General features: G+C 33.8%; 3 protein-coding genes across 9 annotated transcripts; 2 read left to right on the top strand and 1 right to left on the bottom strand.

The window, feature by feature from the left end:
* Positions 1 to 15,160: 15,160 nt before the first annotated feature.
* Positions 15,161 to 15,980, top strand: LOC142621320 (auxin-responsive protein SAUR32). The gene has a single exon (XM_075794637.1). The coding sequence runs from the start codon at positions 15,415 to 15,417 to the stop codon at positions 15,790 to 15,792; it is 378 nt and encodes a 125-aa protein (XP_075650752.1). The 5' UTR covers positions 15,161 to 15,414; the 3' UTR covers positions 15,793 to 15,980.
* A 7,094-nt stretch (positions 15,981 to 23,074) lies between these two features.
* Positions 23,075 to 37,754, bottom strand: LOC142619822 (CDPK-related kinase 3-like). 3 transcript variants are annotated; one of them, XM_075793117.1, is made up of 11 exons: positions 37,107 to 37,753; positions 35,102 to 35,232; positions 34,550 to 34,591; positions 34,327 to 34,435; positions 33,992 to 34,070; positions 32,118 to 32,414; positions 31,824 to 31,933; positions 31,335 to 31,439; positions 31,072 to 31,134; positions 23,543 to 23,710; positions 23,075 to 23,464 (listed from the first exon to the last, which is right to left on the bottom strand). In XM_075793117.1, exons 1-11 carry the CDS (start codon positions 37,641 to 37,643, stop codon positions 23,330 to 23,332), a joined length of 1,776 nt encoding a protein of 591 aa, XP_075649232.1. In that variant the 5' UTR covers positions 37,644 to 37,753; the 3' UTR covers positions 23,075 to 23,329. The 3 variants fall into 3 exon arrangements, 2 of the variants coding, with proteins under 2 accessions (XP_075649232.1, XP_075649233.1); XM_075793118.1 differs by having other exon boundaries at positions 37,096 to 37,236; XR_012841583.1 differs by having other exon boundaries at positions 23,087 to 23,464; positions 31,072 to 31,144; positions 37,107 to 37,754.
* A 14,912-nt stretch (positions 37,755 to 52,666) lies between these two features.
* On the top strand, positions 52,667 to 61,423 carry LOC142619324 (uncharacterized). Of its 5 annotated transcripts, none has more exons than XM_075792392.1 (16): positions 52,667 to 53,126; positions 54,104 to 54,154; positions 54,233 to 54,469; positions 54,812 to 54,910; positions 55,014 to 55,069; positions 55,359 to 55,470; positions 55,732 to 55,911; positions 56,262 to 56,531; positions 58,265 to 58,477; positions 58,579 to 58,785; positions 58,883 to 59,008; positions 59,124 to 59,426; positions 59,518 to 59,616; positions 59,715 to 60,190; positions 60,290 to 60,326; positions 61,082 to 61,423. In XM_075792392.1, exons 1-15 carry the CDS (start codon positions 52,974 to 52,976, stop codon positions 60,321 to 60,323), a joined length of 2,616 nt encoding a protein of 871 aa, XP_075648507.1. In that variant the 5' UTR covers positions 52,667 to 52,973; the 3' UTR covers positions 60,324 to 60,326; positions 61,082 to 61,423. The 5 variants fall into 5 exon arrangements, with proteins under 5 accessions (XP_075648507.1, XP_075648503.1, XP_075648502.1 ...); XM_075792388.1 differs by having other exon boundaries at positions 52,668 to 53,126; positions 55,362 to 55,470; XM_075792387.1 differs by having other exon boundaries at positions 52,668 to 53,126; positions 60,290 to 60,322.
* The last annotated feature ends 2,271 nt before the right edge of the window (positions 61,424 to 63,694 follow it).

Below are 63,694 nucleotides of genomic sequence, written 5' to 3'. Positions count from 1 at the left end.
TCATTTTTATGAGGAAAATCATTAATACCATTTTTATAATACACTAATTACAACAAAATATATCAACAAGTGTGTTAAAAAAATGGGAAATTTTAAATTTTAAATGACTTGGGAATGAGTAGTCAATGTTATGCTATTTTCTAAAAGCATTGGAGGCATTTTTGACCTCTTGGGTTCTTAAGGCTCTATTTGGTTGGGGGATGACGGAGGATAGAAAAGTAAGAGAATAAAAATATTTGTGTTTACATTATGTGTGTTGGGAGGGAAGTTGGAAAAGCAGAATGATAAAGAGTAAATTACAATTATGTCCTCATTATTATAAATAGATGATAGAAAACTAAGGGTAATTTTGTACTTTCTTCTCAATGCTAATTTCGTTCATCTTTTCTTTACAATATGGTAGGGAAAAGAATGGAGGGTCTAAGTGGAAAACTTCATTTACCCCCCATTTTCTTTCCTCTTCTATTTTACTCAAACCATATGATGGAAATCACATTTTATCTCCTTTTCCCTTCCCTCCCTCATTTTTTTTTTTTTACCCCAACCAAATATAGCATAAAACAAGTCACGACTCATAAACAATCTCTTTTAGGAGAGGGGGGCTCACAAATAAATGTAAGTTTCGATTGGAAAATACTGTTATTTATATGATTTTAATAATTCGATAATTATAATAAGAGATAAGAGATTTGAACTGATAATAATATTAGAATGTGTCAATTGAGTTAAAAGCTATAGGCAAGATATTGTTGTTATTGCTATTATTATTATGGGATAATTACAGATTATCCACATGTGGTTTAACCCGAATTTAACTTACCAACCTGTGGTTTTATTTTTGACACTTCACTCACCCGTGGTTTATTCTGTCTATGCTCCGTAACCCACTTCTAATTTTTTCGTTACTCTAACACGTTTCATCAAAAAATCAAACAAGAAATCAAATCAAACACTCATCTCCCACACACTCTCTACGCTTGCTCACCCACTTGGGATCTTAGAAAATAAGAAGGGTTTAGACTCAGCAGTTTATGTTTTTATAAAAACATAAACTGCTGAGTCTAAACCCTCCTTATTTTCTCCAACATCCAATACCCAAAAGCCAAATTTTATAAATTTTTGCCTAGATTTTAATTTTGGAGATGCCCTGGCTCTCATCTCTTGTTCCTAGCTCTTCTGGGTCTTGGTAAGTGCAAAATTTCTCTCAATCTCATTTCTTTTTCTTTATTTGCGGATCCAACAATTTTTGTTATAATATATCAATTTCAAAAACGCTCTTTTTTTTTTTTTTTGCTTACTAGATTATATTTGTTCACAATTTTAACCAGGTTCTTTTGCTTTTTGGGGTGTTACTTTTGCTTTTTTGGGTTAATGGGTATGCAAATCTGTGACCTTTATTCTATAATCTTAAATAGTGTTTCTGGGTAATTTTTTAATTTGGGAATTTTGTGGGTTTCTTTTTTTTTTTGTTTTTTTTTTAGGTGTGGTGGTTGAAAAGGTTGATCATGATTTAGATATGTGAAAGACTTGCAAACTGTTTGATTCTTTGCTTGTGAATGAATGTTTGACTACGAGAGTTTTGTGTTGGGAATGGTTGATATCTATTATTCATTGAATTACTGTGTTGATTTTTTTTTTTTTAATTTAAATTTTTGATCGTGACAGGGTCAAAGGTAGCGGTGGTGGCGGGGAAAGAAGGGAAGAGAAAAAATGGAGGAAACAATGGCAGCAAGGTATTGGTGTCACATGTGTTCACAAATGGTGAATTCTGTTATGGAAGTTGACGTGTCAAAAATAAAACCACATGTGGGTAAGTTAAACTCGAGCTAAACCACAGATAGGTAATATGTAATTATCCCTATTATTATTATTATTATTATAAAAACTGACTAGAATATTAATAAAAACGTTGACAAAACAAAGGGCCACTGATAATGAAATAATTTATGTGAGTGGTTTAAATCAAGATAAATACATTAAATATGTTAGAAAAATATTTTGATGATGAAAGGTGAAGTCATTCCTTTCTTCATAAAAAGAAAAATGAAAATTAAATTAAATATGAATATGAATATTGTGTCATACTTATAAGTATTTGGTGGATTTTGGAATATACATTCTAATGATTGAACTCAATCATAATAATAAAAATAATAATAATAACAAGGAAACAGGAATTATTTGTGAAATACGCTATAGTATAAACATAGAGTGGTATAGTAGTATAGTATGGAGACAAATAAAGGAATGGACAATTCCCTTTAGATTAAAGAAATAAAATAAAGGTTAGGAAAGCCCCCACATTGCTTGACACTTTAACATTACTTTGTTTCAAAGCAAAACCACTTAGGACTTTCCCCATCCACACTTCTTGGACTATATTGCTTGATTCGTGCCTACCTTTATTCCTTTACATCGTGCAAATTCTCTTCTCACTTTCTCTCTTGTTTAATACGTTCTTGACCCACAATGTCCCCTATTTTTTTAGACAATGTCACAAACTCACAGTTGGCAAAGCAATTGGCATCCATCTAGTCACAGAGTCGGCATATAAACCATTCACACTCATTTTTACAGTTTCCTAACTTATGGGATCGTGGGTGATTAGAAAAAGTAATGAATTGCATAAGTCTGCTGTGGACAAAAAATATTGACTGCTCGCAATCACAATCGTTAATAAATTGTAAATTTGAGTGTGTAATAAATTTAAAACGTGTGTTTCTAAATTTATTAATAGCCTAATCGCTAAAATTTGAAGTCCCCATTCCCACCGCGGCTCATGGGATTGTGCTAAGCAACACAATCGATGAGACACCACCATTCCCTAAAAAGTATTAAAAAATACTATTTAATCATTATTGGAGTAGAATATTATAATTGATATATCAATAAAAATTATTTTAAAGGTGTACTTATATAAAAGTTTTTTTTTTTTTTTTTGAGAAGGAATTAAAGTTATAAGTATTACACTAGTTACTATTTCACCAAATTATGAATATTTCCTTCTAAAATATTTATATATATATTTATTTGTCTCTATCATTGTACCTATTTGGATAAACTGTTCAAAATCAAAATAGATGGCACCCTGCTACGGAAAATGTGCAATTTTCTCATGGCTTAAATTTAATTACAGATTTTATAGTTAAAGGGATAAGCAATATTTTTAAATTGAAATTGCTTAAATCTTTTCTTTTCTTTTTTTGGGGAATGGAGAAATAGCTTAAATCAAGGAAATGATAAAGAATTAAAAAAAATTGTGGGGTTTGAATATGTCATCAAACTGGCATTTGAATCTGAATTTCTGATCATATCCTTAGAAAATATTGAAAACGTTATTTTATTTTATTTTAAATTTGAGCAAAAGCAAATATTGATTACGTTGAAACTTTGTTTTCAATGGTATATATTGTTTAATTTTTCGATATTGATGTTTTATCTAACACTGATGTCCTGAAAAGATTAGAGAGAAAGGAGAGGAAATTAAGTTTTTTTTTTTTTTTATAGTAAAAGAGGAAATTAAGTTGAAATGGATAATACTGTATTCTTCTTGAGCGGGACCCCGGAGTTTGGACTTTGGATAAGAATATTAAATAGTTTCACACTTTCACCTATATATAAACATATTGTAAATGAAATATTAACAATTATCCCTTCAAGAAATTACTTATTTAAAAAAATTAATAAACACAAAGATATTGCCTAAGACTTTCTTTTTCTTTTCTTTTTTATACAAGATAGAATTTCTACTATAACATTTTTTTTTTTTTGAAAAACAGACTGAATCAACTTTCATTAAAAAGGAAAAATTAGTCGTAATCAGCCAATAGTACAAAAATAAGGTGGGGAGGGACCTCCTCCATCCATACAACTAAACCGCTAACATGTCTTGCATGTCTAGTAAGGTTATGAGCTATAGAATTTTCTCTTCGGTTAATGTGAGACACTTTAAAACTGTGGAAAGTTTCTGCATAGCTTCGCACTTCCTCAATGATGTTGCCAAAAGAGGCCAAGGATTGCTCCTCGGCTTGAAGATTGCAATGCTCACAGGTTGCCTCAAGTAGCACTTTCCGTTGGACTAGGTTGGTTTTTATTGGGATAGCATTTTTGGCAGCCCTCCACATAAAAAGTTTCGGACTTTGGCTGGGACCGATAGGCTCCATATGAGCTTTCAAAGCTTGTGAGATGGTTTAGGAGTGTTGGTTTCACAGTTCAACAAAGTCTGTTCCTTTGTCAGGAAGTAGCATCCTGATTTGACCGAATATACACCAGATTGAGAGTGAGGCCATATTATTTTGTCACGGGCAAAAGCATTGCCTAGCGAGATGCCTCTGATCAACTACACTTCTTCTGATTTAAACATGGCTTGTAGCAAACCTGTGTCCCAGTTTCGTGTATGGGGATTTATTAATGAACTGACTTTGATTTCTGGGAAATCAATTCCCATTAGGTTGTTGACCCGTGGAGTAGAAACAGAGGGTAACCAAGCCTCTCCCCAAATACTTATATCCTCCCCATTCCCCACTCGCCAACATGCACCTTTTTTCAAGACCTCCCTTCCTTGCAAGATACTTCTCCAAGCGTATGATCCCTTGACTAAATCTGAGGCCTCCAAGATAGAACAATTCGAAAAGAATTTTGCTTTGAAAACCCGATAGAAAAGTGAGTTTTCATTGTGTAGGAGTCACCAAGCCTGTTTAGCTAATAGGGCATCACTAAACATAGCTAAGTCTTTAAATCCCATACCTCCTTCCCCCTAGGTTTTCACATGGTCTCCCACCTAATCCAATGGATCTTTCACCAGTCACCCCTTTGTCCCCACCAAAACTTTCGAATAAGGCTTTCTAAATCATTGCAAAGCCCACTGGTAGTTTAAAGCAACTCATCGTATAGGTAGGAATGGCTTGAACCACAGCTTTGATTAAAATTTCTCGTCCGGCTTGTGATAGTAGCTTCTCCCCTCAACCTTGTAGTTTTCTCCAAAATCTTTCCTTGATGTATTCGAAACTTGCTTTCTTCCTTCTGCCAATGAGAAAGGGCAGCCCCAAATACTTTTCATAGCTTCTAATTTCAAGAACACCTAAGGCTTCTTTAATGCATTGCTTCCTTTCTGATGTGGTAGATCTGCTGGAGAATAAGGTGGTTTTACTTTTATTTATGTGTTGCCCCGAGCATTTACTATAGGTGTCCAAGATCTCCAATACTTTCTCACATTCCTGAGGAGTGGATCTGCAACATAACAAACTAGCGTCTACAAAGAGAAGATGGGTTAGTTTGGGACCATTTTTGCAAAGCGAATAGCCATGTAACTCTCCTTGTCTTGCTACTTGTGAGATAAGGCCATGTAAACCTATAGTGCATAACAAGAATAGGAAAAGAAGGAGGGGATCTCCTTGTCTGAGTCCTCAAGTTGGCTTGATCATACCTTTGGGCTCTCCATTTACCAAAACAAAACAGGACACTGTTTTTACCCCCACCATCATCAATTGTATTCACATTTCCGTAAATCTCATCCGTCTCATGACTGCCTCCAAAAAAGACTATTCCACCCTGTCATATGCTTTGCTCATGTCTAACTTCACTGCCATATAGCCTTCTTTACCAGATATGTGTTTCTGCATGCTATGGAGACTTTCAAAAGCAACTAGTATATTATTTGAAATAAGGAGACTCTTTGTAAAAGCACTTTGATATTTAGTAATTAGTTTAGGTAGGACTTTTTTCAACCTATTTGCCAAAACCTTCGAAAAGATTTTATACAAGACATTACAAAGGCTTATAGGCCAAAATTCAAAAACTAACTCTGGATTTTTTACTTTAGGAATTAGGGATATGAACGTATGGTTTAGATGTGATGGGAAAGAATATGGATTAAGAAATTGGAGAATAGAATTGGTTACCTCATTACCAATTAGTTGCCAATAATTTTGAAAGAAAACTGAGGGCCTTCCATCTAGTCCAGGCACCTTGAGAGGGGCCATTTGTTTTACTGCTTCTCGAACTTCCCACACCATAAATTCTGATGAGAGTTTTCATTCATCTGTGCACTGACTAAAGTGTTTATGGACTGCAAGGTTTCTTTGGAATGTGTGGGTGTTGTCGAGGTGTAGAGTTCTTTGTAATATTGTATGAGAATTTTAGTCACTTCCTTCTTGGTTGAGCTCCACTGCCCATCCGGTTTTCTGAGCCTATTTATAAAGTTCTTACAATGTCTCTTAGTTGCTCTACTGTGAAAGAATCGTGCATTACGATCCCCTTGAGTCGCCTAGAGTGTTTTAGACCTTTGCAACCACATCCGGTTTTCCTTATCCATTAAGGCTTCAATCTCCAATTTCAGCTCCCCTACCTGATTATTTATACCTGACTACATGGAGTTCCTTTTAGCGTCAGCTAGCATTCTCCTTTTCGTTTCCAATTCTTTCCTCACGCTTCCAAACTTTTCTTGACTCCATTTTGTTAGTTCAACCCCACACTTCTCAATCTTTTTAATAACCCGAGAGTCTGAGTGATCGAAATCATATGAGAACCACACGGCTTCAACAATTTCTGTGCAACCTTTTTCTGAGAGCCACATCTCCTCGAACTTAAAAATTTTCTTTTTTTTGTCCATCTCCAAACCTGTGGGAACAATCAAAATAGAGCGGTGATTAGATGAGTCCGAGTGAAGGTGATGAACTCGTGCCCATGCAAATCTCGTGAACCATTCATAGTTGGCTAGTCCACAATCAAGTCTTTCCCACACTGAGTGTCCTGTTGCGTAGTGTTTGCTCCATGTGTATTGGGGTCCTACAAAACCAAGATCAAGGAAACCGCACTCATCAATTACATCTCGGAAAAGTTGCATTAGAGATTGTGAATGAATGCTTCAACCATGCTTTTCATTGCTCTTCATTATCTCATTGAAATCTCCTACACAAAGCCAAGGTAGATTAAAACGAGAGTTTAATTGGCGTAGTTTTGACCAAGATTCATGTCTCAAGTGTGTTATAGGCTCCCCATAAAAACCTGTGAATCTCCATGCATCTTCCTTGCCTTTATTGATGATAGAGTTGATGTGATTTTTGGAGAAAGTTTCTACAGTAACATCCATAGAATTTTTCCAGAACAAAGCTAGTCCTCCTCCTCTATTAATTTAGGGTACAACAAACACATGATCAAATTCCAAATTCCTTTTTATGTCTTTTAGTCTTGCTTTGTCTGCCCATGTTTCAGCTATAAACAAGACAGAGGGATCTTTTGCTCGGACTAGTACACCAAGCTCCTTCTCTATACGTAGGTTCCTAAGCCCATGAAAGTTTCACACTAAACAACTCCTTGGTCTTGGCAGGGATGCCTTGCAGCCTCCGCCATTGAATTTAAAAGGTACGTCTTCTCAGAGAGTTGGATTTTATTGCATGGTTCTTCAGATTGGCCCCACCCGCATTCATCACCAGTTCTCTTTCCAGTGACTGTGCTTTGCATAGAAGAGTCCCCAATGTGGGCTTGTCATGCCCATGTTTCAGCTATAAACAAGACAGAGGGATCTTTTGCCCGGACTAGTACACCAAGCTCCTTCTCTATACGTAAGTTCCCAAGCCCACGACAGTTCCACATTAAACAACTCATTGGTCTTGGCAGGGATGCCTTGCAGCCTTCGCCATTGAATTTAAAAGATACGTCTCCTCAGAGAGTTGGATTTTCTTGCATGGTTCTTTAGACTGGCCCCACTCGCATTCATCACCAGTTCTCTTTCCAGTGACTATGCTTTGCATGGAAGAGTCCCCAATGTGGGCTTGTCATGCCAATTGCTTCCATTTTCTCGAATTAGGGTTGTTTTAGGGTGTTGTGGAGGGAGTGAAACTAGGGGTAGGAATGGTTGTAAGTCCTGTAGTGTCAAGATTTGGTTCTCCAAGATTTTCGCCTTGATCAATTTCTTTAGGGTCAATTTTGGAATGGGAATCAGACTCTTAATCTTTAGCTTCCAAATTAAGCACTACCATGGAATCAAACTTATTTAGTTCCATATCAATCTCCTGAATTTGAATTTCAAGAGAGTTTTGTTCACTATGGGAAGTTAAGGATACAGGATCAATCTGACTTCCTGATTTTGAGTCGAGATTTAAGGAAGGGCAACAGTGCGAATTTATTCCCCCCAAATCTGAATTTTCAAAATTTGAAACCCTTCCCATTGGACTGCCTTCACCGTAGACTGTGGAAGAGGGTGGCAGCGGCGGAGGGGTTGCTTCTTTTGGTTTATCAGCACAACTTTCCTATTGCGTCCCCCTTGCTTGAAAGACATCTGTGCCTGGTACAAAGCAAAAGGTCTTCCGGCCTAGATTAAACGGACTTGCTTGCATCCAAGCTCCGAACTCCTGTGACTCCAGAGGTAGCGATCCTTTGCTTGATAACCACATGTCGCAGTCTTTGTCGTCATGGCAAACCATCCCACACCAGTAGCAAAAGTTTGGCAATTTTTCTTATCTAAAGGTGACCCAGACCTCTTCTTCACCATCTAATACCACCTTCCTTCCTCGACGGAGGGGTTTTGAGACATCCACTTCCACTCTAACCCTCAGGAAGTCCCCTGCTATCATCTCTGCCTCACGTCCATGGGACGAGGTCACCCCAATGGTTTTGCCAATTTGGATGGCCGTGGGAATGTCTAACCTATCCACTAATAACCCATGCAACTACACCCAAAATTTTGTCAAGGTGAATTCCAAGCTTCGTACAAACCGTGACCCTTCAAGGCGATGGAATAAAACTAGATGCTTATCAAACTCCACGGTTCATTGTTGAGTACCCTTTTTGTGTCATTTGCCATTTCGAATATAAAAAGGAACAAGTGGTCCTCAACTTGTCAAATATCAAAACTCTTACGAGTCTTCCAAATCGCCCTAAAAGTTCGACCAATTGCATCCACATTAAGCACCCTTCTATTCAAAAACTTTGCCGCCAATACCACCTCATTATTGACAGAGGTTTGTTGTTTCTTATCAAGCCTGACCCGATCTCCTTCCTTGTCTGATAGTGAGAGTTTGCTCCAACCCTCAAGGATACGTTCCATGGATAGAGATTTGGAAAACACGTGAAAAGATGAAAATAAGTAAAAATACGAGAATAGGCAAAAACTGTTTCCCCACCCTAAAAGAAAAGAAACCCACTAGCCCTACCAGTAACAGTGTTACTAGAGGGAAGATAATATCATTCCAATAGAAGATAAGAGAATTCCATTGTCTAGGCTCTGTGCGTAGCGGCAGAGGCTAGGGCAAAGAAAAAATTAAAAAAAAAAAAAATCCAACCTTGATTACTCTACTCTAATGTAAGTGTATATGTGGGTGAAGCTCCCTCCTAGAGACTGGAACCCTAGCTCTTGCCTCCCATACCTCACAAGCACTTATACTTGTGGAGTGACCACCGCACCAAAGGTACACAGTGGACTCACTTTTTTTTGTTCAAATTTTATAATTGAAGGTGGGAGATTTAAATTATGCATTACGGCTCTTGACTATTGAAAACCAACTTTAATGCTAAAAAAAATGTACCACTTACCTTTTTTTTTTAATATATTCTCTGAACACGACATTTGCCACACCAACCATATCCAACTTCTATCAAAAAAAAAAAAAAAACCATATCCAACTTGGGAAGGAACCCCCACAAAAACCAAAAAAAAATTAACAATAATTAATAATTAAGAAACAGAGATATTATTCTAAAAAATTTTAATACCAGGAACCAAACAAAATTACAAAACCATCTCAGTTCAACGGGTTAAATAAAATAAGACTTAAGACTTGAGTACATGACATCAGCATTCTTTTGTTTATACTTTCTAATCTTTTTCTTTTTAATTATTTTAAGCTCAAACAAATCTTGGAGGCAAGAGCAAGACGCACACCATTGCAAAAGTTGGAGAGGAAATTAAAAAATAAAAATAAAGGTCCATCATACCTTCTCAAATAATGTTATCGACACAAACATTTTATAATATTTTTATAAAATATTGATGTGAAAATTTTTTACAAGTTTTCAATTGGACTCATCACTAGTATCACATTTTTACTTACCAACAACCACTTAATACAACAATTGTTTGTAAAGAAATCTGTAAAATAATTTCTTTAAGGAAAATTTGTAAATTAACTTGTGCACATAGCATTACTTGTAACTTTTTACATTTTAAAAACAAAAAAGGAAACCTAACGGCTAATCAGTTAAATTTACAAACTTTTAATACAGCCACAGGTAGCCGCAATTAATATTTATATTGCCATTTGTCTCGAATTCTGGATCATACATTTTTAAAGTAACCATTCATGAATATTTCACATTAATTTAAATCAACGTTATGGCTGGCATTATGTTCTCTGATAGTATTATCAATTTATTATTTAGGTCGGAAAGTTGGGAATATGATATCTTACAAGTTACAACCCACCGATCCATGCAAACCATAATTTTTTTTTTTTTTTTTGCATTGTTGTATATTTAATGAACAATGTTTGGTTACAACTTACAAATCTAACTGTAGTTTAAAACTATAACCAACAAGCGGAAGATAACATGCGTTCAATATTCTATTTTAGTAAATAATGTACATTGCACATAATAGAGACACATAACATATTCCTATTGTTGGTTATAGTCAAAATGGCTACAATTCTCATTAAAAAAATTAACATAACTACATATATTCACAATTTAAGATTGCGAAAACTTTTAAATTTAAAATTTTAATTGATGATATAACTATTGATAAAAAATTTTACAAACTTGTAAAATATAACTCTTTATTATCATACCAAGACACCAATCAATTTTTGGTGTAGACGAAGATTGAACCCCAGATTTTTTATTCAACTATCAGAGACTTTACCAATTAAGCTAACTGGAACCCACTTTCTTGTTAAAAAAAAAAACAAAACAAAACATAGAATACGAGGAGTATGGAATAAAAAGTATAAAGTAACAAAGAAACCAAAGTTATAAAATAAAAAAAGAAATTAGCATGTAACACACCACAATTATTGATTAGCGAGTGAGTTACTCAGGGGTGAAGCCACCTTATGCATTGGGGGGGCCATGGCCCCTCCAAATTTTTTTAAAACCTCTCTAATTATAACTAAAACTAGGTTACAATCCTTTTGAGTTAAGAGCTAGCCCCCACAAGATTAAAAGATTCCCCCCCCCCCTCCAACACATCACTCATGAAATTCTCCCCCACCCCAAATCCCAACTGTGCAATGATAAAAATTAACTTCTCTAGTCTTTCCCGTTCTTCTCTAAAGCATGATAGCCACGTCCATATTTTTTTAGTTTTTAGTTATTCAATTTTTGTAAAAGGATAATACTGAGGAGTAGTACTTTAGATTACTTGATTAAACTCATATGTATTGAATTTAATTGTCCTTAAAAATAATATCATTGTTTGTATTTTATTGGACATGTTAAATATGTGCTTAAATTTAATTGAAGAACCTAATGTATTACATTTAGGACATTGTACTTAAGTTTTACACTTTCTCAAAACTATTACAATATCTCATTCCACTTTACAATTCCACAAAAGACTCTCCTCATCACTTGGTTCTCTCTCTTCAGTTTCTCTTCATTAATTCTTCCATAGGATGCTCTCACATAATCACATTTTCATTAGTTTCTCCCTCTTCCTTGACAAAGAGTTTTCTTATTTAAAGCTAAGCAAATATTGAGAAATACCAACTTCTTCTTTTTCCTCTTCTACTTCTACAGTTTTGTTGTATACTTATATTTGATTTCTATGAATGTTATGGACTTATGGATTTTCAAAAAAATAGAAGAAACTCAAGATAAAAAAAGACTTAAGATGCTTAATTGGTCGATTAACTTGTTAGTATTTTGATTTTTGAGTGCTATAGAATTACACTGACAAAAAAAATTCTATCAATAAGCTTGTGTTATAAATATACTGTACTTTAAGTTTTTCATTGAATCAAAATGATAGTTTTACATTGGCTCTCCCAAGCAATGATTTCTGACTATGCCCCTGAAGTTACTTTAACAATAATATTAGCCCGGCAAATGGGAATAGGTCAACTAGGGATTGTGAGGGAATTAAGTGAATTGCACCGATCCCAATGCGGTTAAGTAGCTCTCTCTCCAACAATTTTGCAGTAAAATCCGGCACAATATCCGGTCCTAGATTGGGGCATGGACTTTTATTTTTATTTTTTTTTAATCATATATGTGAAGGGCAATTATGGTAATTACAATTTATCTTTTTTCCTTTAATAGCCTTTTTTTTTGGGTCATAAATTCAATTGGACGTTACCGAGTTTTCACATAACTCTAAAACGTCACTCTAGCCGTCTAGCGGTATTATTTATTTATTTTTATTTTTTTGAAAAGTAGGCCATCAAGACTTTATTATTCAAAAACTTAAAAATCAGAGAGATGATAATTATAGGGATTTGGAGGAACAGGCTTCATTTAAACCATAAAAGGCGTAGACAATCTTACTTTCTTGGCTAAAGAATAAGCTAAAGTATTACCTTATCGAATTGTACGAGAGATAGAAAAATGTTGTAAAAAATAGTAGAATATCTTATTAGTTTCCAAAAAAATGTTTGTTTTTTTTTTGAGAATCTATTTTAAGTCTCTTTTATAGTATTTTTAGGGCCACTCAAAGGAATTTCTCCTTATAATCATTCCTAATTATATGTAGGAAACAAAATGACTATGCACACACAAAAACAAATCAAATATTCTACTATCTAAGCGGTTTGGGCTAGGGCAACTTAGTATGGACACATAGTCAAGGTCATGGCATGATGTGGGCATACAACTAAGATTATGGCATGCCCGCGTGCACACTATCTAGGTCATGACAATCCTGTGTGAACACGTCGTCAAGACCATGATAACCCCCACATATGAGAGAGTAGTATTTTATAAACAAAAAAATTGTTAATTATTCTTTTACATTTGTTGATGTATATTCTCTAATCCACTGGTCCGCAGACATAATGTTCATAATTTTAAATATGATATTTATATGAAAATGTATACGTATATCATATACACAATAAAGATGAAAAAGTCATGATAGAATTATGATATATACAATAAAGGGTCAAAAAAAAAAAACTAATATAGAATGAGTAACAAAAAGTAAAAGACCAATCATTAAATTAGAAAAGTCAGGATAAAATTGTATAAAATAAAAATTAAAGAAGCTGAAGTGACATCTCTATGATGTAAAGATGAACATGTTGGAGACTTGCTATTGGCTGTTCCGTCAATGCTGGGGTGTACATTGCACCTCATTGTCGGCTAAGTTTCATCGAGGTGGACCCCATGTTTGCTGACTTGGCTCATTTTTTGCCACACGTTCTCTACGTGTCTTACCTACTCAGCAAGAAAAAATATTAGAAATTAGAAATGGTATTATATTTTACTTCTTCTTTTTTTAGCTATGAGCAAGTCCGATTCCGCGGTTTACAACTTAACAACGTTTAATATATGGGAACAAGTAGTAGAGTTTGAAAGGGTTTAATAATTTGGGTTGTAGTTGTAGACTTGTAGCAGATGAATTCTTCACTTAATTTAGTAAGAAAGAGAGAGCTTATTCAATTTGAAGACTTAAGATCGTTAATATCATCCTAATCGATAAGGTGGTATCTGTACGAAAAAACTGGCTTGGGTTCAGTTTTTTTATGCATTAAATTTGTTGAGATCTAAACATATGTCAAATAATTAACACGTGTTTATATATCAAGCATTGAATCCAACCCTTGCACCTATGCAAAAACATAAATGATAAAAAAATGTGTGTGTGTATATATATATATATATATATATATATATATATATATATATATATATATATGTTTCTTTTAATCTCTTTTCTTCTGATAATTATTAAATTATCACAATTTTCTCAAAAAAAAATTATCACAATTATATTAATTTTTGTTTGTAATTCAATTTAATTTCTTTTTTTTTCTTTAAATATTTTTGTTATAAGCAAAAAAGCATCTCACTTAGTTCAGCTTTCTCTATCTATCATATTCTTTGGGTTTTTTTAGGGCACATATTCTTTAGTTTTACTTTTGTATCCTTCTTTGTAGCAGCGAATCATTCTTCTTATCTTTTTTTCTTTTTCTGTTTTTTTGTTTTTTTTTTTTTGGGAAAGAATCTTTGTTCTAATTAATCTTAATCCTTTAAAAAAATTACAACCAAACGAACCAAGAAATGGTATCCACTATAATTTATCTTCTAAAATTTTTATTAGGGGAGAAAGAGACATGACTGCGTATATGATATATCTAAATGCTCCACACTGATGAAAAATCGTGACCACATAAATTATGTTTTAAATGGTAAAACTGATTATTTGTTTGTTGACCACAAATAATCTTTTTTTTTTTTTTTTTTTGGCATGAAATGATTATATTTTGTTATAATTTTCCTTTTTATTGTCAAGTAAATTCTTCCAAAAAACTTACAATAAAAACTCCTAAAAAAAATTAAGAGCTAAAGCCTAACGGAGAGTGTAAAATCCTAAACACATCTAAGGAAGGTTGATTTACTCATATATATGATATCCCTAAATATCTTACTTACCCTCCAAATCCGAGTTATTTAACTGTCAAATCCACCAGTGTTAGTACTTATCTCTCTAAAAAAAGAATAGTACTGAAATTTTTTTAATATTTCTGATACTCAAATATTTAATTCTTATAATAGTTAATAGTTAATACTCATATCTACCTTGATCGGATTATTAAACTCATATTACTCTTATGAATAAATTCTCACCAGTCACCCCTAAGAAAGTCAACAAAAACCAAAACACGCAGTCTCTGGGAAATAGCAAGAATTTACTTTGATTCCCATCTCCAAGTCCTAGCTGTAAATTATCAAAACTCAAAAGCCTTTAATATTGTAAATAAGATAAGAACTCTATCATAAGACGGCAACAACAATAAATAAATAAAACCCTCCCAAGATATAACTATTTCATACCTATCACTGTTCCTTCTCTAGATCATACCTTTTGTTGTACAAATTCTTCTTCTTTTCTTTTTTAATAATTTATTTATTTATTATTTATTATTTATTATTATAACTTCGTGTACAATCTAAGCAAAGCCATAGAAACATCATGACCCCTATATAAATAACCCAATCCCCCAGTCTCCAAAAAGTCCCTTCATTCATTTTTTTCATTCTTTCTTGTTCATATGTTGGTTATCTTTGAGTTTCATCTATAATGAGCAATATACCAAGATCTCTCACCGACTCTTCCCTGACCCTCTTTAACCTTGCCATCTCTGCCTCTGATCCTTGGCCTTTCTCCGCTGTTTTCTTATAACCCATTTGAAAAGACTAGAGCTTGCTGTGTTTTCTTTGTACAAAGTAGGGTTTTTGGCTATCTGGGTTTTGTTCAAAATGGGGATTAGTGCTGACAAACACCAGTTGAATTTCCATATCCATATGCCACACCTTCACTTTCACCACCACCAGGTCCATCACCACCACCACCATGAACATGACAACAAGAAAGAGCTGAAAGACATCCCAAAGGGGTGTTTGGCAGTCATAGTGGGTCAAGGTGAAGAGCAACAAAGGTTTGTGATCCCTGTGATTTACATCAACCACCCACTCTTCATGCAGTTGTTGAAGGAAGCTGAGAAAGAGTTTGGCTTTGACCAGAAGGGACCCATCACCATACCTTGCCATGTCGAGGAGTTTCGCACCGTCCAAGGCATGATTGACAAGGAGCAATCAGTCCACCAGCACCACCATGTTTGGTGCTTTAGGGTTTGATTTCATGTTGGCAGTCATGTAAATTTGCTCTCTTTTTTTTTTTCTCTTTTGATTTCTAGGAAATTTTTCTTTGAGTACCAAGATTGATGTAGTTGATGATGATGATGACAAAAAGTTGGATGATATGATTTATTGTTTTTGCTATATATATTTGGACCCCTTTAACAAAGAAGAAAAAATTACATAAATTTTAATTTGATTCTTGCTTTTCTTTTTCCTTTTCTTTTTGAAGTATCCAATGTTTAATTGTTAATGTGAACACATGAAAGTGTAAGAGTACTTGTTGGAGAGAGAGATATAGACGTATAGGACACGGTTGGGACATAGAAGGGGGCAAAGGGCTCGCTTGGGGCCATTGAATTTGTGTGTTTGTGGTGGCAAAAGGCTTTCAAGGGATAAGAATGAAGTCCCTCCTCGACACAAAAATAAAAATGTTGTTGGATTTTTATTTGGTTCCTTTGTGTGTTTGGTGCATATGGTAATGAACACGGTTAGGTGGGTCGGTGTGGACCAATGGGTCTGAGCCTACGAGGCCCCTCAGTGGTTCATACTTGTCTTTCTCTGTTGTTGTTTCAGATGGGGCTAGAAGATAGATTGATAGAATGGTTAATTTGCACCCATAAAAACTTGGGTCATCATTGACGTATTGATTACACCCGGAAAAATCAGGCTCTTAGCCCAGAAAATTCTTCCTATGCTGGGCAAGAAAATTTAAATCTATTATGTACCTATTTTAAAAAATTAATCTTTGGAGAGATTAGATCCTGGACAGAAGGAAAGTAAAGTGAAGCCTCAAAATTCAAGATATGATGGTAATCCGATATCCATGCTAATAATAATAATTCTAAAATAGAAGGATTAAATTTTCTTCTTTGTTGTAAAACAAAACGAATTAGTATAATTTTATGAAGAAAATATATGATGTAAGTTTTTTTTTTAATTTATTAATATTAATTGATTAAAATACAAGTATTTTTTGCTACTATCTCTCTTGATCGAGACGCAACACATATAGGTAGCAACTAGTGTGAAGGATTCTTAGAAATCCAGTTCATGCTGCGCATGTACACTGTCGTTCTCCTTGACGTAGGTCAAATGAACTGTATATAATTAACTCCTATAAAAATAAATATATAAAAGAACTGTAAATTAACTTGATACCTTGCATTTGGCGAAAATTTGGTAATAAGCAATATTTAACATTTTTTTTTCTTTGAGAGAGAAATATTTAACATTTTAACTAGATTAAAGTCATGATATTAAGTAAATCCGCCTCCATTATAATTATCAAATTATCAATATTTTTAACAAAAGTATCTTCATGAAGTTCCTTTTATGTTTTACGTGTGAACCATTAAATATGAAATACTTACTATCATTTAATATGAAAATACATTTTCTGAATATACATATTTGTCATTTTCATGAACTGCTCACCATTTACGTTTTACATAAGTTAATGGTTTTATTTCGCACATAAAACAATGGGATGAAGTGTGGCATTCAAAACCACAAGGATATCATATTTTAAGGAGAAACCATGTAGGGTTCGTATTCTTTTTCCTAAAAACATATACTTATTGTCAATTTGCCATCTTGTGCCGCTTAACTTGCCAAGGTCTCATCTCCTGATAAACTGGAAAAAAAAAACTCTATGATTGGAGATGCAGCTTATTAAATTGGTGTGTATGAACCTCATTGCGTTGACCTTAATAGTTTATTTTTATTACTTAATATTACATATTTTATTCATAATCATATACGTACAAAACAACGTGCATCGACAGTCCCAAAAAAAATTTGAGTAAAATATTTCGCAGTACATTCCAAGTAATTTTTATGTTAATGTTTTTCAAATGCTAAGGTGTCAAATCTGGGACTGAAAACAAAAATATTTCAACCCTAAATGACAACTTTATATCACCTGTCCCTCATTATTTCGAAGAAAAGAACTATGCTCCCTTTCACGGTCATTGAGGTCGAAGCCATGACAGCTAGGAGAGCTTTAATTTTGGCTTTGGAGATAGGTTTTGATTAGGGGTGGCAAAATTTGACACGACCCGCGAACCCGACACGACACGACACGAAATTAGCAGGTTATGGGTTGAGGCTTAACGGGTTCGTGTCATATTCGGGTTGACACGACTAACCCGTTTAATAAATGGGTTGGGTTAGTGTTGAACCCATAGAACCCGTTTGATCCGTCTGACCCGTTTAATTAAATGATATTTTACCAATATACCCTTCAAACTCTAGGTATATAAACTTATTAGTTGTTGTGATTTATTTTCTTTGACAAATTGTGATTGATTATTTGTGATATTGGGATATGCTTTAATTTTGAATGATTATTTGTGATGCAGTTACTCGTTAGTTCTGAATTTTATATTAAAAATATTTATTTGTTTGTTTTTTCATTAATTTTTATTTTTCATTTTGATAAAATCTGATAAACAGGTCGACACGACTGACCCGTTTAATAAATGGGTCGTGTTAGGGTTGAGGAATCTTGACCCGTTTAATAAACATGTCGGGTTAGTGTTGACCTATGTAGTCGAATACTCATGACTTGACACGACACGAACCCGACACGCGAACACGAATTGCCACCCCTAATTTTGATAGGGTGATCTTGGAAGGGGATTCGCAGGTACTCATCACACCACTCCAAAATAGTTTGTACTCGTTATTCCACTTCGGCCACATAGTTAAAGACATACAGTACCTTGCCTCTTGCTTTTTAGAAATACATTGTTTTCATATACGTAGGCATTGTAATACTGTAGCCCATGCTTTAGCAAGACAAGCAATTTATATTCTCATGATCAGATATAGATAGAAGATGTATCACTAGATGCTATCTCTGTACTACATGCTTATTTTAATTACCTAATTTAATGACATGCACTATCTTTCTTCTAAAAAAAAAAAGACAACTTTACATTAAGGACGTCCAACCCACCCGCCCACCTGCTAACGCGCCCGTACTTGACCCGCTTCCAAATTCGACTAGATCTCACCGGATCTTGGACGGATTGGGCAAGATCTTGTCGATTTTGGCTTTTTTTTGGTGGTTTTCGGTGGTTTTCGGCTTCACCCGAAACCGATGCCCACCCGACGAGAAACCAACCCATGAAACCCGACCCTCTTACAAGTCGGTTGCGGATTGGGCACAAACCCAACCCGCCCGACCCATGAACAACCATACTTTACATTGTGAAACCCTTACCTCCCCAAATCCTATTAATTTTTTTTATAAATTTTATCCCAAACTCATTTATAACTAAATTTGAAATATCCAAAAACACTCTTCTTAAGTCAAACATATATATGTTTGACATATGAAGAGTGTTTCCCCCCCCCCCCCCTCCCCTTTTTTTAAAGTAAATTGTATCCAGAGTTCGATCAAAGTAATAGGATCAAATCCAATTAACCCAAAATTGAATATCTGAAGTACTACCTCACCAAATTTAAGTATGTTCTTACACCAAACTAACCAAAGTGATATATTAAGAGAGACATTTTTTTTATATAAATAGGATATTAACTTATGGCATCCGCTCTATGGTAATTTTTTTCTTTATCATGCCAAGTCACAAATTGGTTTTTGGTTATCTATATATATATATATATAACCAAAATCTCTGTAACTCTCACAATTTTTCAGATCATCATTTGAATTTATAAAAAAAAATTTTAATTTTTTAAACTAATAATGAGAGAGTCCTAATAGGAGTCTCTCTCTCTTTTTCCTTAATCCTAAAGTTTTTTTTTATGTGAGTCTTTTTTTTTTTTTTTTTGAAACCTAAAGTGAGTCCTTTAAAAAAAAATCTAATGTGTGGTCTTTTTTAAAACCAAATAGTGAGAGGGTCCTGATAGGAGTTTCTCTCTCTTTTTTCCTTAATCCTAAAGTTCTTCTTCTTTTTTTTTTTTTTTTACGTGAGTCTTTCTTTCTTTTTCTTTTTTTTTGAAACCTAAAGTAAGTCTTTTAAAAAAAAATTCTAACGTAAGGTATAATTAAAAAAATTATAATTATTTTTTTAATCCTAATTGTAATGTAAGTCGCTCAAAAAGTCAAAAAACTTCGGTTTTATATTATAAATAGATAATAATAATGATGTAGCAAGCTCTAAGGATATGAGAATGCACTTTGTAAATCTACTATCAAGATAACATAGATTAGATTGGTGATGGATAGTAGATTTAATTGTAATTGAGTATCATGTGAAGTTATCACCATAAAATAGCCCACGCCGGAATATATTATGTGAAACCAATGATATGAAAGAAAAAGATTTTTTCTAAACCATTATATTGAACAAAAAATTACTTATTTTCATTCATTTTCATGTTATATATTTTTTTAAGTTAATTCATAAACCTTTAAGCAAAATAAATACTTTTAATTTTTATTTAACTATCCCATGATCGCATGGGTTAGCGACTAATTTTATAAAAATTATATTCTTATATGTAAAAACCATTAAATACAGAGATGTATTACTAATTTAAATTGATAATCATGTCAGATTCAAATATCTGAGGCTTGCAATCCAAACCATTCCTAAACGGGCTTGAAAAAATCCAAAATTTTAAGGTTAGGTCAAAAGATTAGGGTAAGGTTAGGTCAAAAGATTCATTAAATGCGATCCATTGTCGTCATTCATATATAGTAGGTAGCATTTGGGAATGTTTCCTTTAAACTTTCAAACTAAACAATTATGTGATTAGTTGCAATATCCTCTCAATATTAGTAGAACAGAAGATTGTTATCTTTTTGTAATATTTAAATTTAAATTTAAATTTTACATGTATACCTAAAAAAACACATGAAAATTAAAGAAAATTAAAATTGTGATAAATGAATAAATTGTGAGGTTTATCACCAACTGATCTCATAATTTAAGGAGGAAAAATAAAAACTTACTTTCCCTTTTATCATATTTTTTGCTTAAGTAATTCCAAGATTGCTGTGTTATATGGTTAGGTAAGGCCGGTCTGAACCTTATCTCTTAAAAGTCCTAGTCCTATTCGATAATATTACTAGTATTAGTAAAACTGTTTACAACACGCCTTTTTTGTCTTTTTAACCTTTAATAATAATATTAAACTTTTATCACGTGTCACTTACCATGCGTAAATTGAGAAGATATACATATATATAAAAACGCGCCGATATTTTAGTTGTCAAAAATAATTGGTTCCGATCGATGTTTGACTTTGAAGTTTGAAGCCATCTTTTCTTTCCATTTGGGTCGTAGTCGTCCAGATCTCATCTGGATATATGTAGTTTGCGACAAATCAGCATTCATATGAGCTTTGACAAAAACACAATAACTCAAACCAGTTTTCCATTCTTCAAAAGATAACCCTTAAACCTTAAGAAAAGATGTCACAAAATTCTCGGAGATAACATTGGAACCTATAAGCCCCAAAAAGTTTACTATTAAGTGATTCTTAAAATCTGACGATATCCATGAGTTTCTGTATCTTAAAGCCACCCTCAAGAGATTCTGTCATTTAATAACTTAGGTTGTGGGACGGAAACTACATATATCCAAAAGAATAGTTAGATATTTAAAGAGATTTAAATCCTCTCATTTGTAAAAAAAATACTTCGGAACCTTAAATAGAATAAGTTTTAAAAAGTTAAAGCTATTGGGTTGAATTTGAAAAATAAATAGAAATTACTTGCTAGCGATTAGGTTGTCTACCATAAACAAGTAGATAAGGTTCATAACTTACAACATATAACTTTATGGGCTGCACGGCTCTAGTGTGGCCTAGTTTTAAGCTACGTGAATGAATGAATGTTCAACAATCAAACATTATAGGCTAGACGGCACTTAAGCCAACCTAACCTCGTTTTAAGGTACAAATGTATAATAAGTTCAACAAATTTGACGTAAAAATCCACCATAAAATACTGCATGTGTTGTGAGCTTCCTTTAAAGTAAGACTCAACCCATATGCATGCTGTGAGATTCACACCCTCTTTAAGGTAAGACCATACCATATAGTATATGCTGTGAGAAGTATGCCGTATATATAATATATACCAAATACCTTACATCATCGATAAATTTCATTTTTAAAAAATTGAAGAAAACAAATTCTAACTTTAGAGGTCTCCATTAAAAATACTAAAAAATGTCATTTGACCTAAAGTTCAATGAAATCAATAAGCTTCTTAAGCGAGGAGAATTTTTTATATAGATTTTTTAAATTTCACCATTTATTTTTATTTACAAGAAGATTAAGAACAGCACAAACTCAACTCTAGAAGAAAAAAAAATTATTTTCATTTATTTGATAAATAAGTTGAACTCAAGCCTAAGTTTAGGTTCAACTATTGAGAAAGCCGAGCCTAAACATAATAATATACTCATGAGTATAAGGCTCTATTAAAGTATTTATATTATATTATATGTTTATATGTATAATTATTTAAAATATATATTGACTTAATATTGGATTATATAAATTTGTGAATAAGTTTATAAGATAACAAATTATTATTAGTAATTTATTGATGATATAAATAGTCTATTTAATATTTCAATTACATGTAATTTTCAAAATATAGGGTTATTGAATCTAATTTTTATAAGTGAATAAACAAAAACCACTATCTAATTAACTCCTATAATATAATTTCACTTATAATTTAGTGATTAATTTTTAGATTTATGAAGGGGTAAAAAAAATTTAAGTTGTCTCTATATATAAGAAAAAATAAGTAATTCATAAACAAATTCAAAACCTCGTTCAACAAGAAAATAACCAATCTTAAACTTGTAATTTAGTTTGGTAATAAACTCAAACTCGGATTGTGTTCGAAAGAAATTTAAATAAACAATACTAAACTTTTGATACTCGGCTTAACTTGGCTCAGCTCTACTATTCATTCCCGACCTCATTTTGTCTAAACTTATCCATATCTTGTCTACAACTATAGTAACCATGTAAAAATTTACAGAGACTGGAAGGATAATGATCTCATAAAAGCAGTGCACAAAAATTGCGCTTAAACCTCAAGCAATTTGCACTGTCGATATAATGTCCAACTATCTTTTCAATATAAAATTTAAGGTTATGACTGAATCGTTGGACTAAAAAACTCTATCCTAGGCATTTCGAAATGCATGCTCTCGGATTAAGGACCATAATTAAAGCAATAAACTCGTATTATCATTTCTTATAGGACAAAATGAGCATAAATTCATAAAGAGCATATACTTGAATGAATATGAATATATATATATATATATATATGTCAGCATAAACAATCTTCTTTCTCACAAAAAAATAATCTTAAACAATCTTATCTTTACTGCCTCAAGACACTCAAAGTTGATAATTTAGAACATTACTTTTACAAAAGAAGGTTACAAAGAACCTGCTAAAATTGCTCATTCTCAACCTGTTGAAGCATTTATCTTTACACTTTTTTCTTTAAAACTGGGGGTGAAAAAATAAGTGATAAGAAACCATTTCAATGAAAGTTTTGTTGAAAATTCTTTGTTTATACATGCAATCAGTGTCTTGTATTAGAATTACGTATTGTCACACCATGTAAGAATTTGGTAAATCCTAGGAAGCTGAGTTTTCTGTCTGAGTCTCTGATCCAATCCTTAAGTAAAGGGTAAGCTTGGGGACCCAGATTCAGTTCCTGCAGAGATTATTTATCAAGTTAGGTGGGATGAAAGTCAGATCATTATATTGATCTTACAAGCGTGGATGTCCATACCTGTGCCAGTTCCTCAACTGAAATGACCCGGTTTCCTTCCTGTTCAAAATACTCAAAAGCCGAACTTGCAATGCTCTCCCATCCTTCAAGAGCCTCAAGCTGATACGTACTGATTGCAGCAGCGCAAAACTCTTCAAAGTCCATTCTTTTATAAGCGAGCGGATCCATCTGAAATCACTCATTACAACAGTCAGCATAAAGTATTATAGGAAAAGCATTCAACTTGAACAAACAAAGAAAGAATATTAACAGTTCATGTTATCAATCCAATCCATTTTGCATTTAGGGCTATGTTTGTCAATAGGGAGAACAAGCTAGTAGTGGAATGTCAAATGAATGTCTCCCGTAGGAACAAGATCCAACAGCATCCAATATGGAAAGAGGTGTACAACCATTTTCGTTTTCCATTATGTACCCACGTTTAGGAACTAGGCTAAAAAAAGTTCCTTCTCACCTAGCGTGAGTTTTTTTCTCTCAACCAGGGAGAGACTTTTCTTCTCATCTGGGGTGAGCCCACAAGTTTTGACTGCTTCCAAAACAGTGGCCTCGTGTATTGTTTGCTTTACGAATATGGACTGTGACTTCATAGAAAGTTGCAACAGATAAGTTTGACGGAGGAAGAGGGTGAAGTGATTAGCGTCGGCGGCGACCAGCGCAAAAAAATCCTGGACGACTGCTACCTTAGTTTATTGGGGAGGTTTCTCACAACTCGTCCATACAACCAAAGGGCAGCAAAGTCCCTACTAAGGTCGGTGTGGAAGTTTGGGTCTGATTTAAGGATTGTGGACGTGGGCGACGGTTTGTACCAATTTAAGTTTGCTATGGAGAGTCAGCTACAGTGGGTCCTAAACAATGGACCATGGAGTTTCGAGGACCATCCTTTAGTTCTCCGCAGGTGGGAGAGGGGCATGACTGCGGCAACAATGGTTTTTACGTCCATCCCATTATGGATGCAGGTTTGGGGCTTACTGTTCGACCTCTTCACAGAGGAGGTTGGGCGAGACATTGGAAAGGGAATTGGGACCGTGGTTGAAGTTGATAATACAGCTTTTAAGTCGGAACAAGCTCATTTCATACAAATCAGAATGGAGTTACCACTGGATAAGCCGATACGTCGGAGTGGTTTTGTCGTAAGCCCAGAAGGAGACAAGGTTCAGATTGGTTTTAAGTATGAAAGGCTGGCTGGGTTATGCTTCCAGTGTGGTTTGTTCGGCCATGAGGTGCGAGATTGTCCAAAGCCCAAAGACCAAGGGCAGATAAAGAATCCTTATGGCGAATGGCTGAAGGCGGGGTTCCGAAGGAAGGAAGGGGAGGCCGACAGGAGACCTAACAGCCTGTGGAGGAAGGAACAGCCACCATGTGAGGTTTACCGACCTAAGGATCCGCCTCAAACCAACCAAGACACCTTTCCCGGAGAGACAAGGGCAAGTTCGGGTTTTCGGTTTGGAGAAGAAAGTGAGTACCCGCATGTGGTTTTTCCAAAAGCGCAAATCACGGAAACGTCAAATCTTGATATTATGGACAGTGACTACTCCATGAGATTAGTAACTGACAAGAACCCTCAAAAGGAAACAGATCACCATACCCCTACAAGACCGGTGTCAAATACGGAGGAAAAACTATCGGTGAAGTCAACTTTTAACGTATCCGAAATTGGTGGAAAAGAAGCCGTTGAAACTGACACGGTCTCTCCTGTGAAAGCCGCCCATATTAATGAGGGGATAGTGGACATGCATGGTTTGAGGGATATGAATTATAACAAGGGTGGGGACAACAATACTTTTGGGCTAATTAAAGTGAACACCCAGGCCACTTCAAGTACTAAGCAACCTACATGGACAAGAAAAACTAGACAGCAAACCTATGAGAGTGCAGAGAAGCAAGGCAGGCAAATACAAAAAGTGGGCCAAAAAAGGGAGTTTGAGGAGAGTGAAGTGACAACAGAGCCAGAAGCTCTAACGGATGGAAAAAAGATTAAACAGGGAGTGCACAATGCTCAACCCAACATATCAACGGTGGAGGCTGCCTTGCAGCCCCGCAGAGCACAATGATCATTATAAGTTGGAACTGCTGGGGGCTTGGGAACCAACAAGCAGTGGACGTACTCACTGATATGGTGAGAAGTAAAGGACCCACCGTTTTGTTTCTTATGGAGACAAAGCGGTCTATCGCAGAAATGCGTAAACTTTGCTACGACCTAAATTTTCAATCAGTCCTGGCTGTCCCGAGTGATGGCCAAAGTGGAGGTTTGGGACTTCTCTGAAAGGCAGAGTGTGATCTTCATATTCAAACCTTCTCTCCTAACCATATTGATGCACACATCATGGCAAAGGATAAACCACCTTGGCGCCTAACAGGTTTCTACGGACAACCAGAAGGACATCGAAAGCATGAGTCATGGAGATTACTTAGACACTTGCATGCACGAGCCTCCTTGTCGTGGGTTTGTCTAGGTGACTACAACGAAATCCTCAACTCTAGAGAGAAGCAAGGTGGTATCCCGAAAGCTTTGGCTCCCATGTTAGCTTTCAAGGAGACCTTGTTGCATTGTGGATTGGAAGACCTAGGGTACCACAGGTACCCATTCACGTGGCGCAATGGTCGACCGGGAGAAGCTTTCATCGAACTACGTCTGGATAGGGCACGTGCTTCTACAGAATGGAAAGACCTTTGGCCAAAGTCTCTCACACGCAGGTAACTTATTCTGACCATGACCCTATTTTGTTGAATACTCAAGGCTATGCTCAACAAGGACGTTCTAGACGAAAGCACATCCACCGCTTTGAGGAACGTTGGGTGGCTCACCAAGGGTGTGAAGACGTGATCAGGGCAGCATGGACCTACCACTCACCCAACGGGAGCCCAATGTTTAGACTATTCGAGAAGATTAAGTGGTGTCATATGAGTTTGGTGGCATGGAGCCGAAGGGTGTTTGGCAACACTAGAACCCGTCTGGAGGAAAAACAAGCCACACTCATGGACTTGTCCAACACCGGGTATGGTAGCAACCTGGCCCAAATAAAAACAATAAGGGAGGAAATAAATGAATTGCTGCACCAGGAAGAGGTGTTTTGGAGACAAAGGTCCAGAGCTATATGGCTCCCAGCTGGCGATAAGAATACTAAGTTCTTTCATAAACGGGCAAGCCAACGGCGGAGGAAAAATCAAATCGATGGATTGATGGATGAAGATGGGATATGGAGGACGGATGAGCAGGGGGTGGGTGTGATAGCAGAGGAGTATTTTTTTAAAAAAAATTTGTGACGTCCAACCCCAGTAACGTGGATGGGGTTCTAAGCGTGGTGGATGGTGTAATAACAGAGGAAATGAACCAGTCTCTACTTCGCCCGTTTGTCGGTGAGGAGGTGCAGCAAGCTCTATTCCAAATGCACCCGTCGAAGGCACTGGGTCCAGATGGTATGTCTCCCTTCTTTTTCCAGAAATATTGGCACATGGTAGGTGGAGATGTAACAGAGGCAGTGCTCTACGTGCTGAACTCAGGTCATGTCCTAACGAAGATGAAATTTACCCATATTGTGCTTATACCTAAAAGGAAGGACCCACAAACTATGTCAGATTATCGCCCCATCAGCCTGAGTAACGTGGTCAGTAGGGTGGTGTCAAAAGTGCTGGCTAATAGAGTGAAGAATATCCTACCGAATATTATTTCAAACGCCCAGAGCGCATTCGTTCCAAATCGGCTCATCACCGACAATACCGCAGTAGCATATGAGATGCTCCATAGGCTGAAAAATAGAAGAAAAGGAAAGGTTGGGCACATGGCGATTAAACTGGACATTAGTAAAGCTTATGACCGTGTGGAGTGGGAGTTTTTACGAAGGATAATGCTAAAGATGGGGTTTTCGGCTATGTGGGTGGACCTAGTTATGTGGTGTGTCGTCGGCAAGCTACACGGTCCTAATCAATGGTGAGACTCAAGGCTTTATCTCCCCAACACGTGGCATTAGACAAGGTGACCCACTGTCACCGTACTTGTTCCTGTTCTGTGCGGAGGGATTATCCGCCCTACTCCGAAAAGCTATCGAATCACAGCATGTACAGGGAATCGCGTCCTGTCGTAATGGGGTACGTATCTCCCACCTACTCTTTGCCGACAATAGCCTATTATTTTGCACGGCCACCCCCTTGGAATGCACACGTCTTCTTAACATATTGAGTACCTACGAGCAGGCATCGGGGCAAGCCATCAACCGGCAGAAAACAGCCATGTTTTTCAGCCCAAACACCGAACCAGAGATAAGGGAGGTGATTCGAAGAATGTTCAACGCCCAGGTGGTGACTGCATTTGAGAAATACCTGGGTTTGCCAATAGTTGGAGGCAAAAACAAATTGAACACATTCAAAGATCTTCGGGAGAGAATAGCTAAGCAGATTACTGGGTCGAAGGTTAAGTTTATTTCAAAAGCAGGGAGGGAAGTCCTCATTAAAACAGTGGCGCAAACGATACCGACATACTCGATGAGCTTATTTCAACTGCCAAAAGTTCTGTGCAGCGACATCAACTCCATCATGGCAAAATATTGGTGGGGGTAGACGAGTAATGAAAGAAAAATACACTGGATTAATTGGAAGCAGATGTGTGAGCCAAAGAAAGCTGGAGGAATGGGCTTCCATGACATCCACGCATTTAATTTGGCCATGTTGGCAAAACAAGCATGGAGGCTGCTCAACCACCAAAACTCTATTTTTTAGAGTTTATAAAGCTAGGTATTTCCTAACGTCTCCTTCCTAGAAGTTGAATTAGGAAGCAACCTGTCATACGTATGGAGAAGCTTACTGAAAGCAAGGGAAATCATACTGGCAGGAGCTGGATGGAAGGTGGGTAGTGGAACTTCGATAAATATAATGGGTCATCAGTCGTTGCCAAGAACACCATGTCTTTGTAGAGAGGGGCCTGAACTGCTGAAAGTGAGTGAACTGATGGACGAAGAAACTGGACAGTGGAATAGAGCTACAATAACCTATTGGTTTGAGCCTCATACATGTGCTGATATATTAAGGGTACCCTTGCCCAACATGCAGGCAAATGATGCATTAGTTTGGAAGGAGAACAAATCCAATGCTTTCCCGGTTAAATCGGCGTACTCGGTGGCCCTGAGGATGATGCACCATTCGGGTGGGGACCACTCTAACACGGCTACTGATAGAAGAATATGGAAGGCAGTATGGTCCCTCAACACTCCACCAAAAGTACAAACATTCCTCTGGCGCGCTTGCTCAAACATCTTGCCAACCCATGACAACCTCCACGCAAAGAGAGCGCATCTACACCCGACTTGTCTCATGTGTAAACAGCAGCGCGAAACAGTTGGACATATCCTGTGGGAGTGCCCGTTTGCACGTACTTAATGGGCGTTGGCTAAAGGGAAAATCCAGAAGAGCTCAGCTAGTGCACCGAGCTTTTTTTTTTTTATAAGTAAGAATGATATATATACGAAAGGCTACTCTATGCCTGAAAAACACAGAGCAACCCAGAAAATACAAGAAGAAGAAAACAAAGAGAAACAAGAGAGAAAACCAAGCAACAAAAAAATTACAATAGGGAAAGGGAGCAAAGAAAAGAAGGGAGGGAATCACTAGACGTGAGTCCCCACGCCCAAGACCAATCAAAAAGAGTTCCACTAAAAGAAGCAAGCAACTGATCACTAGAGCTATCCAAATCCTCAAAAGTCCTCCGATTCTGCTCCTTCCAAATACATCATAGGATGCACAACAGGACTAAATTCCAGATCTGAGACGAATGCTTCCCCAGTCAATTCCACCATCCAAAAAGCAAGTCTGGAATCGATCTAGGCATAACTCAAGCCAAGCGAAAAGTTATAAAAACAAAGCTCCATAACCGATAGGCCACCTCACAATGAAGAAGTAAGTGGTCTACCGTCTCTCCACAATGACGGCACATAATGCACCAATCCACAAAATCCAATCTCCTCAATCTCAGATTGTCTCCCGTTAGGATCTTAATCCAAGCTACACACCAAACAAAAAAAGAAACTCGCCTAGGGGCCTTTACTCTCCAAATAACTTTCCAATGAAAGATAGTTGAAGGAGAATTTCTTAATTTGTTATAGTACGACCGGATGTCAAAAGCCCCATTAGGCTTCAATTTCCATCTCATCCGGTCTCTAACATCCATAGGAGGGGTTATAGCACCCAATATACGAAGAAACTGCAGCCCTTCATCCATCTCTCAATCATTAAAAAACCTGCTAAAACGAACATTCCAAAATCTTCTATCCTCCGCCCCCTGCCTAGGCAAAGAAGCTTCAACAGAAGCCTCCTTATCAATGGCAATGCCATACAGCCTTGGAAAAGCCAATTGAAAAGGTTGATCCCCATACCGCCCATCGTGCCAAAACCTCACCCTATTCCCCAACCCAACCACAAACTAACAATTTTTGCTGAAATCCTCCCAACCCATGCGGATACTTCTCCACAAACCACACCCATGAGCTCCCCTACCCAGCTTTGAGATCCATCCCCCCCAATCTTCCCCATATTTTGAAACTACTACCTGCCTCCATAACCGACCCTCTTCCTTTCCAAACCGCCACAACCATTTCCCCAATAAAGCCTTATTAAAGGTAGTGACTCGGACTATGGTGCAACGTTTGAATCGGACTGAGTTGGAACAGTGGGCTGTGATAGCATGGGGTATATGGAATGCTCGAAATAAGCTTTGTTTTGAGTACACCCATGCTCACCCAAAGGCTACTCTACGTGGTGCAATGTCCTTTTTGCATAAATACCAAAATCTAATAGCCAATCAACGGACATGCTAGTGCTAAGACATGCAATGTATTTTTTCCTCCAATTTTTTATTAGTTGTTTTGGCAGGGCTACCCTGTCCTTGTCCTAGCCCAGGCTGGCGTGTAGGCCTGAATGGTTCAGGACCCATTTACTATACCCTTGTACTTTCACTTTTTTTAATAATATAAATTCTATCTTCTTTCGTCAAAAAAAAAAAGGAACTAGGCTGGCTATGCATGTCAAATTCATCTCAAAATTATGAAAGGACTCACTAGTACCCACTATGCAAACTAATACGATTTTTTTTTTTTTGGTTAAAATGCAATTTATACCCCTCTAATTAGGGTCATTGAGTTGCTTCTAAATCAGTCCATTAACAATAAAAACTTACAATTTATACTATCAAATATTACAACAATGTCAAAATTCCCCTTCCGTCATATTGCCTTTAATCCACCCATAAACAGCATCATTTTGGACCAAAATTGTCATTTTAGATAGGTTAATGGCAGAAACTGACAGAACATAGTACAAAGGATACATTGACATCACTGTAATAGTCGAGGCTGTAAATTTAAGTTTTGAAAGTCAAGAGACTGGTTTAGAAGCAATACCAAACTTGGTTGGTGTAAAGTGCATTTTTATTCCTTTTTTTTAATAAGTAAATGAATGAGTCAAGATCAATGTGAAAGCCCACATTCCATAATCTGTAGTTATATTTGTTCTTGAAAGCTAATTAACATGTCAAGTTATCTTACCAAATTCAAAATGTCAGAAACCTTCGACTCCTTCATGGCATCAGTGGCATTTCTCATGAGAGCCTGCAATTTTCTTCATAATAATTAAAATGTCATGATGAAATTATTTAAATAAAAAAATACATTACTACATAAATACAAGTCACTCAATTCATTAATCAAAAAGCTTACACTATACTGTGTTACTTGATAACAAAATCTTATGTTTAAAAGGTTATCTAAGTGTCATCAAGGATTCTAAATAAAAGGAAGCACCAACTAACCGTTCTAAAATTCTCGAGGGACACACACCCATTTTTTGGATCCAAGAGCCTAAATTGAGCCTTAAGGTACACCAGCTCATCTTCAGTTAGAGCTTTTGAGAGAGCCTGCAATTTTATTTAAAAAATAGTAAATAAATAACAAAAAAGAAATATGCTGCAGAGACCAGAAAAAATGCACACTTAAAATGTCAAGTGAAAGGCAATCTTGCCCCAAGCAGTGTGCCACATGCCACTGAAAAGTGGCATGCAAAGGCAAACGCCTATTCATTAAATCTTAGGCCACCTTTTGTGTGTGTGTGTGTGGTTCTAGGTTCTTTTTCAAAAAAATTTGGAAAGAAAGGGGTGGAAGTCAGCTTCTTCCATAAATAACCGTACGTGTTTTAAGAATTACATAATCAAATCTACCCTTCCCCCTCCTCTTGGGGCCAAAGCTTACTTTCAAAAAAATGATAATAATAAATTTTTAACAATTACATAATAGACAACTACCTTCAATGCTGCACGTTTGAAAGGTGTTGCAAGAATATATGACTTAACTAACTTGTAGATCAAAATATCTAAAGGCACAGCACGGTTTTCATCTCGTAACCATGGGTGAGCTGCAGAAATAGAGGTAATTAGGTAAATATTATTTTCCATTGATAAGAAATTTAAAGACTTATGACTAATTGAGAAAATTTAGACAAATCATATAAACTCAGAAGTTATACTGTAAGAGAGAGTATAAGTTTTCACAACTGAGAATCAAATTAAGGACATATTCATAAATCAAATATAACTTACTTAGAGCTTGAGCAGCAGTCATTCTTTTCCTGTGGTCCTTGTTCAGAAGCCTTCTAACAAAATCTTTAGCTTCTGGTGTCACAATAGGCCAAGGTGAATCATCAAAATTAGGATCAGCCCTTAGCACAGAACGAAAGATTCCTGATTCGGTACGTGCCCAAAAAGGTCTGCTTCCGCATAACAAAATATATGTTATGACACCAATGCTCCATAAATCTGCTTCAACACCATAAGATCTATGAAGCACTTCAGGTGCAACATAGTACGCACTACCAACAATATCATTGAGCCGTTGATCTGCACATGTACAAGAACTAGACCTTCAGTGACCATGAATAAAAGGCAAGCAATTATTGAAGAAGTATATATAGAAGAAAGCGGAAATTTCACAAAGAGTGTTCAAAGTAAAGACCCAAAACTATAAACAATCTCAACAAAAACAAATGCATGCCACATTTATACACATACAATGCAAATATGAGTGCACTCCACAACTTAAGCTCCATTTGATTGACAAGAAAAGGAAAGGAAAAAAGAAATAAAAACTGTTTTCAGCATTTTCCATGCATTTGGTTGTCAGAAAACTGTTTTCACCACTAACTACTTTCCTGCAGGAAAAATTCTCCCTCAAATCTCATCCTACGTTTTTAACTCTGTTAGAATAATGGTCAAGTAATTAAATTCACTATTTCCTAACAACTCTGACATTTGGGACAATTGGTAATCCATCATGGAATCAAAGCAGGTACTCCTGCGCTTGAACCCTGTCTCCACCCTACCTCCCATTTAAAAAGTTAAAATCTCAAGTGTTGGACCCCATTTATAAACGGGGGAGTCTAGGCCCACAGGTAAAGAGCAGTGTTAGAATAATAGTTAAATGATTAAACTCACCATTTATTAAATGTTTAAACTTTTGGAACAATTGATAATATATCAATGGATTATGCATCATAGGCAAGCTATAACTTTTTATTGAGAAAGAAAAAAAAAATATCTTGCAATCGAAACAGTTGCAGGAAACACATTTGTCTCCTTTTACAAAGGCTTATTTCCCAGTTGTTACTGGTCAAATGTACAAAAGATCAGGAAAATTGAAAAGCTTCACAAACCAGAGTAGGAATTCGATCAATTTTTATCAATGCCAGGAAGCAGATCAATATTCATGGGGAGGCTTTCTCTGGGCATGTTTGGTCTACTTACTGCTAACTCTTTTTGGATTCCTTTCTAATGTTAAAAAAAAAATCCTTTCTTTTCACTTCACTTTTCTGTTAACCAAATGCAGCCTAAAGAGAGAAAAGCTTTTACAAGCAAAATTTGAACAAAAAATAGTAAGAACTTAGTCAAAGCATAGATCCATTGTAAGATATTAAAATGCGTCAATCAAAATTGAACCCTTATCCACAAGGAAGTGATTGAAGTTACTTAAAACCTAATGCTATATTGTTGCCATGACTATATTTGGAGCAACAAGTATATCACTATGGAATAGATAGTTATCTGCCCCTATAAAATTATTGGAAAAGATTTTCTTCTAAAATCCTCCCCTCCCTTCATCAAGCCATGATTAGTTGAACATGTGATTGAAAAAGGAAAAACATTTTGAATTTAACAGTTCTAGGAAAGAAAATTTCACAAAATACTTGGAAAAGATTCTACAAGTACAATGGATACCCAGAAGTATTCCTTGTGTAAATAGAGCCCTACCAAACTTGGGTCTGGCAATAAGCTACTAATGGAAGATCAGAATATCAGAAAACTTGTACAGCAGTTAAACAAAATCCAATCAAGTTATTAGAATAAAAAATGATTAACTAATCTCCCACTTTTATTCATATTAGTATTCCAATAATAGTATAAGAATAAGCAACTGTTACCTGGCCTAATAAAATCAGATAGACCAAAATCAATAACCTTCATTGGAGTATCCTCATCTTTTGTGACAAAAAGAAAATTCTGCCAAGCAATCAAGGCATCCATAGTTATCAATTGGAATTAGGAACAATGATTAAAAACGCATAAATTTTTTAAAAATAAAAATATAATAAAATAAAATAAAAACCAACAACAACAACAACTACTACTACTACTACTACTACTACTACTACTACTACTACATGCGTGTGCGTGTGAGTGTGCACAATCAATAATTCCAAATGCAAGAAAAGTAATAAATTGGAGAAAGATTATTAGTTTGTTAGCATTGCTATACCTCTGGCTTTAGATCACGATGCACGACACCTTGAAGATGACAATAGGAAACTACACTTAAAATTTGGACAATAATTGTTTTAGCATCTTCCTCCATGTATCTTCCACCTCTACATCAAAGGATAATAAGGCTTCAAGAGGAATATAATCAAACTAAACAAATAGAAAAATAAGACTTAAATTGACTTCAATTAGGGCAGAGAAAATAAGCAGCCAATTTTTACCTTGCCAGAATTCTGTCCAGTAGTTCTCCACCCTCACACAATCTGACAAAGAGAAAAAAGAAATACTTCAGATCAAAATTCTAAGACCAACAATGAAAAAAATTTGCCTAGAGTAACTGATGCAAAAAGCACAAAGAAAATTTTATTTTAATTTTACAAGTCAAATTTATTTTTATCGACCAATTGGATTTTATCTTAGGAATTATTATTAATTAGGCTATCAATATTCTACTTAATTTCCTAGAGTTGGGAAATTTTTGGTGTTGACTCCAGCCAACCCTACTTGCCGACTCCTAGGTAATTTTTATTATTTTTGTTCTTCAAATTTTGCTATTGTTGTGCTTGATTTGGTTTTGTCCTGTGTCACTAACCCATCTATATATTTAGCTTTATCGTAATTCTTCTTCACAAGATTCTGGATTTTATATAAGTTAACCATCCATGAGGACTCTAGGATTGTAAAGGTTTCCTCACATAACAAAGAAAAACATAAATAATTGTCTCCACGAATTAAGTCTTCTTAGAATAACACTCCAACAAGGATATACGTACTCCATAACTATGTACACGTTGTTGGCATCCTCAAACGCATCATGAAATTTGACCAGATTGTTATGCCCAGATAAGGCTTTTAATATTTTCACTTCCCTGCGAACATCTTCAATCGCTATTGCCGTTGTCATCTGCCACATAACACTTTGTTAGATACTAAAATCCTACTGATCCCAGAGGCGTCATCTTTATAAATCAATTAACTTTCATTAAGATAAAATAAGGATAAAATTTTGTCTCAATAATACAAGAATAAGAAGAGTTGGAAATTAAAAAGTTAAACATGAACATAAGCCAGAACTATTATTAACCTTATGATGTATTATCCAAGAAAACTTAGCTCAAAAGTATTAAAAAAAAGTAGCTAATACTGCCCCTGGCACATAAATTTGAAATCAACCAATAATTTCCCTCTGGCTGATAATCTTTCTTTTGTCCCTATAAATTCAGTACCAATAGTAAAAATTAATCTCATAATTATAAAGTGAGTCAACAAAGCAATGCACATAAGAGTATTTGGTGCACATAATTTTCCTAAAAAAAGGTTCAAAAACTAACATCAGCAAACAAAAGATGAGTAACAGCCACGAAGTTCTAGGTAATTTTAATCACGCAGTGCCATTGCAGGGAGCACTTAATTACACATGCATACTAAGATCAATACCCTCAACTTAAAATGAGCTCTTAATTCCCTGTTTTCAAGACTTAAAAACTTGCAACTTGAATTGAACATCACTCCTGCTCTGGTCATCAGTCCAATGGAGTCATGAATATTCTTCCTAAATAGTTGAGAATGTGCCTGTGGGAATGTAACCATGTGTTCACTGCTTTCTTAAATATGAACCAAAAATAAAGGTCTGATATATTTGTCACAGATCATAAAGGAAATCAAGCTTCTGTCAATCAACTTATTCATTTCATGCTTGTTCATAGGTAGTGCATTCCTGACAGTCATCACATCCCATCCCCTACCTAAAAGCAACTTCCTCTGCTTATCTTTGTGTCCTTTACTTTCCTCAATCTAGTATAAAGATCTTACTACTTCAGAAAACTTCTACACCGTGCACGCCAACTTGTCCTTGCAAAACATGGTGCAGCAGCTGCAGCTTAAAAATTGGCAGCCACCGAACCACATATACTTTCCACTCTGTCAAAAGTATACCAAGAGGTGTAACTAGTTTTCCAATGACCAGTTTTTTCCCGCCATACTCACGTTCCCTGCAAACATTTCTCCTTAAATGCCTCATAATCCTTCAGCTGAGCCAGTCTCCTATGCCCATTCTGCTATAAGCATGTTCATCAACTTCTACAACCTAATCACAAGTAGAGACTAGAGAGTAGAGACACACTTGACTCTTGAGCCACCCCAACGGACAATAACCAACAAGCATCTTTCAGTATTACCAATCACAGTTTAAAGCACCACCCACCACCTCAACATGTTCCAAAACACTATCCTATCCACCATTGAAATTTTAAAGCATAAAGAAACACAGAGCACCCAAGTCTTTTCGAAATACGACAACAAAACCGAGCCCCGATAATCTTTTCTCTCTATTTTTTTTTTTTCCTGTTAGTTTAATGAGACCCAATAACCACTCCCATAGTTTCCAACCTCAATTCTCAACCCAAACTTCAAATTTCAAAAATTTAATCACAACCCAACAAATCAATCAAATTTTACCGAGTACCCACTTCCCCAATTTCAATCTGGATCAAATGAGTCCAACACAATCCAGCTGTAAAAAATTTAACTGAATACCACGTCAACCTCTATATTTCCTTGTCTCTTCTTCTCCAACTTTTGAGTGACGCAACTAAAGATTTCAACTTTTCAACTAAACCTTCACTACCCCACATTAGCACTAAACTCAACTAATTAAAATAAAATAAAAAAATTAAGCTTTAATTACTAATCACCCACTTCAATTAAACTAACATAAAGTACTAATTTTTACCAATAATAAACAATGTATGACCAAATAAACACATACCCAAAACACACCTTAGCTTTGGAGATGATTTTAACAGCTACAGAGTGACCTTTAAGCTCTCCTTTTTTGCACTTAGCAAAACAAGTATGACCAAAATGCCCTCGCCCAATTTCTTTGCCAAGCTCATATTTTGCTCCAAAGTTCTTTGGGTACCCAAAGCTCTTATCAAGTCCTCTCTCTCCCTCTCCTCCTCCTGCTGCTGCTGCTGCTGCTCCTTCCTCCGGTATCGGCGCCGGGCCTTCCGTCTCCCTCGCCGGACCTCGCCGCCGTAGTATCGCCGACATGATAGGCTTCGCCGGAGACGGAGGCGGGAGCGGCCATCTGAACTTCCTCCCCGGAGTTCTCGCCGGCGAAGGAGCTACTCCGGCCGGGAGGGGGCTCTGGAATGGACTGGCGGCAAAGGACTGCAAGGGAGTGGCGCCACCGGCGAAGTTGGCGGAGTGCGGTTGGTTAGTCGCCGGCGGTGGACCGGCGGTGGAAACGCCGTTACCGGTGGGGGATTCGTCTGTGTTGACGACGGGGATGCTCTTGCTGCAACAATGGCCCATCGTTGGTTGGCGGGAAAAGTCAAAGCATCAGACGGTGGAGAGAGCTTGAGGTAGAGAGTTTAGAAGTTTGCCTTGTGCTGAGAGAGAGAGAGAGAAGAAGAAAGAAGAAATTGAGAGAAGAGAGTGTTGAAATGGTAGTATTATATAAAAGTTTTTTTGAAAAGTAGGAGAGTTTAAGCTAATGTGACAGGTTAGATGTGTGCATTTATTGAATGAAAGTCACCTCTTCAATTAAAAAAAAAATTATATATTATTTAAATTTAAAAATAAAAATATAAAAGTTTTTGCACAGAATGAGATATAAACTTAAAAGTAAATAAATAAAAATCAGATTAATAAATATCTTTGGAGCACATATTAATTAATTATTTTTAAAAAAAAATTATGAAAAATTTTATAAAAAAAACTGTCAAAAAGAGTTTATCACTTTTTCGTTTTTCCAGAAAATATTTAATAATATGTGTTTTAAGGACATACTATATTAAAACCCAATAAATAATATTTGTAGGTTCCAGTTAATTTAACTGGTAAAGTCTCTCATAGTTGAATTAGAGATCTAAGATTCAATCCTCGCCTATACAAAATATTGATTGGTATCTTGGTCTAATGATAAAAAGCTATTGTTAAGAGTTAGATTAAAAGTTGAATCCCTTTGAACAAAAAATAATATTAACACTCTAAGATATATAAAATTATAAATAGTTGATCCACTAGGTTACCGGATGGTCTTTGGTCTCAATTTTACATAAGTCAAGAGTATCAATTTCTTAGGAATTCTAATATGTCTCATAAATAAAGTGGAATAATCTATATATAGTTGATGTGGAAGCTTTTTTTTTTAAGGGGAGATTTTGAGTTGTACACCATAAATTGCATTTATGATTGAGCTTGTGATTTAATTCAAATCTTGTTCTAGAGGATTCATAAAAGGGACCAATATAAAGTTCAATCAAGTCATTACTTTTTGTAGTTATTGTTTTACTTAGCAATTTAATTCCAATTTTATGTTTTTAACTTTCCACGCCAATGAGTCAATAATCAATGTGAGTTGGTAAGTGCATTCATTATACCTATTAAATATTGGTAGTTTTTTTCTTTTCTTTCACATATATAAGCAATACTCTTTTTTTTTTTATATAGATAAAAGATATAAAAAAAAAAATCAAATTAGGGAAGAGTCTTTCAAGCTTGTAGCTCAATTAATTGGTACTTTTCAATAGTTTAAAATATGAAATTGACAACAACAAAAAAATGGTGTAATTTATAATTAAGTCTTTAATAAATTTTAGACAATGTTTTTGTCTTTAATTAAGCTTATCTCTTTTTTTATTTACTATTATATAAGACCTTTATTTTACATTCGATATAAATTTTACATTCGATACCAAACTTTTCATTAAACTTTGGTAAATGAAAAGTTTAAATTATTGAATTTTATCTATACGCACTAATTAGAATTTACATCACGGTTGGTCAAATTTTGTTTCAAGAAAGTATACATTAATGTGTTTGATTAATCTAAATAGCATTTGTCAAAGGTTTTGTAGCTGAATTGGCACCTCCCTATAAACAAAATGCTTGGGGGTCTAAGAAGGAAATGGTTCGATTTTCCTAAAAAAAAATATATCATTTGATATTGAAATTTCATGTTTCAAACATTACTTACAAATTTTTTTTTTTTTTAAAGGAGATTTCAAGGGTACTTACGACTCTTTAGTAAATCTATTTCACATTTGGTAGTAAAGAGCTTTAACAACCTCCCTAATGCTGTAAATATCTTTAAATTGAAGTTTACATTTTCGGACTTACATTAAACTCATTAGCCTATTGTTCCCAATTGTGAATAAATATAATGAATTTACCCAAGTGGTTATATTTATTTTTCAAAATAGCACTATGCCCAACCATTGAATGATAATAATAATAATAATAATAATAAAACTTTGGTCATTACTTGAATTAACTGGGTTTAAGTATGAAAATATATATTAATAAAAATGGCATGAAGTCAAGAGTTTTGTGATTCAATTAGCACATTTTGGTGTTTTCAATTGAAACATTTAGATTCAAATCCCCTGCTCACCCTCATTCTTTTCTTTTCATTTTTTGGTTAATACTCTCTGTGGCAATAAATGTACAGCTAAAAATTGTCTCATTTCGTATAGTAGTTTAATAACATGTTTTCAGTTTTTAAATAACATTACACGCATTTTCACACACTTCTTCACTCACACGTATTTTAAAAAAATACAAACAATATTACTAAAGCAATATGTTTTTTAAGTGAATTAATAATTTCTTTAAAGGGAAAAAGAAATTAAAATGAAACTAATAAACCATTACATATCTGTTTATAAAGGTAGCATTTCGATGTAACAAGATATGTAACCTCATCTCATATAAACAAATTGCTTTTTCTTTTTCTTTTTTGAAATGAAACAAATTACTTTTTCAAAGTATCCCCCCCCCCCCCCCAAAATTAAAGGGAGATGTCCACTTTACCATAAAGTCCATAGTAATAACCAACTTTAATATAATTGAAATCACAACTTATTTTATTTGACTTAAATTGAGTTTAGTTATGGTGAATATGATTGTGTGAATTATATTTTGCTTCAATTTATAATAAACTTTGCTTCATTTTTAAGGAAATCTCATATCCATTGAATTTACAACTTAACAATGGTCTTATTTGTTATTAAAAAAAGAAGAAGAAAAAAAATGGTATTATTGGACAAAATTGGTGATAAACTCTTCAACATATGGTATTTTTGGTTAAAACTTTTATGAACGGTTATCCATACTCAATAAATTAATTATTTTTGTACAAAAAAAAAAATTAAGTTCAACTGTACTCTCTTTTCTTTCTTCTTTCTTAATTTATTTTAAAAATAAACGATAGTATTGATAGGGTTTATTTATTAATAACCGCTCTACTTTCTTTCATCTTCCTTAATTTATTTTAAAAAGAAACGATGGTATTGGTAGGGTTTATTTATTAATAATCGCTCTACTTTCTTTCATCTTCCTTAATTGACAACATATATATATTTTTTATTGTAATCACTTTCCTTTTCTTTCATCCTCCTTAATTGACATATGGGATCTTCATTTACGTTAAAAAAAAAAGTGTGTTTGTGATTCTATTCATACTTTTTTTTTAATATTAAATAGCCTTTTTATTTAGCTTTTTATGTGTTATTTTATCTTGAGTACGTTTTCGGCTGAATATTGTCAAAAAAAACAAGTGCCTAATAAGCTGCAATCTCTGACTCTGACTAGGTTTATTTTTCCTAAACATCCTTGATTATTATTTTATTGCTGTTGTTTTTACTTTTTAATTTGTCAGTGCTAAATAAGAAGCAACCTTCATGTTCATGAACTTCAAAAATACCCATCTATCAAATTATTCAAATTACAATCAACTATAAAATCAACTATAATCAATTGGACACCGCATGAGGAAATGACGAGGGCACCCACGTCATGCCGCAATCAATGCATATAGTTTTTTTATTTTTGAGAAGGAATGCATATAGTTAAACCTACAACTTAGAGAAAGTAGGCTTCAAAAAAAACAAAAACTCAGGTAAACTAGGATTTTAAATTGGAGTCTAATTTTGTACAAGGTGTTCTATTTAATTTTTTAATTTTTGTATAAAATAAATTATTAGGTGCAAAATTAAAGAGTTTAAATTCAATTAAATTCTAAATTGAATTTCAATTGAAGTTAAATTTTGAACCATGTGTCTTATCTTTTTTTTTTTTGGAAATTGAATTATTGGATGAAAAACAGAAAAATCTAAATCTAATTAAATTATATATATATATATACACACACACATATAATATGAGAAACTATTATATATTTTAAAAATCTATGGCTTAAAAAATGTGTAAGTTGTAAGTCTAACATCATATATAAATTGAACTCATGTGTATTTGTAATTGTTTTTAAATGTACCCGAACATATGCACGGGGTTATACACTAGCGTATATTATGAGTAAAGATGTGTTAACAATATTTTTATAATAATTTTATAACAAATCCTAGGTAATAAGCTGTTATTACTTATTAACAATTTACTACATAAAACTTGTTGTGAACGTAGCATTTCTTGTAAAATATAGAGGTGTCCAAACATTTTAATTTAGAGAAATGACATATCTACAACATTTTCACAATAATTTCTAGAGGACAAATTGTTAATTGTTGTTATTAGTGAACTAAAAGATAATTTTCATATGGGTTCAAATTAAAACTAGTAACTACTTATTACCTAAAATTTGTTATAAAAGAGTTGTGAAAATGTTATGTCTTGCAACGCTTAATTTAATTCTGTGAGTTCTAATTAGTTCAATTGGTAAAGTCTCTAATGGTTAGATAAGAGACTTGGGGTTCAATTTTCATCTACATAAAAAACTAATTGGTATATTAGTTTGATAATAAAGAGTTATCATCAATAACATATCTCATAAGTCTTGAAAGTCTTTTTAAATCCCGTGGCTATTAAGGGTTGTGATCCTAAATGGTCATGTCCCGTGGTCTAGGACTAGGATGAGACAAGTCATAATTGTACTCAAATTGTAGGGTCAATTTATATGTCTAACTATTGAATTGTAGTAACATTTATTGTTTTTTTTTTAAATCCTTGTATAAAACACATTAATGTCCCGTGTTCTAGTACTAGAAAGAGTCATAATTGGACTCAAATTGTGTGGTCAATTTATATGTCTAACTTTTGAATTGTAGTAACATTTATTAAAAAAATTATATATAAAAAAATATTGTATAAAACACATTAATTTTTTCCCCACCTACTTTTGTACTCTCACTAATAAATCTACAATGAGACCTGTAATATTTTCTCCTAATAAAACTGTGTCCAGATGATTTTTTTGTTTTTTCGTAGGTTCTATATAATTTTAACCTTTGACTAGGAGCGGCTCAAGGCCTAGGCTTGAGAGTTGAGGCCTCACTTGTCCCAATTTTTTTTAAGGGCATCAATACCCCCTGTTGCATAAAAAAATCCCAAAATTTAAAAATGATAATTAATTTTTTTAATTAAAAAAATATAGGTGTGTTTTGAATTTGTTTTCCCACCTCCTCCCAAAATATTGTGTCAATAGAAATTCAATTCAATTGAAACTATAAAACTACTTTCACAAACAAAATATTACAAAAAAATGTTACGAGTCTACCGAATAATTATTGACAAAATTTTCCCACCTTGTAAAAGAGATATAAATAAAATCTAATTACTAAAATCTAATTAGAAATTTTATATCTTGAAAAACAATAACAACGGTTTTTAAAATATATAATATAATTTAAAAAGTTGAATAGACAGTATTTCATATTTAAATATTATAAAACTCATTAACATTTTTTGCCCTAGGTTGAGCCTGCTTGCCTATGAAGTCTATTCTATGATATTTGCACTTTAACATTAAGTTAAAATATTAACTGATTTTTGGTGTGAGCATTGTTTGACCCTCGAGGGATTTTATTAGTCGGGCTACCTAGAAATCAATGCGGACTTATTTAATTAAACATGTATGTTGTGCGTAAAAGCCATTATAATTGGTATTTAAAAACAAAGCCAAACAAAAAACAGTTGTTTAACCCATTAAAAAATAAAAATAAAAATAAACAGTTGTTTAAGGGAAACTAAGGGCCCGTTTAGATGAAGGGGGGAATGAGGGGAAGTAGAGTAGAGTTTGTGAAAATAGGCTAAATTTGGGCCAAATCTACTCTACTCTCCTTCATTTTCTCTCAATCCAAACGGACCATAAAGACAAATTGCCATTAAACTTGATGAGGACCACTTTGTATTTTTCTAATCAGCATTTTAAGTTAGATTTCTCTTTGAACAAATTGCCGTTAGTTTTGTTTATGTTGTTGGGATTAGAATATGCTTAATTGTGAGTAAGCTTGAAGGTTACAGTGGCTGCATCACTCTTTATTTATTTGCTTTGCCAGTTCTTAGTTTACACTGGTCATCTTCATGAGTCATGGTGCACATGAGAGTTTGGAACTAATCAAAGGGTAGGTAACCGAAAAAAAGAAAAAAAGAAAAAAACCATCTAGAATTGCAATGGGATTGTGTGAAGTTAGAGAGTTTCTCAATGACCCAAATAATTACAAAAAGGTTGGAAACTCTGACTTATTTAGGTTGAACCAACCCAACTCGGCAATTTAGTTGAGCTTATATTCGGTGCTTGTTTGGAAACAATTTATTTAGTTTTTTGGCTAAATTTTTTTTTTCTGAAATAGTGTTAGAATATACTTATACTTTCAAAAAGCGAGAAAAAGTAAGAAGATAATGAAATTTTGAAAAATTGTACATAAGTTGTACCCAAACACACTCGGACAAAGTTCATGAACTTGTCTTTGATCGTTTGGTATGAATGGCAAGTCTAGGCCAAGGCCAAAAAGTAGTGTTGTCATTTTCGTTAACAACCTAGAATTCTTATGAAAAAGAAAGCAGAAAGAGCAAAAAAAGAAAAGAGCACTCGAATAGAATGAAGGGGCGCTTGTTGCTTAGCCAATTAGTAATTGATGATTAAGAAGGTTCGTGATTGTTTAAGAGTTTGGGTCAATAGTTTATGCCTTACAAGTAAAGTTATGGAAGTAAAAGAATAGTTTGAATTCCATGGTTTTTGGCTTATGAGGAGTGAAAACACTACCTTATCAATGAATGAGCTACAACGACAGCACCTGATGAAAGTGTGCGGCTTTGTGCAAAAATGCCTTTCCCCACTAGTTGTCAATCATCTAGGGGTTGTAACCAAATTGGGTGGAGCCAAGTATAAAAATGTCTCTATTATTCATTTAATTTAATTCTGAACACAAACCAAGCTCAAGTCCATCATCAATTATATTACTTGCTCAAATTTGACACAATCTCATTCACAAGTTACTTTATTAATTGATATTAAATTCTATAAGGATTGGTGTAATATCTTTGGTTTGCACCTTTCAATAAGAATATGACACATCGTCGTATTATTAAGACATAAATACATCTGATCATACATGATAATATTTCAATAAACACCATATCTCAATAAACACCATATCTCAAGTTTTAAGTGAGACTGATGTGGTGTTATTAGATGTGATAGAATGTATTAAGGGCATGCTTGGAATGTTGTCATAACTCTTGTGAAGGAATAACTATTCATGTATAATAGCAATTCAGATATTTTGTTTCATCTTTATTACATGAATTAGTTATTACAAATGAATAACTATTTTTTAAATTGAAGAATAGTTATTATTCTTTAAAATGGTGTAATAGCTATTCCTTGGTGCATATAATAGGTTTTGAAATTAACATATTTTCAAAAATATAAATTTTCCTTATATATCAACTTTTACAAGCTTTCTATATGTTACAACTTACAACCAAACTTATGAACAGTAATAATTATTCCATTACAATATCTTCTAATCTCCGTAATAAATATTATTATTTCTAATGTAATCTCTATTCAGTGTACCAAATGTGCTTTAAGTTTTAAATAAAAAATTAATGTGACAATCTTTTATTGAATTATGTAAAATATGAGGTGTAAAACTCATGTTTTACACAATTCAATAAAAGATTGTCACGTCGATCTTTTACTTAAAACTTAATACATCTTATTATACCTAATAACATTACATCAGTATTTTACATAAAACTTGAAATATGGTGTTTATTGAGTGGTATTTATGTTTTAGTAATGCGATGATGTAACATTACCTAAAGCAATGAATTTACACTTAAGTCCCCATGTAGAATTTAATCCTTTTTTTATTCGCCATAACTCAATAGTTACAAACTTACAATAATAGAGTTGAATCATATTATCTGGTGGAATGAAGATGAAAGGTCAACAACTTTTTCCAAACAATTAGTGAAGAAAGCAGTTATGCACAGGAGATAGACTAATAAATTATTTGCACCAAAATTAAAATAATTATGCAAAGACGACTGAGCTGGTTGACATAGGAGGGTTTGAACGTTGAAACACATTACATTGACAATAATTATATATTGTCTGAGGACACCCCCATCAGAAAAATTGGCATTTTTTGAATGCGGATTCTTCTGCTACTTGGAGGATAATAAAAAGTATAGTTCTTCTTATAGTTCAGGAGACTCATCCAAGTGTCATGATAGATTATGTTCCCAACTGAAACAATTCAATTATCCATGTCTAGACCCTAGATATGTAGAAGATTAAAATATTCTTTGTATAGGCCAAATATGATTCAGATCTTATCTTTGTTTTTAAAATCAATTTAAGAATGGAAAAGTTAACGGTTGCATTAATGGCATTGGTTTCGGAATTTTTATTCAAAAAAAAAAATGTAATTGACGGTTTTTTAGTTTTCCCATAAAAGTGATGTCTAAACTTTCCTAAAATTACTATTAGCAATTGTCCTAAAAGCACTCGTTAACATAACCCATTTTAGAATTTTCTTTTTTTTATGTCTCTAAAAATTAAAAATATTTTACATTTCTTCTTTCTATGATTCTATTATCTATCTATTCAATTTACTCCAATTAAGTTTCGGGGACAAAAACAAAACACTGATGATATTTTATGGGCAAAAATGAAACCTAAACTATATCATTTTTGTACAAAAGAATCAAATCAATGGGATCAATCTCTCCTCTCAATTGGTGTGTCAACTTCAAATGCCTATATTTTGGCTAGGATAGGCAGATACCAAAACAGAAGAGCAAGAGAATATCCTCCAATGTCCTACCTTTACATCTCAATCTTCTATGTTAGATGCAATGGGTGTGGACTATCCCAAGAGTGGCCCATAGTTCACCCAATTAACTAAGACTCTAGTTGCTTTAATAATATCTTCCCATTTTGTAAACTAAACTAGAAAATATAAAAACTAATTAGGAAATCCAAATAGATACCAGCTTGGTGAATGAATCCAATAAAAATAATGTTGGCATAATTTTTTAACAAGTCGACAATAGTGGGGAAGATGGGGTTTGAAATACAAATATAAGATACTACAAAGAATGTCATGCTGCCATTACCATTGAATTATCACAAATAATGACTTTAATGTTACGCATATAAATGAATTTTAGGAAAATTATTCAGTAGTCTTGTTGACCTTGTGCACGTGACCGGCAAGAAAACATTAAAAAAAAAATTAAATGTTTTTTTTTTTAAGAGGACCACATGTTATGGACTAGGCACCCATTTCAGAGTATATATGCTCCATACATACCATACCAATATGAAATTTTTTTATAATACATATTTATGTACTGTTTGGTATTGAATAATTTTCTTGAAATTCATCATTCCCTTCATCCAAAATCAATCATCACGTAAGAAAATGAAATAAATGGGAAGTCGTTTTGGTCACTTTGTCCTATCCTTTTTTCTTTCATCAAAAAATAAAATAAAATAAATGAGCTCCCAATGTAGTTGGAAAGTGGGTGAATTTATTCTTGATATTATCAACCTCGTCTCTTCTTTTGTTTCTTGTAACTTTTATTAGATTTTTAAGGACACTATGTTACATTTTGGGATCATATTTTTTGTTTCTTGTAACTTTTATTAGATTTTTAAGGACACTATGTTACATTTTGGGATCATATTTACATAAAGAGAAATGTTAACAAATGTCCGAATTGTATTTGTTAGTAAATCACTTTAAAAAAATATTTATGAGATAAAGAAAACAAATTAATATTTTAATAATTTTTTTTAAAAATTTTCATAGAAATTGTATCAAATTTTTTAAAAAATAAGTTATTAATAATTTGTCTTAAAGACACTCGTTAACATGACCCTTATATAAATTATGTAACTGAGATCATTTCGATTGGCATTTTGTTGAGCCTAGCCTTTGCTCCCAATTTTTGCAAAGCACTTTGTGCCAATTCCTAGCTGTTTTCATTTTGTTTTCAATGCAAAGTTTTATTCAAAAAATGACATTGGCACCTATTGGTGTTCTTTCCTTTTATGTATTTGAGGTTTACTTTACAATACAATCTCTCGAAGTTTGACTTCCAGAACTATCGGTCCCTTTCTTACAGTTGGAAAATTAGGCCGATGATGTGAGTTTTGGCACAACTTTCGTATGATGCTATAAAAAGTTTTTTTGTGTTGATTCTGATGCATTGATTTCAATGATTTGTTACACTTAATGGACCTTCGAAAACTTGTAACACATCTTGTTGGACTCATATAAAGCCTTTTAAAGAGTGTCTGATAGACCCTTAGGAACCCAATAATGAAGCCCAAGTTAGCCCAGTGAGAAAGAGTCCCAAAATGGCAATGTCTCTTTCCAATTATACCAGTCAAATAAAATTACAGAAACTGTTAGACACCATAAATGGTGTGTTTAACACTTGAATCTATTGTTTGATTGATGTTATCTAAATATAGTTTTTAGAAAGATAAATCATAAGTGACAAGTTATTGTTAGCGGATAAAAAAGTAATTTTAGTGATAGACTCTAATTAAAACTAATAACAACTTAACATCTATAATTTATTGTGAAAATGTTGTGGATGTAATACTCCTCTATCATAAAATTGTTTTCTATTTTTCCAGTTCAAAATAGGATTTTAAAAACAATTGAATGGATGTTTTCAAGATACAATTTTTTTTTTTTTTTTATATATCATAGTTATAAATAAATTGAAAACAGTGAGCCCATAGATTTGTCCAAACTCTTTTATCTCTTGAATTAAGGAGCATATCTTTATCACATAAAAATTCACATGCTTCAAATTTGAAATTTATCATTATTAACAACAAAAATAAATAAATAAGCTCTATTCCCTTATGATTATCCAAAATAATAATAATAATAATAATAATAATAGTCTACAAGTTACTTTTAATTTTTTTATAAAAAATCTTAAAGGTAGAAATGGTCTCCCAAACATTTTTTTTTAGTATTTTGAAAATTATTCTTAAAATTGGGAACCAAACATGTATAATGTATAAATTATTATTTGAAAACTAGTTTCAATTTCAATTTTTTGAAAATTGTTTTCATACTTTTTTTTATAAAAATTTATAATCCCAAATTTTGTCATAGTACTTAGAAAGCGGTTTCTTCTTTAAACATGGTGGAAGCAAGGCCAATTAGTCATGGCTTGGGGACTAAATCGATAAATTAAAGTGGATAATTTATATTTAAATATAAATTAAATAAATTTATTATTTTTATTTTTATACAAGATATAATTTTTATTCTAGTCTAATCTACGTGTATATGTGGAGACTTGAACCCCGACCCTTGCCCCCCACAAGCATTTATATTTGTAGAGTGACCACTGCACCAAGAGTGCACGGTGAAAATAAATTTATTTATTTAATACTATTCAAATCAATGTTAATTTGATTTTTTTAGGAGAAATGTTAATTTGATGAATTAATGCTAACCATGGTTCACATATAGAGTTAACCCAAAAAAAGAGAAGAAAAACTACTAATATTTTACAAAATATGATTACTTTATCTTGGACAAGACGATTTATCATTAAGTAATGTTGTGAACTAATTTTCAAATATTGATTTTTGGTGTCAAGAAAGAAATAGAAATTGTTTAGTGTGTAGCTATATGGGACATTTATTTATTTTTATTTTTATAGAGATTAAACGATTAATATTGACAATCTATCATGTATGATATTGGTTTACAGTTTATGATTTCCAATTTGATTGAGTTTCCATTAGTCTAATGGTATGGAGACTTTTAGAGGTGAGAAAAAAAATAATGCATGCCCTTTTTTTAATTTTTAAACCACTTGTCATCATATAAATTTGAAATTTGTTAAAGGGACTATAAATTTGTCTATATGAAACATACACATTAATGTGCTAATAAATATGATTGGTGGGTTTTAAACACCAAATAAATGACATTTTTTTTTATATATAAATTACTGGTAACACACCATTCTAATTCCCCTGCATCACTCTATAATTTTGGGTGTTTTTATAATGGGGTGGGGCCTTTTTAACAAAAGGAGTATAACTGTTTGTTTTTTGGGAGCCTTAGACTCTAGCCTTGTCTTACCAAAAACATGTCTAATAATATGAGTGGAAATTTAATAAAAACAAGTGTCATAAAAAAACAACTACAACTATCTGTTTGGATAAGGATGGAACCAAGAATTCATCTAAAGGGTCGAGTATGTATAAAAGAAATTTCACCATTTAATAATGAGAAACATATAAATATTCTGTAATGAATTATTGAAAAATAAAACTTATTCTATATTAACACGATATAAATAAATGAAACATATTAACTATTTTTAATACATTTTAAAGTTTACATCTAAGCTGGTGTACTAAAAATTTCGCAATAATCTTCTTTCGCTCTAAAGCACAAGGCAATTCTAAATTCTTTATAAAAATAAAACTATGGTATCCTATCCTATATTGACACCCCATAAACGAAAATCAACTTTGATTACATATAAAATATTGATTAATTAATGACTATTACAATGAGAGAGAAATTTAACTTTGAAAATAATGTAAAAAAAAAATTGGCATTAAAATAGTGCATTTAATTCGTCTTTATCTTATACTGTAATACTCATTATTATATTTTGCCCACTAAAACTACATTTAAAAAAAAAAAAGGTTATCCATCAACACTTTAAATAGACCACTTGAAACCGAGTTGCATTTTCATTCATTTGTTAAGTAGGGGTTAGTGAGATGCAGCATGGTTTTTGCATGTGGCTCATAGTGTGAATGCTCTAAGAATCTTCACACGCCATCGAAGACACCTTATTAATAATGTCAATGCTTGGAGATTAAGGGATTGTAAATATAAAGTAACACACCTTGTATATCAATGTCAATGGTCCTAATATACTGGTATATAATATATGTTGTGGTAATAAGATTTAGTGGAGTACAACAAACTTTTATTTGTGTTGATATTTTTCCCAAACATCTAATGAATTGCAAATATATTGGATGTTGTGAAATATTCATATGCATAATTTGGCTGTCTAAAACTTTGAATATTCTATCATTATTTTAAATAAAGAAAGACTTGTGAAAGCAACCCACAATTTAATTTTCATATACTTTGTTCAGTTTTGGGACTAATTTATAATTTTAAAAAAGAGCAAAATTAGCTTTATTCATTTTTTTTTTTTTTTTATAATTTGAACATTTTTTTAGAGGAAACAATAATAGACTTTATTAATATAACACACTATACAATGGGAAAGAGCAAAAAATGAACATTCTCCTCAATCTCTTTTGCAGCACTAGCAAAAGCTAGAGCAACATGAATATATCATAAAGAAACAATAACTGAGGATATGCTAACAAAATATTCCTATATCAGCTTAATATCCTCATGAATCCAAGCCACTTCCATTGACACAAATCCTATTTTGAGTTCAAAAGATCCACTAATTCAACAATAATCACATTCCACAAACTCCATTATGTAAGTAGCAACTCCATTATGTAAGTAGCAGCTTGTGATCATAAGAATCAGAACAATTCCATATCATCTTTTACGCAACGCATAATATCTTCCTAGGAGGACAATTTTTGAGATGATAGAATCTATGACTTCCTTAAACCAAATATGTATAGTCAACCTAAATGTGTTCCAAAATGAAGCTTTAAGCCAAGCGGCTTGTGCTAAGAACATTCTCATAACAAGTGATTACATTATTCGATTTAGGAGGGATTAAAGATCAAACACAGTTCCAGATACTCTTTATAATCGAATCAATCCAAAAAACACATTGAGTTGTAAGCATAATATAGTTAAAGGTAAGTAGTTAACTCTCTCACACACACATTGGAAATGGAAGAAGGGTTCAAAGTTCAAACACAAAGGCATCCACAACACATTTCAAAACCCATTGTAACCTTTGAGAATGAATATGATTTTTAACAAATAACTTTTCAAATTTTGGGAAACTCATATTATAAATAAAAAAAATTAGGCAAAAAAATACACTTTACACCACATAACTTTGATTAACTGTTATTTTAATCAATTGTCATCCACAAAGTTTAAAATTTTTAAAATTTTAGCTTATTAATTTTGAACAATCATCATTTTAGTTTGCTAATTTTTATTTTTATTTATTTTTTATGTTTAGTGAATTCATAAAATAATCTCTAAATTTTATTTTAATGATAAAAATCTAAAACAACATTGCCTTAAGAGAGTTAATGGAAACTTTTAAACATATTGTCAAAGCTAATAAACTAAAATGACAATTTTTAAACTTAGTGGACTAAGATGATAATTGATCAAAGGTAAATGGTATAAAAACAATGTCAAGATCACAATTATTTACATAACTTTTGCCATAATTAGCCGTTTTTAATGGGGTAAAGTGTATTTTTACCAAAAAATGTACTATTAAATGATCATAAATTTCTTAACAACTATGAATTTTGGTCAAATTACTTTACAAAATTTATATAAATATCAAATCTATCTATATATATCATTTAAATATGGTAAGTTACAAGAGCGTGGCAGGAAGCCCTCATGACCTATCATATTGCGAGTTTCGAGAGTTATGAGTTCAAGCAGTATCAACAAGCGATTCCACGCCATCCACGAGTAGTCAAGATTAAATGAGTCGGGAATGGGGACAGTGAACACACGCGCACCGTGGGAGCCCAAATAAATGAGTCAAAATCTTCTGTCCCACTTTTTCTGCTCCATTCTATACTCCACCAATAAAAACTTGTCACGTGTATTGACTTATTAATGCTACTGTTATTAATTAATAGTAGTGTTTAATTAATTAAGTGAACACGTGGCAAGTTTTTATTGGTAAAGTATAGAGTGGAGCAAGAAAAGTGGGACAGAAGATTTGGACTTCAAATAAAAGGAAAAAAAAAAAAAAAGAGTAAGAAAGGTAAGATGCACGCGCCACCAAAAAGCGTGAGAAAATATCAGTAACAAAGCCCATCAGGGCGATGAACTACGAGCCCTATAAATGGCGGGAGCCTAGCCTGGGGTCGAAGTTTCTCAGTTCTCACACACCCAATCATCTCTCTCTCTCTCTCTCTCTCTCTCTCTCTCTCTCTATAATTTACAGTCCCAAACCTTTCTTCAAAACCCTCCAAAATCCAAAACCCTTTACACTCTCCACCACCACCACCACCACCACCACAAAAGTCCCTCCGTCGTAAATTTCTCCAATTCTAGGGTTTTTTTTTTCTTTCAAAAACCTAGGGTTTTTATTTGTTTGTTCTTTGTCTTTGTTTGTGCGTTGGAGAGTGAGAGAGAGAGAGAGAGAGTTGGAGCAGTATCGGAGCTTTGTTTGATTCCAATGGAGGTCTCGGCCGGAGTCGCCGCCTCCGCTTCTACGCGCGGTCCTTCTCTCTCGATGCCTCCTCCTCCTCCTCCTTCGTCGTCCTCGTCGTCTTCTGCGGCTCGCAAGGAGTGGCGCGCCGTTTCGGAGCATCGAAACGCTGGTGATGAGGTACTGGTTTTTTGTTTTTTTTTGTTTGTGGGCAACTGGAAAATGTGGGGAAAATGGAGTGTGAGTTTTAGGGTTTTGAACGTTGTTTGATTGTGGGATTAAATAAAGTGATGAACTTTCTTTGCTATACTCGACGCAAATTTGATGATTAGGGTTAGGGTTTATCGGTGATATTGCTTTGTTCTTTTTTATTTATCCGTGTTTTATTTATGGTAATTTTCTTTAAAAACTTTGGTTTTTCACTGGAACCAAACACTGGGTTAAGTTTGATGATTTGTTATGGGCATTGAGCTAAAAAATGTTTGTCACAGTGGGTTAAGGTTGTTAATTTCAATAATTTGTTGCTTAACTATGAATGCCACTGCTTTACTGAGCTGGTGATCTTATAATGTTAAGTTGGGTGGACTATTTTCAGGGCTGAAACTATGAAAAGGATTTGATTTCAGATTTGGGATATGAAATTTTAATGCTGAGTTGATAATTTGAAATGTGGGTAAACCAAAAAGAAGAGGGGAAAAGGAAAGTGTTAGAAACGCGGCCCTGATGTGATTTAGGAGAGGACCGTGTGTTGTTGAGCTTCAATGACAATTTTATGCTGTTTGGTTGTAGCTTTTGGCCAATGAGCTCTAGCTCAACTGGCATCTCCTCCCCTTATAATTTATAGGAAGAGGGTTCAAAACCAATTGGGTGCGTATGTAACTTACCAATAAGAATATAATGAAAACATATCTTTCAGTTTTACCCGGGTCAGAAATAATGAAAGTATGAAATTTGAAATTTGCCTCTTCCCATTTCACACACCACATTATAAGTAATATTTTCACTAGAGGAAGTCAACTAGTCAAGCTCAACCCAAAAGGGGGAGTTGGTGGGTTGAACTCGAGCTCAAAGCATTGGGGATTGTATATTTTAGAGCAAGATTTGAAGCTTGGTTTTGAATTTTTTGTTTACTAATTAGGATTTTTTCAAATGTACAGGAGTTGGAGCGTTCGAAGTTAGGGCAATTGGATGAGAGAACTATATATGAGGTAAGGATTCTGATATCAGAAATATCTTGTAATGTCTATGAATTATTGAAAATGAAGATGATTTGCTGTTTTGTCAAGGTGCAGCAGGGAAGAGAGCCACTTGATGTCGGCTACTGTTCAATTACAGTGGATGGTGGGTTAGATGATGAACTTTTGCCACAGAGACTTCATAATCTTGCTAGACAAAGAGAAGAGTTGCAACGGATGGAGATTGAAATTAAAGCTCAGCTAATTTCAAGATCTGAGATAGTGGAATTGCAAACCACCTTCGATGCTCGGATCAAAGAGCATGCTAATGCCACTGCAAAGCTTCAGGTATGACTTTATAATTGGATTTAGATTATAATAGGTCTGCCATAGGGGTGCAACTTGATTGAAATTGTTATTGTTAAGTGGTTATAGAAAGTAACATCAAGCAATTTTATGTTATCATATGTCAATGTGACTACAAAATAAAGCTGGTGTGACCGAAAATAAAGCTGGCATGACTGGTTTTTCGTGTGAATTATTATGGGGATTCTTTTAAGCTTAAAGAAATTATATGTTCTTTTGAAATTACATGCTGACACAGGCTTTGATATCTGAGACCAGATTCCCTAAATATGCTTTTAATGGCCAGTCAATGTCACGCTTCTAAACGTGGCTTTATTTGGGCAGGAGCAACTCCGTGAAAGGGAGCAGGCTGTACATGAGTTGGAAAGGAAGATGGAAGAGAAAGATAGGGAGCTGCATGCAATCCAATTGGACAATGAAGCGGTTTGTTGAGTGCTTGCTTACTTTTGATATGTTCTCTATGCAGATGAATGAGCTATTTTAATACATTCTGAAATTACTAATATTGATTGGGTTGACTGGGCAGGCCTGGGCTAAAGAGGACCTTCTTAGAGAACAAAATAAAGAACTAGCATCCTTCAGGTATGAATTTGCATGCATAACCCTTTTTCTTCAGGTTGTAAGTGTGTATGTATGTGTGTGTTTTATGCCTTTAGTCCTTTCCTCTTTAAATATATCATTTTTTTTTTCGTTCAACCTCAACGCTTGGTTGACTATGGGCGTTTACTTGAACAAGAAAAAATTTCCATATATTTTATTATGATTTCAACAAGTGTCTTGATATATTGTGTCCCTGTTCTATTTATTGCCATTTTTGAAATTGAGGTTTGAACCTTTTGAACAAATTTGGCTATATTGCTTTCTTCTGCAGAAGAGAGCGCGATCATTCTGAAGTTGAAAGAGCCCAACATATAAAACAGATACATGATCTTCAAGAACATATTCAAGAAAAAGAGAGACAACTTATTGAGTTGCAGGATCAGGTTTGTTATTTGCATTTATGGTATACTGAAAGGCATCTCTAAATTGCACATATATGTTGAATATATCATTGTTTTCTTATTCAAATTTACCTAATATTAATAATAAATGTTATTGTTTGGAAAACCGAAAATGTTATCATTGGAATGATAAATTATCTTCATGTTTTTTTCCCCACTTTCCCTTTTTTATCCTCCTGGAAACTATCACAGGCTTGTTATTGTTTAGGAGGTTTATTACCTGATAACGATCTTATCTTTCAGCATAGGGTGGCTCAAGAAACCATTCTTTATAAAGATGAACAGTTGAGGGAAGCCCAAGCTTGGATTGCACGTGTCCAAGAGATGGATGTCTTACAATCAAATACAAACCATTCATTACAGGCTGAATTGCGAGAACGAACTGAACAATATAACCAGCTGTGGCTTGGTTGTCAAAGACAGGTAAGCTTGCTTTGGGATTCTATTTTGCACATATATGGTGTGTTGAATTGAGAATTACGAAGCAGTTCAAGTGCGGCCTGCTTTTTGTTATTGACTTTGAATCTGATATCCGTGACTGAAATTTCAAATTTTCAGTACCTGTCTTTGCATTTCTCAGCAATATTTAGGTCAATTGTTGTTGACTAACATATGCTGCACAAAATGTAATGCAATGCTGTTTATTTCTCTTAAGTTTAATCTGTTTGCTGTGAAGATTTGAGTTTTTGTTTTCCTTTTGTTGGGGAGGGGTGTTATTTCACACTAAGATTATCATTTTTATTATTGTTTGTATTTTGGGTTTTTTATGTCAGTTTACAGAGATGGAAAGACTTCATATGCATACGGTACAACAGCTTCAACTTGAGCTGGCTGATGCACGAGAAAGGAGTGGAACATATAGTGACGAGTCACGTATATCCCAAACAAATTCAAAGGATGTATCTCAGTTTGGACAAAGCAATGGAAACCAGCTAGATGCAAATGGAGGCAGTGGCACATCAGGTGGAAATTCTGGGGTCCTTCCAAATGGGAATTCTGACAATGTCTCATCTTTTGCTTCTTCTGGCAATGCATCAGTCCAGGTAAATTGCACTTCTAGGGATTGTCTTTCTTTATTTTTTGACAATTAATAAATATGTGTACATTGAAAGAAAACCTGGAGTGTATAAATATGCATGCAAAAAATTCACCTAAAGAACACATGCCAAGTTCAACCCAGTCTATGGAATCTAAAAAAGAGACTGGATGCAGCCAAAAGCAAGCATGTACTCATACAATGATCTCAAAAATAAAGACTTAAGCTATATATCATGGAGGTTCCACTTCATTAAATGTCTTGTTGATTGTTTTTCCAAAATAGTCCACATGATACATAGTGTAGCACGTCAAATTGCAACCTTGGGGCTTTGAGCTTTGAGTTTTAAGTGTGTTTTTAACAATGACTACAATCATATTCATTATGCTACCATTTTGGTTTATAACGTGTGTTTCTAATTGTATCATTTCATTCATTATTTTTATTTTTATTTTTATACTATAAATTAAATTAAATTAAAATTTTTAAATTTTAAATTTGTAAGTGTCATTTCATTCTTTCTTTTTGTTGCTATTTTGCAATTGGTTCCTTCAATTTATTTTGCTTGATTATTTTTGTAGGAATGTGAGATTCTTTTAGTGGTATGTTTTTGCTTGAGTTGACTACAAATATGCTTTGCTTGAGTTGGCTATAGATGGGTTGGCCACATCTTTCTGCCACTCTATCCTATCTAAGACCATATTCCTTAATTAACATGTTCTTTTAACTACTTCTATTAGTGTTATTTTAGGTCTTCTTCTACATCTTTTTGTTCCCTCAACTTGAATCAAATCACTCACCTCACTGGTGCATTAATTGTTGTCCTTTGCACATACCAAACCATCTAAAATATTTTGTTATTTCCTTGAATTTCCACTAATCCATCTTAATATTCTCATTTCAACTACATTTATTTTATGAACACGTGGTTTCTTGATAGCCCAACAATATATATATATATATATATATATATGGAAGAAAAATACTATTATAACTGAAAATTATTAATTTAAATCATAAATATGGAAGAAAAATGAAATATGTTTTTGTTTGTTTCATAACTAAATCCAGCGTTGTGCAGAACTAAAAAAGGCAGCAAATAAATAAAGCTAAATAATTGAGACCATGGTGGCAGGATATCTAGTGTTTGATCAATGCTTTGATCCTTTAGACTAACTGGGAAGTTAGTTCTGTACTTTGATTAGCAATAGAGTATATAGAGATAGAACAGAAAAGGAGAGAAGGGAGAGATGGCAACATTGTTGCTGATTGATAAAGATATATAGAAGCTTAGTGGGAAGGAAAAAAAAGAGTTTTTTTTATGGGATGTTGGCATAGAATGGCATGTGGGTGTGGTTTATTACAATTTTATAAATGTAATTTGAAGGAAATTTATGTTATACGGAAATATCTATGGAATTGTATATTATAAAATTGAAATACTTGTTTTTCGTTAATTTGTTACTTCAGAGACATATCTCTGGATATTCAGTTGATAATTTATGACAATTTAGCATATATGGCACACATGTACACGGGTACATATATATGTATTCAACTGGTTTCTTTTATATATATTTTTTTCAATTAGAAATTGGGACTTGGTTGTGGATTCTCTGTTTTGGATTATATTTTTGGTGAAAGGAATGATTTTTTTTTTTTTCCCATCAATAGGAAATGGAATGAATAATTTCAAATATGTTTCCATAGCATTTGATGTTCTTTTGTGTTCACTTTTAGCCCGATCATGTTCCTGGTGTTCCAATTGCTCCATCCTCTCTGCTTGGAATGCCTACATACCTTCCACCTGGACAAATGACTGCCTTGCATCCATATGTTATGCATCAACAAGGGGTTCCCCATTCTTTGCCATCACATGTTACTCCATCTCATATTGGGCATTTTCACTCGATACCTGCAATGGGTTCCCTCCAACAGTGGCAGAACCAACAGGTCCTGACAAATGAAAGCACTTTTACTGTTCTTGTTGTTTTGAATCAGTATTACTATGGTAATAATAAATAATGTGTTCCTTATTGACCTTTGGTTTTCAGGCTGTATCAGAAGGTTCACAGATATCTACGCAGAATGAACTTCCACCTTCCCAAACTGATCAAAACCTAATGAGATCAGATGCAAACTACAACTATGAAATTTCTGTTAATGGACAAGGTCTACATCAAGACTATCTGGATGTTCAAAACAGCCAAGGGGCAATGCCTGATTCTGGAATCTCGCCATCCACTGTGGAAGCAGCACAGGTCCTGTGAATAAAGTTGCTGTTCTGATAGTAGGCTGTTTTTTGGCTTTGTATGCAATATGTGATAGGAATCGCCAAATTTTTTTTTTTTTTTTCAGGTTCTTGAGTCAATTGATAGAGGTTACTTGGTTGTCCCCCAACCTGAGCAGAATCTGCAACAAATTTCTTCTCAATTTCGTGATGCTTTAAGATTGGATACTCTTGAGCAGAACAGTGAAAACAAGGTTTGTCATTATTTGTTGCTGGTACTTCTGTTATGATGTGGTCAATCTGGTTACTCTTTATAGCAGCAGGTAAGTTGGCAGTGATTAAGATGCTCTTGTACTTGAATTGTCACAGGAGCAGAATGTTCTAACATCAACTAATCATGGGTTAGAAGGCCAAGTTTTCACAGCAGAACAACCATCTTCTGCTGCCAACCCATCAGCACCTGATACTTCAAGCCATTCTATTAATCTCAGTGAAACCACTGTAAACAATGCCACTGGTGCAGCTTTGACTGAATCATTTGTTTCAACCGGACAGGCAAATTCATTGGCAGTGGGAAAGACTTCAGAGCCTGCTCTTCTTGATGAAAGATCACTGTTGTCTTGCATAGTTCGCACAGTTCCTGCTGGTAGTCGAATTCGAATCAGTTCAACGGTTAGTGCGTAGTCTTAGTCCATTGTAGTGCGCATGCTTTATTTATTTAATTTTGGGTGAGTTTTATAACTTGTTATTTGTGTTGAGACAGCTTCCAAACAGGCTGGGCAAGATGCTTGCACCTTTACACTGGCATGATTACAAGAGAAAATATGGAAAGCTTGATGACTTTGTGGTTGGTCACCCTGAAGTAAGTTCATTGCAATTTCAGAGTACACACTCACATTTTTTATTTTCTGTTGTTTATTTAGATGTATAATTAATCTGAGAACCTTGAAATGTGATCAGTTTTTTGTGATTGAGGGCGACTATATTCAGCTTCGAGAAGGAGCACAAGAAATGATAGCAGCTGAAGCAGCTGTTGCCAAAGTTGCTGCAGCTGCTGCGGCATCCTCTCCTTACTCCTCATTTTTACCTTCTGTGGCTGTTACTCCAATGGCGCAATCTCACCGACTGAAGAAGGTTCCATCTGTTGATTCAAAAAGTGTGAAAACTGATGAGCCATCACAGTTCTCTGTGGTGCAGAATCAGCAATCAAATGGTGTTTATTTTGGTCTTCCTGGAGGTCTCACGAATGTTAAAATTTTGAGCAAATCTAAAGAACCTCGAGAAATGAATGGCCCTGAAAATAGGCATGTGCAGTCTACGTTTTTGACAGTTGGGAATGGATCAAATCTTGATAGGTCAAGTTTGAGTGGTACCCAAAGCATGAGCTCAGCTAATGGGAGAGCTAACTTGAATTTTGCTGGAAAACAGCAGGGAAGGTATGGCTGAAATCTTCTAGCAAACTGCAGTTTATTAATTTTATGCCTGGGCACATGGTTATTGAAGCTTATTGAGTTAATTCGGTCCTAACTTGACAGGATGACTGGTGCTGCATTTACTTCCAGAAGATAGTATGTATGCTTTCTTCGACATTTATTTGCAACATATTCTTCTTGGATAGTTGTGCTGAATTGTTATGTTTGCTCTTTTATTTAAAATTGCAATATGTTATTTTCTTAGCCTTACATAATCAATTATTTTTATAACTGCTTGTGTTGCATTGAAGGGGTTAAAAATCAAAAGAGGTACAGTATCTTGTTTGTATCAGCCATCATTTACACATTAAATAATTAAAATTATGGGAAGACATTTGTCTTTGAGGTTTACATGCTTGTTGGTGGATTCTGAAGATTTTTCATCTACCAATATATGCAAGTATTGGATTCTACCAAATGATTGTTTAAGGTAAATGGCCCAAATTTCATGCCCCATCGTTCTGTGGGCATGCTGCAATATCTGGATCTATTAATATGCAAGTCATTATAGATTTCCCACCCCTATTCCTTAACGCTATTATTGTTGCAACTTTTGCTACATGATCTTTGTGTTCTGGAAGAGATTCAGCAATAATAATTTTACACGTCTTTGGAAACTTCCAAGTTTAATGTCAGTAACTGTGTAAAACTTATCCAAGTATTTCATTTTTGGTTGTGTATGCCATAATTGATTCGATGCTCAGAGAAAGTTCAACAAAATTCAGTCAGTTTAACGTACTTTAGTATTTTGTGGTAGGCAGATTTGAATGCAACTTTGACTTGTTTTGTTTTTACTGCTTAATAGTTGTTTTTGCTAGAGTACTTTAATTATCAAGTATCATTTTTTGTTGACAGGAGTAGACATGGAAATCAAGTAGATAATCTCATGACCAAGAGTACACACCACTCTGCAGAATGAGATGTTTTGGATGATTACCGGATTTGTGGGAGAATGAAATATCGCTGATTAAATTGTCGGCATTCATCTCATAGAATTCTCTGATTGGAACTGTTATTTATTTATTTTTATTTTGCTTCCCCTTAATTTCTCTTACCTTTGCTTTGCTGGGAAACAAAAAACTTTTGTGAGTGTTTATTTTATACTCAAAACCAAACTCTCTGCACCAGCAGTGATACTCATGCACACAATTGCTGTGCATCTGATATCTTATACCCAATTGGTTCGGTTTCCTTGCACTTCCAAGTATCAAAATTCCGTTGCTATTGGTAATGTACATGGTACCCAAAGAATGAATGCACCAGCTCACTTTTCAGCATTTAAGCTGATCTGCATTAGCTTCTCAGAAGCTCTCACATCAAATACAATAAGACTAGAGGTGCAAAAAGTTCACAACTGTTAATTTGACAATTTGTTACTGGTAGGGAAAAGAAATTATGTTAGTGAAGGATCCTGATAAAACCAGTAATAATTCCTCAATTCAACTAATGTGAAAAAGTGAAAATTGTTTGTGAAGTAATATTAGGGATATTAATAATTTTGCTATATGGAACTTACAATTTGATGTCAATGATTACTAAAAAATAATTTAAACATGTTCATTCGGTGGTCGAAGCACATTGTTGACATTTATTGTTACATCGGTTTTTGTAAGCTTATTTAGTAAAGTTTGTAGTATCTTTTAACACTTTTCAATTGTTTCTTTATTTGTCAACTGTTGTTGACTCGTTGGTATGTTTTGGTTTTATTTTACGGAGATGAGAATAAACCCTGAAGCTGAATTTTAAACGGGCTGAGTTCACTTAACATTGTACATTTAAAATTCTATTTAATAAAGTTCAAGCAGTGCTAAGCACCTTTATACTCAATTAGATTTTTTTAATGGAAATTTAGAGTGTTTGTTCGGAGGTGAAATAGGGTGGATGGAAAACTTTGAAGAGAAAATGAGAAGAAAATTTTTTTTGGTCGGTGTTTGGTTGGAGAGAGGGGAGGGAAAAAGATTGGTGAGGTCTAGGTGTTTTTTCTTTGGGCCGCCAAAATGTGGGAGGAATTTGATAGGTAAATCATAAATGACAAAAATACCCAGGTGCACTTGCACATTGCACATGGGCTTGTCCAATTCATTGCTCTTTTTTTTTTTTTTTTTTTTTTTTTTTTTTTTTTTGGGTTTGAACATTGCTTGTTACTTTTTTTTTTTTATTTCCTGGGCAAGCTTCGTTGCACTTTTTTTTTTTTTTTTTCTTTAGACTTGATTTTTTTTTCTAGATATGATTTTTATTTCTAAATAAATTTGGGTGATTACTTTCTTTGTCATTTTTTTTGTTTGTTTTAATAGGGCATCATTTTTTAACAAGAGAATATGAGTAAATTTATACAAATACATTTTTTTTATCTCTCCACTTTTCCACTCCCAACCAAGTAGAAAGGAGGGAAATTAAAATTTTTTCTATCCCCTCACTTTTCCACTCTCCAACTATTTTCTATTATCTCACTTTTTCACTCCTCTAACCAAACAGACCCTTAGATAATATTTTAAGAGAGAAAGAGACATTTTTATTATAGAAACCTTATGTTTTTGTGTAAAGAAAATTTTTATGAAGTATCTAGTAATTTAAATAAGTAATCAAGTATGGTACATATAATTTCGGTATAACAATAAAAATCTAACGGGTTTAAAAATGTGAATCCAATACACAAAAGCGTTTTGACATTAAGCATTTCCTTACTGTCTCTATAAACTATTGCCAAGATTACTGAAGAATTTTGCACTGCTATATCAAATTTGAAAACTTTACTAGACTTGATGGAGTCCAAACATCCCAACTCTTTGCGATGAATATCAACCAAAATCTCGTAATGGTACTTCTTTCTCATTTATTGGTGATGAATATTTACAATAAAATTTACAAAGTTGTTTATTGGTTGATGCCATTATTGACACCTTTTGCATATTCAAGCATTTTAGAAGTGCTAACAAAATATTTTGTTTTTGTCATATGAAAGTTGTGAAATTCATAAAATTATGTTGATAGAAATCTTATTATTATTATTTTTTATTTATAAAAATTATTATAAAAATAAAATTTAATACAGAAGACTGTTGACAAATTTGAGTGGTTCTCTTTCAACCATATGGTTTCAAAATATTGAATAAGTAGACTTTAGATAAACTTTTTATATTATATTATATGGTCTAATTTACTAATTAATAAAAATCCTGCATATTGCATTGGAGTCATGCACATAACATATATGTAAAAAAAAAATTAAATAAGGAGTGGAATAGGTAAAAAATTGCAATAAATTCAAGTCCTTGAATAATAATTTTTATATTTCTTGGAAATAATGTAAAAAAAGGTGTCTAAAGACTAATATTTATAAATTTTAAAAGAAATTTTTTTTCATGCAATGCATAGGGCAATAACTAGTATATCTAAAAGTTTAAATGTAGTAGTTATTGTTACCAAATAAACTAAGCTTTTGTTGAGCCACATTGGCCTAGCATTTCA

This window comes from Castanea sativa, chromosome 12 (genome assembly GCF_040712315.1).
Source record: "Castanea sativa cultivar Marrone di Chiusa Pesio chromosome 12, ASM4071231v1".
NCBI classification, from domain to species: domain Eukaryota; kingdom Viridiplantae; phylum Streptophyta; class Magnoliopsida; order Fagales; family Fagaceae; genus Castanea; species Castanea sativa.
This window is presented reverse-complemented; position numbering and strand designations above follow the sequence as displayed.

Excerpts from the sequence above, each read along its gene's own strand:
- LOC142619324 (XM_075792392.1), top strand. The coding sequence starts at position 52,974 with ATGGAGGTCTCGGCCGGAGTCGCCGCCTCCGCTTCTACGCGCGGTCCT. Across the intron at positions 54,470-54,811 it reads ATGCCACTGCAAAGCTTCAG|GAGCAACTCCGTGAAAGGGA; the intron begins GTATGACTTTAT and ends TTATTTGGGCAG. Across the intron at positions 59,617-59,714 it reads TTGTGGTTGGTCACCCTGAA|TTTTTTGTGATTGAGGGCGA; the intron begins GTAAGTTCATTG and ends AAATGTGATCAG.
- LOC142619822 (XM_075793117.1), bottom strand. The coding sequence starts at position 37,643 with ATGGGCCATTGTTGCAGCAAGAGCATCCCCGTCGTCAACACAGACGAA. Across the intron at positions 35,233-37,106 it reads AAATCATCTCCAAAGCTAAG|ATGACAACGGCAATAGCGAT; the intron begins GTGTGTTTTGGG and ends GTTATGTGGCAG. Across the intron at positions 31,934-32,117 it reads GACTGCTGCTCAAGCTCTAA|CTCACCCATGGTTACGAGAT; the intron begins GTAAGTTATATT and ends CTATTTCTGCAG.
- LOC142621320 (XM_075794637.1), top strand. The coding sequence starts at position 15,415 with ATGGGGATTAGTGCTGACAAACACCAGTTGAATTTCCATATCCATATG.